The sequence below is a fragment of the Contarinia nasturtii genome, unplaced genomic scaffold, assembly GCF_009176525.2.
Source record: "Contarinia nasturtii isolate CC-2019 unplaced genomic scaffold, AAFC_CNas_1.1 Cnas_scaffold_810, whole genome shotgun sequence".
Lineage (NCBI taxonomy): Eukaryota > Metazoa > Arthropoda > Insecta > Diptera > Cecidomyiidae > Contarinia > Contarinia nasturtii.
The window spans coordinates 1,740,228-1,808,733 of record NW_022198157.1 but is presented as its reverse complement, the minus strand read 5'-3'; the positions used below and the strand labels follow the sequence as shown (position 1 = coordinate 1,808,733).

Below are 68,506 nucleotides of genomic sequence, written 5' to 3'. Positions count from 1 at the left end.
ATTGAATACATTCGTCAGCGCGCGCGCGCTGACGAATGTATTCAATACACACATTTTCATCAATAAATGCATAACGCGCCAGCGCTAACGCGCTGGCATGTTCAAAATTAACCCCCCTTTGATTTTTCAACTGTACCCATGCATGATAGCACCTAAGAGAGGTTTAATCTGAATTTTTAAGTTTCTGATCGAAAAAATTAAAAATTAAGGGGTAAAGATCCCAGACCTCGTAGGGGATGAGAGGAGGGGGAGGGCAGCTACCCTAAAAAATTTCTCTCGTCATTCTGAACAACTTTGCCATACATCACTTTTTGATCCAATGAGGTTTTGGACAAGTTGGGTACTCCCCCCCACTAATACCCAAGGGGGGCAACCCCCCTTTTCACCAAATTATTTTTTCTTCATTTACTATTGATCTATATAGTTAATTTTGAAATCTGGACGTGATATCACTTGATAATATCCATTTTGTCCCCAAAAATTGACCTTTTACAGGGGCTGATTTTTTTCATATCCCGAACAGGTCCAATATTTTTGATCCTTAAATCAGCTTTCCCCAATCCCAATTCATCGTTCCCCATCATTTTCAAAACTTAAAAAAATGAAATTTCTCAAAAAAATCGATTTAAAGAGGATGTCGTAAAGTGTAGTTGTGCCCATTATTAGATCAAGAGTTTGTATATGTGTCTGGAAATATTGTTATTATTTATTGAAAAAAATAGCATTAGGTAAGCGTCCCTGAAAGCGATCCACACCAACGCAGCGACGAACGTAAAAAAAGGGAACTGGTCGGACTTCATTCGGGAAGGGAATGATTATCAGGCAAAAAACAATAATACAACGAAGCAAAACAAAACTAATTCAGTTTACGTATGGAAGCTTTACGATAATTCACCAAGGTTACTGATACTAGTTCTCCGTAGTAAAAATTGATAGATTTTTTTTTACAATCTACTGAGTCAAAAAATAATAGAAAAAAACACACACTTAGATATTTAAATTGTAATACATTTTAAAGGCGCAATACATTTTGTATGTGTGTGCTTTTTTTTCTTGGTCGTATCGACGTCGTGCAATTTTCCTTCCTTGTTCCCCAACTGGAACGAAAAAATTACGCAAAGTTTCAAATCAATTATACTACAAATGCTGATATACTATGACACTTTTATAGCGCAGAATATCAATCATCATTGAAAGAGTGTGCAGGAGAAATGATGACAGTTAAGAAGAAAACAAACAATGTTTATCTAATGATGATATCACAAGTCAAATTTTGCACGAAAGAAAGTAAAAAACAAATACAGATATTACGATTCATCAATTGTTTAGTCTAGGGGGTAGACACGCAATCCAAAAGAACAAATATATACGAAAAAAATCTCTTCAAATTATTGTGAGTAAATTATAAATATTTCAAATCATTTTGTTTTTTTTTTTCGAATCATTTCAAATCACCACATGATAGTTCGTGTGACACTTTACAGTGAAGTTGACTATCGATGTTTGCATGAATGTTATATCAGTGTCAAGTCACTTGTCAAATCGATTCAAATCACTCAAATCCCAAATGAATTATAACGAATCATTTGAATCATGTCTACCCCCTTGTGTTTAGTAAACGTAGATTAAGAAACCTCATTGCTTATACGATCATATAAAAGGGGGCATGAAAGGTGGAGAATCGCTATGAAATACGATAATTTTAACAATATTCTTAATAAATCGTGCATACACGATTAAGTCTTAAAATATACATAAAAACTTGTATTTTAAATTGCATCACCCCATGTATATGCCGATAGTATTATGTCCGAATAAAAACCGACATATACGTGTCTTTTGTTATGGATAATTTTATGCTCATTCAAATTTTAATGCGAGCATTTTAAGAGTCTCTTCAATAAAAATCGATTGCGCTAAATTGCTAGTTGGCATTTATTGATTTTTATGCATTTCAGCCATTTATCCAATTCACACAAGGCTGAAATAAACACAAACCCATTTGCGGTACGTTAATCTTGACCATAAATAAATTTAAACCTACCAAATAACCACTTAAAACAAAAGCAATTGTGTTCTGCTAGAATAATGATCTAAAGAATAGAATACAATGAAACGATATATTGACGGTTTGCACCGACAGACAATATCATAACAGTTATATTGTTCATATATATGAAAAATATATTTAAAGAACAAAATAAACAACTGATTTTGATTTAGCAAATTAAATTCAAGTCTATTTATGGGATTTGTAAAATATGCGCTATTACCATTGTTTTATATTGAAATTTTGTATTTATTCAAATAATCACTGTGTAATGATAATTTTCTATAGAAATTGAAGCAATACAATGTTGCCCATGATAATATGAAGGTGATATACGCAAATTCTCTTTGAATTTTCGCGAATATAAGGTGGCCTTTAATTAGCGCGTAATTTACGCTGGTGAGTGGCATCAACCATTTTTTTGTGTGCTTCTTATTGAGGCCAACACAAATATTAAGACATTTTGCATTTTTTGAATACTTGAATTTTGAGCAACGTTTTGTTAAAGAACTCGTTTCTTTTTAATTTTAAAGACAAGCAAATCGAATTTGGTATCAGTCTATTTCATTTTGTTCATTTTTTAAAAAAGGTTTCGTGGAAATTTCGAGAAAAATTATATTTTTCTTTCGTTCTTCAAACGAAGTACTAGTAATATACAAAATCAGCGAATGAATACCATTATAAATAGAAAAGTGATTAGAAGCAATCTCATTATAGAACTAAAACTCATAACATAATGAGTCGAATGATTCGGAATATTTTCAAAGGACAAAAATTTAAAATTGAAATTAGTAGCTTGTATAATCAAATCTATATTTTTCCATTTGGAATTTTCGGTTTAACTCATTTCCTTTAAACTTAACGGACAAAAAAGTTACCGTAATAGGCGACAAATATGACTGTTGACCCTCATTCGATGCTTAATTAACATATAGAGATCAAGAAATGTTCGTTCATATCAAAAATATTGGCATTTTTCATAGATTCAGCTGTTAAAACAATGCAATGTTATTCAAAAAGAGAAACTTGGGTAAAGAATTCGAAGTGCGTGCACAAGAATGTGCGAATTGTGTTAAGAGAATAAAGCTACAAGACATGAATTGAGTTAGAAGAAAATTGCGGTTGATTTCATTATAAAAGAAGACATCTGTTGACGTTTCTGTCGATATGTGGAGCGATGATAATGTGGAGAACTTCCAATAACTAATTTATTAGAAGCACAAATGCCATGAACATTTTGATCTGCTTCATGTACGCAACGTGTTAAATTTAAAATTCCTTTTGAATTTTTGTCTTTCGCTTTCTCTGTCGCACTTCTAGTTTAAGTTCTTATTAAAAACGTTCAGAGTTCAATGTAATTTGTTTTTTTTTTCGTTCATCAATGATTTTAGGGAAAACAATATTATGAAAAGTGACAGTTTTTTTTGCGTTCGATCTAACTTTGTCGTTTGATAATTATGATAACCTTTTTGTTTCATCGTTGTCGTCTTGAATGAATGAAGACTTTATTGACCTGTATAAGCCAGTTTTTTTTCTTCTCTGCCGTCATTCATGAACTTTTATATATTCATTTTTCAACAGAAAGTTAGATCAAGCGGCTGTTTGCTGTGTTTTTGTATGTATCAAATCAAATATGACATAATATGACTCGCAAAAATCTAAAGTTGACTCTTATTATCAATAACAAAAATAAATCAACTCACGCGCCGAAGATTGATTAAAATGTAAACACACATTGCAAGGAAATGTGCGGTTGCAAAATTGTTACAGATAATTAAACAACACAATTTTCTCATATTACTATAGCATTTTGCTCAAGTTAGTAACACAAAGTCCATTACAGTTGTATGGACTACAATTCGCATAGAACTTCATTAATTAAGATGTTTTTTTTTACATTGTAAATGCTTTCTTTCTATTTTGAATAAATTATAAATTAAAAATCGCGCGAACGCGCTTGCGCACACTGGCTGTGCGAGCGAAAAAAAAGACATAACCTAAATAAAAGCCGTAAAGTAGGGAAAAAATTAATCCGAACAGGAAGAGCGGTTGAAAATCGTAAGCGAACGGGGAATGTGAACTTTCTTTGTTGAATATTTGAATAAAAGCCACAAATAATGTATGAGTGGCGTCAAAGAGAGTATTTTCATTCATTGTGTATATATTTTGTTTTTGCGTTTATTTGACTCGCCGCCGTTTTATCAGTAGAAATGATATCAAAACAACAAACATTCGTTTCATTTTTGAAGAGACCGTTTCGTTTCCGTACAAATATAATGATCGATTCAAATGCATCAAAGTGAAACGAAACGACACGAAATGATTAATTACCATACATCATATGGAATATGGGCGCTGAAATAAATTTCCAGAAAATTGGGATGGAGACAGAAGAGAGAAAGATTGTGTGCCGAATAACGAAATTCAAATGTTGCACACGCATCATGTTTGCTAAATATGGTCTTACCAATTCGTTCTAATTTCGATTGAATGTGTGTACGATGAAAATATGTGTGACATATTGTGCGTCTGTATATAATTTTACGCAAGCAAAGTTAACAGCATTCATGTCTGTTTCTGCAAATAGAGTTCATTTGATTGCAAAAAAAAAGTCAAAGGAGGAGTCCCATTAAGGAAAATGTAACCGCAATTATATTTCCGTTTATTTGTCAAAATGTGAAAAACGATGTACGCACGCCATACTCTCTCTTTTCATTTGGTTGTATCAATTATCCATTATCCTGCCGAGCCAGTGTTGGCCACCATTTGTGTGCAAGTATTTGTCTGATTCGAAGACAATCGCACAACCCAAGCCGCAATGGTGATGTGATATCATTTATAATCGCTTTTGTTCGATTCCGCAAACAATAAATTCATTCAAATTATGCACTGATCCGATCATTAGATCTTCTATTAGGGTGTTGATTATTGATGAACATAAAATGTGATTTTTTTTACAACAAATTTGTGTCAAATTTACCAAAACAGCAATAACAAAACAAAACTGTCACCTCGACTGTCGCTTCCAATGGAAGATTAATGAAATATGTGCCCATTTGAAATCGGTCAAATGCACAACCGCTATTCATAGACCACTTCTGCCACCTATCGATCTGTCTCACTTTCTCTTCATCTCGATTACAATAAAAAAAAATTTTGTCATTCAATTGAAGCTTTTGTTTTCATTTACTGTGTTAATTTCATTCATTCACCGAAAAAAAGGAAGAAAAAAACGATTGTAATTGTATTCATAACGACCCATCTATGAAAAGCAATCGGCGCGATTAATGCAGAAAATAGAACTGAATAAAACACACGACACGTAACAAATCAAAAGTAGAACAATTTTGAACTATATAGAGCGATACAGAGTTGCATTATACAAAGAGAAAGAGAGCTAAAGCGTAATCGTGTATCGATGGCAAGAGACAGAAAACTATTATTATCGTAGTTGTAATTGCAAACTACTTGTCAAATCAATTGATTTAAACACACTGTGTTATGTATTTGCATTATCAGTTATTGAATCGAACTCGTTGTCACCGCGTCTTGTGCTCTTTGTCAATCACTTAAAAATGAAGCTAAATAATAAATGCAAAACGTGATCAAAATTGCAACAGTTGATTGAAAACGGACATCAAATCAATGCACACAGCAGAGACATGTGAACGAGAGCAGGCAGATAAAGAGAAGGAGTATAACACATTCTTAATAAAATGTCAATGTGTCGTAAAATCATTGCCTAACGCCATACCAAGTAATGGTCCATTCATTTTGAAAAATATAAAAAAGTCCAATTAAATTGTACTAAGAAAAAAATGTCTGCTTCAAGAAAAGCCAAAAATCTATCCAAAAATTAAGAAATAAGACGTAAACAAAAAAATGCATTCAATTTTTCGGCCACAGATGCACATTCGATTCTCACGAAAAGCTATATTTATTGAATGACGACGCGTCAGTTTACTAACAAAATTCATACCTCTAGTGTTATATTCATACGAGAAACATTGTTGCCTCAAATAAAAACAAAAACACAACGAAGCGAAGACGATGCACAAACTAAAAAAAACGCTATCGAAGCACGATAAAGTTTGTGCCGACAACAGCAGTCTGATCGGTAAACTGTGGTCATGCTTACTTTAACAATCGAATATTTATACATTCAAGCGAACGAGCAATAGAATGAGAACGAGAATGAGGTGAACAAAAAAAAGACCGGTAGAGAGAGAAGTAGATGAGCTAACCGGCTTTTGTTTATCACATTGTGCATTTCATTGCATTGTGCAATTGAAAAACGTTGCTTCACACGGTGACAAAAATCAATGAAATCCGCATCAAGCGCAAATATGCAAAGAAAAACAACAACACTCTGATAACAACACAGTATTTATCGATCCGTCATCATCACGAGCAGTATATGTGCATGCGGTGTGATTGTGATGATGACGACGATATAAAATTTTTACTGCATACGGCTGTATTTAATAGTGATGTTTTGGAATTGCGCTAAAAAAAGCGCCAAACGACAGAAGAAGAAAAAAAAGCACACACAGTCCCCAAACGAGTATAAATATTTATCGTAAATGAAACATTCGCATTTTGGTTGAGTGCAATGCCGGTTTCACATTCTCTTTCTCTTGCTTCGTGTTCACCTTTTTGTATATAATGAAGAGTATATGTGTTTTTTTTGTCGTATGTGCGCGCGCTCGTTTACCATTTGCGATCGATTCCCCTTCACGCCGTGTACCGGCGTTGGGTCGTCGTCGAAACCGAAAGTACGACGAAAAAAAAAACAAATAACCAACGTATATGCATTTATGTATGTGTTTGCGACTATTCAAAGGTACAATTATTATCAGTAAATTTTCAATGAGACCTTTTATGATTCATTGAATTGCGTGCTGGAATCGAATTTTGATTTACATCATATTATGAAAATGTATGTTATACATTTTTAAATAAATTACTTTCAAACAATTTTAAAATCGGAAATTTAATGGGAATCGTATGCGTCACATTCACACACAAACACAGAGCAGCGTGCGCGCGCGCACACACAACCGTTTTTGGGTAGGTAAGGTTTGTGTCGATACCATACAGAGTTCGGCGTACAGAATACGCCTAAACACCGAGACATCCGACACCAAATAAATTGCATGTGACTTGTATTCTATGTACTTTTGCCTACGCGTTACCAATCATCGTGACTATCGTTGCCGCTACCGTCGCCACCGTCTTCGTTGTCATCATCACCGCAACGTTGGATTTTATCGGCATTTTTCTATATAAACTTATATAATGATATGTAGAGACGCGCGTGCATTTGATTTGCACATGGCACAAATACACTTGCAGATGGCAAAAAGAACGCGAACATACTGCGCGCGCCAACACATGCAACACACGATTTTTTTTGTCGTGGGAATAAAATAACAAAACATTAAAATGTTGATGCTCTATCTCATGCTCTGCAGCTCTCTGGCTTCATTTCTATTTATCAATTGAATTTTATTATTCCAATTGGCATCAGCAAGCATCGGGGACTTTCCCCTTCAATCAAATGTAGTAATTTTGATAAAATTCCACTGTGATAAGAAATTCACACTAATTTGTGATAAGAACCATGGTTTCAAATCGCATTTCAATTCAGGTGTTCGAGGAAATTTCAAGAAGTGAACTACTTCACATGATGAGATTTAAATTTTTAGTGACGCAAAAATGTTATTATTGCGTCGCCTCTTAAATGATTGACATGTCTTAAAGTTAGAACAGAGCTTCTTTATTTTTGAATAACTCATGTTTCACTTTGAACGAAAAATCTGCAGTTTTTTACTCTAAAGCAATTATTTTCATTTTTTATTTTTTGTAATATGTCTATAAAAAATACTAAGCCGCTGCAAGTATATACAATTTTAATTAAATGGGAGAACGGTGAACACCATTGAATTCTTCGGGTCCGAATTATTTAAAATCAGTTGTCGATTTGCTAAGGATTTTGGCGAAAAAAGTGGAGAACTTTTTTTAGTTTTTCACTTTCTGAAGTAGGGAAGAATCTTTCAATTTCTTTTAAGAAAAATTCACTAAAACTTCATCAGACTTAGTTCATGAGAAATCTTAACCCCAGTTAAAGAACTTTAAAAAAAATAGAGCAATTTGGTGTAGAATTGTCAAAATGTCTTTCGGAAAATCGTGAAAAAGTTTTTTCGGGAAAATATCCTTTTCGGGAAGAAGGCCTATTTTGCAATTTCGGGAAAATGTATTTCGGGAAATATGTTTCGATTAGTGCGACCACCGAAACAACAGCATTATTATTATTAAAATATGTACGGACGTATGACAGTGTCTCGCTTTGAGTCGCGTTTCGATATGCGACCAAACAATAAGTTGTTTTTATCCTAGAGCGTTCAATTATGTCATTCAAATGTGTTCGTCTTCATATCTTTTTCATACACGTGCAAGAGAAGTCACTTGTTGCTTATTTTATTTAGTAATAATTTTGTAAGGTCATAATTGAAAGAAACGAAGAAAGAGACCGGAAATTTTTTTGCATCGCCTTAATAATAATTTTTCTGCTGTAATTTCTTTTAACATCAAAAAGTCTCTTCGTGTTGCTTCGTGTGAACTACTTCACATGATGAGATTTAAATTGTTCAATCGAATTTATCAACATTTAATCAATTTACAATGTTCCAATTTTTGACATACATTTGTCACTGTCCATATTACTTGGATAGAAACAAATGCACACCGGTCTTATTCTCCAGATTCAACACTGAAAATTCACAAATAATGACATAGATACACACACACACACTCACACGAATTGTTGTGCTCACGACTATGTGTACAAAATGGTAATCGAAACATCAAAAAGCCATTTGCACTGATCATAAATCAAGTATGAATAATCTGATTTAGCCATTCACAAACTACTTGCCTCTCACCGAAACTCAGTCTATGTCTATTGATTCGCAATGATTCTATTTACATCGTTCTCGTTTCCGAAATATCGTATCACATTTTCTTCGCTGCTATTCATTCATATCCATTCATATCGATCCAAAACATACACACAATGTACATGAGTAAAAATGGAGAGAACCAAAAAAACACACACAACACAGAGAATACTATGTGCCTTGAAATGGACAATGAATTAGAGTATCAATTAATTAAATATTGAAGTAAATGTGCGAAAAGATAAGCGATGGGCTTTTAAACGGTGGTGTTGCGCACCAGTCAACATAAATATTTTTGTCGGTGTCGGTCGGTGTACTCTTTCATTCTGCAATTCATCGTCTCTGTCTGTCTTCGGTGAACTTTTGCACAGTTTTATCGCCGCTTGGGCTATAAATGAAAAAGTATGTGCATGACGTGTACAATGCAACCGGTTAAGCCTATGAAGAGACAAAATGCGAATTCCCCTCATCTGTGCCATCTTGTATTCCATAGTTGAACTCAATTTAGTTACAATGAATTGAATCGAAAAAGAGAAAAAAAACAACAACAGTAACATGGCTACATAGATCTGTTGACCAGTGAGATACGTATAGCAATGGAATGAAAGAATGAAGAAAGCGTATATGTGTATGTATGCATCAGCACGCATAGATGTACAGCTCTGTGTGGCCGTGCTATTGTTGTTGTTTTTTCACTTTTTCATTTCAATGCTACAGAATTAAATTCAGTTTTTGCATCTAATTCACACTAAAATCAGATGGCGCTCATTAGCGAGATTCGCAAAAAAAAGTCTCCAATCTCATACAAATATACACCGGCTGGTACAATGTATACAATTCTTGTGTGAATCGTTCTTATCGCACATTCAATCCAGAGAAAAAACATTTCGGCTGAATGAGAGCGATGGCGCGCGCGCGCTCACGCTCACGCAACTCTGTTCGCTCAAACTTTGTATGTAGCATTTTGCGCGTGTTAAACATTGTCGATATAGTTCGACGTTCAAGGATTTTTAGTTACCATGTCTTTTGAGTAAATAAACACATTCGCATTTTACATGCGAACAATTCACGATCAGAGAGAGAGAGAGGCAGAGATAGAGAAAGCAAGCTAGTGTAAGATGGTGAGAGCAACGTACACACACACTTCAATACTTTGACATAAACAATCCAATTAATAAGTTTTTTTTCGGCACAGGAAAAGGAGAAATCATAAGAAAATAAGAATTTCGGTCTTGTTGTATATATACTCTCAGAAAACGCAGATGTTAAAATTAAAAGTAATCAGAGCAAAATGCCGTTTTAACACGGAGATATTTTTTCACATGTTAAAATGCCGTTTTACTCACCAAGAAATGTGTTGCGGGTAAAATGACATTTTACCATGTGAAAAAATACCCCCATGTTAAAATAGCATTTTGATCTGATTACTTTGAATTTTAAAATCTGAGTTTTCTGAGAGTACAAATTGTTGGGAAGTGTTTTGGTTTTTATTCGACCGGATTCGGTTCACAAAACATACAACGCGCCAATACACATACGCGTGATTTTGATATATAACTTGATTAGTTTATTATTAACGTTGTTCTAACGAAACAGAACAAAAGTTATACGAAAAAAAAGCGGACCAACCGAAATATAATGGCAGTTGTCGGAACCCGAATACATCGTGAATGTTGAACGAAGAAATGAAATCGGTGCTGCCGTCATTGTTACTTATCCAATTCGAATGTCGAATATGGAATGGTCGCAGTCAATGCGGTGTAGGTAACCGATTCCATGCAACGAATTTCATTTCACAAATATACGCAACATTTTACCAAACACAAACGACATAAATAATTTACTATTCGATATCATTTTGGACATTTTGTATGTCTGCTTCGTACGAAATGCGATTTCGATTGATGTCGTGTGTGGGGTATATGTATATTGTATATAGACAAAGTTCTCGGTACTCACTCTCTCGATCCGATCTATATATCAATTCGTATTTTTCATTATTATTATACATACCGGCGGATGACTGTACATAATGCCAACATGTGCATACATTCCAACTATAAACCGCACCAAGCGTATTTCGTTCTCATTTCATATCAGTGAAGTGGAGAAGAACAAAGCCGGAGTTAACGACGATGATGAAATAAAATAAACGTTGTCGTTTTATTCATACACATAACAATTTTGTGCAAGTAGAGAGAGAGAGGCTCGAATTTTTTTTCTTCAAATTCATTCTTTCTTTCTTTCGGCTACGTGGCTTCGTATGTATGTACAGCCATACAACCAAGCGATACTCCGTTCGGTGCGCAATTCGGTCCGCATCCACAAGAACATACCGATAGTGTGTGTATTATTCATTCTATATATAAGGGCCTCCGAGTACGCACACACATACACCGATAAGAGTATCGATGCCGCATTGATTTTCTCTCTGTACTTCAGAAATGGAATGTCGCTTGGTTGCGGCAGTATAGAGTGTGTATGCGTTAACGCGGCAAAAAATTGGATTTGAGAAGATTTGCTAAGGCTGTCTCTCACCAAACATTTTCACTTTAGTCGTAATTCAGGTCGCAACAAAGGACGCAGTATCGCGGTAGTCTGTGCGTTACATATAAAAAAGTAACAGAGAGAAGCAGCAAGCAAGAGAATAAGAGCCAGCTAAATCTCAAAATCCATTGAGCCATCAAGACGAGAAATTTTTTTTCCCATCACAAAATTTTTCAACCCAGCCAACGACAACCGTAGATAACATATTTTTTGCGCGATCTATTACAACCAGAGAGCGATTTCATCGTTTTATTCTGTGAAATTAATTCATTAATGAATTTTTGAAGAAAAAAAAGTAAAAAATTTGAAAGAAAAATTATTTTGCTAAAGGACTTTATTTGCGCGAATTTAAAAAAAAAATTAATAAGTGTTGCTCAGATACATTATTCAAAGACATTCACTCAACAGATGTTAGAGAGTTGATTTTTTTTAATTCTCCATTTCATTTGGTTTTTTTTTTCTTTTAATTTAAATATTCTTCTTGTGTGAAAGAACAGTTGAACGTGAAAGAACACTAAAAAGAATTTGAATAACATTTTTTGGACAATTAAAATTACAAAAAAAAAAGAAATACATAAATATTTTTTCCTGGATCACTTGGAACTATCATAAATTGTGACGCGAGTGTAAAAGTATTCCTGCTACACCGATTTTTCAGCAATAACAACGTTCATTTTCCAAAGTGCAATTTTAATTTTTGTGTGTAAGTGGATTTTTCAAATTCATTATTATTATTATAATTTTTTTTTTGTTGTTTCTTGTTTCTTGTTACAAGTGCGAACTGTGATCGATACATTGTACGTGGCAAATGCGACCGATATTTTTTTGTCGGTTCGCTCTGCTGAAATTTCGTAGAATCAATAATTCCTTTTTTTCTTGGAATTTTTTTTTTGAAATCGACTTGCTAAGATTCTGGTCGGTTCGTTTATAATATGTTTGTGTGTGCGAGCGTGATTTTAGTGCAAAAAATCTCTTTCTCCGCTGCTCCACAGGGTTTGTCTTGTGCGAGAAGAGAGAAAGATTGTTGTGTGACGAGTGTGTGTGTTTGTGTGTGTGGCATTCCTTTCTCTTTTTCTCGAACATTGATCGATATATATGTATTTATTTATTCTTGAGTGCGATCCGACTATCTAATTGCCGTTATGCACATTTTTGAGTGAATAAAAGAAGAAGAAGAAGAGGAAAAAAAGAGTTATATTTAAAGAAGAAAAAAAAAATCGTATGCACATACAATACGGCCAATGCTCAGCCAATCGTATAGAAAAATGACTGCCGAGTCTTCTGTCTTTAGAAATCTTGCATCGCGCGAGTGTGAGCGAGCTGGCCACAGAACGATGAAGTATGAAAATAAAAGACGAAGAATCATAGAATGTTGGTGCCCAGCACTGAATTCTTATTCAAGTCAAGTTGCAATGCAATATGTTCGCGCAGCCGATTATTTACAATATGTGCAAAAATACAAAATAAATTGCGTGCGATGTGGTGGTTCATTCACTATTTTAATCTGTTGTTCCGTTTTGCGCATTCTTGCGAAATACCACCGATCACCAAGCACTAACGTGTGTATATTAAAGCCCATCAATATTATTATCATCATCATCGTCGTTGTCGTCATCGTACTATATATATACATTGAGGCTTTGAGCAGTGCAGTTAGTTCCCTTGGTCACCGCTCGACCGTTTTTAATTCAATATAACGGCACTATTTATTTCTTTTTTTTTTGGCCAAATTTCCTTGTGAGAAAAATTGTCTTCTTTTAAAAATGTGCACTTAATTTTTTTTCACTTCGATTTATTCATTTTAAATAGTAATGTAAATTACTTCCTTCGCCCAGTTGCACAGGCATATACACTCACGCAGTACGTACAGACAACCGACAATCGAAAGTCAAAGTTCAATTTCGACCAAATATGCGTCGTTTTGAGCGCAATTTTCCTTTGTATGTCAGATTAATATCGCCGTGCTGCTGCTGTGTGTTGTCGTTTGTGCAATAACACCAAAGCCTCATTCATATCTGACAAAGTCCGGCCTCGCAAAATAAAATAAAAAATATATTAAAATTATAATAATATGTATAGTTATAGTTTACGATCTAGCTCACTCCGATGTAGAGCACGTTCAAAGCAACGATTAAAAATCAATGAATATGAAATAATAAAAATTTCTGGGTTTTATTGAAGCGACTACAACTGCCGGTTATTGTTTCTGTTTTTTCGTTGGTGTTACTGTCGAAATCCAATGTTATTATTAAAATATTTTCTCTCACTCGGCACATAGACACATTCACATACACACGCATTCAATTCAAAACAGCAAAAAAAAAACCGACGCGCCAAAAAAAGAAAATAAACAAAACAATGCACTGAGGCATTGCGCGGCCGGAGAGAATAGTGAAATAAAAAGAAGAAGCAAGCACACAGAGAGAATGAGAACATAATAAAAACACACCACACACAATTCAGCCGGCAATATAAACATGCAACGTGCATATATAAAAAAAAAACCGCTTTTTGCCGCATTTATACACTAACATTATTCTCTCATCATTTTTTTAATTCGTTTTTGTTGTGGTTGTCTCTTTCTGTCCGCGGTCGCCCACAAATGGAGCACAGCAAGCGTATATGCACTTATACCGATAAAATGAATGAGCGAGAATGAGCGAGAATGAGCGAGAATGAGCCAGACTATTGGCTGACATGCGAGTAAGTGTACGCGCAATAAAATGCCATAACACACGATGTGTAAACATACAAAATGCTTGGCTCTGCAATAATATGATAACCAAAGTATTCACATTTGCACCAAGCGAAAAAAGCACACGCACACCCATACATTACATTGTTGCAAATGGGATGACGACGCATCGGCGACGAGGGTTAAAATCGTTGCATCGACAATAATAAATAATACACAATAACCAGAAGGTTATGAAAATTTTGTTGTGAAATTAGCAAATAAAATTGTCGAAACACATTTTGTTTTTTTAAGCCAAAACACACGAAAAAGAAGAAGAATTTAAAAATGTAGTAAAGAAGGAAGCGTATGCATTGCACGTTCTAATGTTTGAACAAGTGTATCATGTTCAAGTACGGATTGCAATGAGCTTATATATTAAATTACTCCGATAATATGGGAAAAAAGGTGTGTTTCTCTCGTTCGTTTTTCCGCTAAAATTATTTTGCATTCGGCGCTCATTCCTCCCTCAACCACCGTTGCCGTTCATTGATCATTTTTTTTACTTTGCATTCATCAAATTTTACTGTTTACTCCTGTTGTTGTTGATGATGATATAAATGACTTGTTATTTACGTCGCGCATTATTTGTGTGTGTTTGTGTGCCCGTTGCGAATTGGTGTTAATCATCATTTAATAGATATTCCAATGAATCCTCTACGATTCAAAATTATAATTTCCAGCTATTACTGACTAGCGCACACCAAATCAAATGCAAGATTTGAAGTAATTTGTTAGCATTTTTCCATAGTCTCAATTTAAATTAAGTGGTTGTGAATTCGGTTGAGTTTGATTTAAGAACTCTCATATCATTTTCATATTTTATAAGACGACAATTGGATGGATGTTTGTGTAATTCGTGCCAAACTGATTTTCTTCGAACCGATTTCATCACATTGTGTACATATATTGTGGCCTAGCGCATACTCATTCGCTCGCTTATTCGTTCTCAGTCGCTCTGTGTGTGCACTGTATTTCACGTTGTCGACAACGACGACGACGGCGGCTATCGTATGCAGTATAGTAGAAAACGCACAATACCGGTGTCTGGCGCATATAACTGCATAGATATATACGATACATACTATAGACATAATGAAAATGGAAATGTTTTGTTGTGTTTTTTTTTCTTCTCTTTTCTCTCTGCCCCGTTGTCGTTTGCGCTATCACATACGTTACAACTGTTTTGAAAGAAAAAGAAAAAAATGCGCGCGCTACAGGTTTTTCCACTCGCATCATATACAATATTTCAAGATAGAGATATATAAAATTGGGTGACATCTTTGAATTTAGTCGATATGTAAATTGCGCGCATTTCAACAGAAACTGTTTTTATCGTCAAAGCATCGACAAATTTTTTCTTGTGGTCGGAATTTTATTTTGAAAATAACATTTCTGACACAATTCCACTCGAAACATGTTTCAATTTCTAACTTCTATTTCATTGAATCGCATTTCACACATCAGTAAAATGTAGATCCATTTTTCCGTCAATTATCTTCCATTTTTTTTTTCGTTGCCAATTTCAATTCCGTCCGGTAACTGTTTCTCGTAAAATTCCATGAATTGAACGATAAAGATAGGAAACGGTATTTGAGTGAAGATTTTAAGTACAGCACTCTTGTTACATAGAAAGAACAGTGTGAATAAAGTATGTACTTTGTAACCGATTCATTTACGTGATGAATTCGTTCAACAAAATTTTCAAATATTCGATGTATCATGCAACAACAAAAACAATTACCAGTTTCAATGAAGTGAAAGAGAAGGATTGTGTATTTCGTCTTGCAACCAATTTAGAATATCAGAGACCGCTTAACTGTCGTTTTATTGTGGTGCGTGTCTCACTCAAACCCGAACAATAGGCGGTGATAATGCGATGATGACAGCAACGACGCGCAACACACAATCAATACGAGCGAAAGAGAAAGTCGCATACTTAATAGAAATCACACACGAACATTGAATAAACAACAACATCAACACCACGAAAATGCAATAGAACAACAACTGTATTGCACTGTGTGTCCATCTTAATTACGAAGATTTTTGCCTTGTGAAATAAATGAAAGGGAATGAGAATAAAAAACAACATACACACACAAACAATTCTGCTCGTTGGAATTCTCTGCCGTGTATTTGTTTGAGTTTTTATTCTTCGCTCTTGTGGTTGTTCTCTCTACTTGTGCTTTTCCTCATATTTGACTTGGCACTTTTTGCGTGATGTATTGTCTAGTGGCTCTTTGTTGGCAGTGCGACAAAAAATTACTATCTTTTTTGCCGAACGTTTGTTCTTTAGTGTTGTATGTGTTGTTTTATTCCTCTGTGCTCTACCTTACTCTCCCTCTCTCTCTACCCGATTATTTGCATACGAATGTATGGCTAACGTTTGCGTATTGAATTTCGCTGCAGGTCGGGTAATTTTAGCCGTCTAGAATAATTCGTTTCGACGAAATTCTCTCTCTCTATCGCAGTATATTAATTAGGCGTTTTGTTACGTTTGACGGTTATAAACGTTTCTGGATAATTTGCTCGGCAGCATTTCTTGTTCTGTTTTTGTTTTGTTTTTTTTTTTTTTTTTTTTTTTTGCAATATTTTTATTATTTGTTTATAAGCGTAGACGTGATAAATTTTTCGATGTTTACACTAACAAGAACACAACAAAAACACAAAATTTCCAATAAGCCACATTGGGAGAGATGCGGTAACTGCGACGCCACTCGCATCGTTGTGCATTTTCAACAAATGTAAATGGCTTTAGCATTTCAACTAAACAGCAAATTAGCATACATTGCGTTCAATAGCTGTTCGCTGGAGTGTTTTTTTTCTTTCTCCGTCTCTTTCTTCGGCAAATAAACGGCGTTTGCGCGTGTTATAACCAGAAATGTGAAGTATGAATTGATTCATTGCCGCTTCAATATTTGGTTTTACGCTGCTTGACGCAAACGGTGTATTCGGCGAAAATCACCATTAAGACGGTATTAATTACAAAATAATGAAGACGAATGAGTTATGTATGACTATAAATGTATAAGCTTTGATGAATAGAACAACGAAAAAGTATATATATATATCCCACGAATCGCTGTTTTAGCTTTTTTCTACTTCCTTTTCCAAATAAATTTGCGTCAATGTGTGGTCTTATTCAAAAAATAATCCAGCTTCAATCCGATTTGTTGCGTATGCTTCTCTATGAATAGTGTGCAACGCAAAGCTAAGTAAATTAGATACTCCGCATGCAAAAAAAAAACCAACAAAATCCTGTTGAGGCGTACTCGCAACACCCAACATTTATATTTACGGAAATCCATGACATTCAATTGACATTTACGCTGTGTCGATGCGTTTTCATTTTATTCCCATAAAATGCAGCTAACGGTTTCTCATTTTTCAAATTGCCCGTAAAAAATCGTATCGTAATTCGAGATACTTAAAATCAAATTCACTCACCCAACCGACGAAAAACACGAGCATTCTTCGTGCCATCACACATAAATATTTGTGTCCGTGTGAATCGACGAATAGATAGAGATGGAAGGGGAAAAGGAGAGCGGGAACAAAAAACGACCACGGTCAAAATGCAGCCAGATAATAATTTTTGCTGATCATTTTCGCGCATGCAAACTGAGCCAAAACAACCAAATTCGTTTCATAAGCAAATTAGCCGTGTTGAGGTTTTTTTCTCATTGTTTTTGTTTATCGACTGTATATATGCTGGTGTGTATTTGGAACAGTTTGCAGCGAAACACACACACATACTTTACGGCCGACTCCAACAATGCAATTGTAATTATCTTTCTGCTCATTCCAATCGCAGAGCTGGTCCACTCTACGCCAAATGTGATGTATAGAATGCGAGCAAAAAAAAGATGATACAGAAAAAAGGCACTCACTAATTGTGTATGGCTTCCAGATAAGTGGAATATGAATTTTTTCATCGTTCAAAAATGTGTGTTTTTTTGTTATTCTGTTCATTTTGTTTGTTGTCTTCAGTTTCATATTCGCTACGGAATGTTGCTGTCTGTGTAGAAGACTGAAATTGGCGCATAGTATTACCATTCGCTATGACAATAACAATATCGTTGACAATAGAAAGCAACATAACAATCCATATTTCGTTGTCACTTTGGAATTCGTATAAGTACGTATAATTTCATTTAAACGAATCTGATTCCAATTCGTCGGATTCATTTTTAATGTCTTCAAAGTTGGAAAAACTCCATGGCGACGCTAGTTCTTTTCTCTCTCTTTTTTGCTTGCTTTGCGTTGCTTCAGTCACTTGTGTGAGCATTCACGTGTGGGCAAGCATTCCATACGAAAAAGCCTTGTGTTTCGGGTCTTGAGTTTCGCAAAAGCGTTTGTTGTGCACGCAAAAAGGAGGCACACCACAAGGAATAAGGCTAAATTTCATTGACACTGCATGAATGTTCATGCATGAACAAGTAAAATGAGACAATTCGTCTTCGTAACAAATAAGAATTGTTGCCGGTTTATTTTTCCGTTTAAATTGAATTACAGCGACAACGACAATTAACAAAGCGTTCCAATGAATCGCCAACCAAAGCGTATGTGTGTGTATTTTCTGGCAAAATTCATGTTTGTTGCTAACTGGAAAAACAGACACTGTGGCACACAAACCTCGGCCGCATTTCTCGCAATTTTATTGTATTTGACTTGAGAGTTAGAAGCAAACAATTGAAAAAGAGCAAAAAGAATCCCAAAAACCATTGTCTATCTGAAGTGAAAGAGATGGAAAAATGACGAAAGGGACGAAATTTCTTCCGCGTAAAATAATACGCACACACACACAGCTGGCAACAGGAGAGAGCTCGCGCTAACAAAAGGACCTTCCTTTTTAATTGTCTCGTTTGATGTTTCGTTGTTTGTGCCATGATGCGTAGAAGAGATGACTGAAGCAGGATATGCTCTCGAAAGAAATTCACTCTCTTTCTGTGTCATTTTTAATTTACACAAATCTATGGAAAAATAAGACACAAAGTAAAAGAAGAATGGCAACACGAAAAGAATAACAAAAAAATATATGAAGAAGCGAGAATGTGGTTCAGGTAGGCAAACAAAAAATTCCAGAAAATTGTCTCCTTTCTTTAGAAAATCGGCTTGACGCAATTTCGATGTCATACTGAACCTGAAAATGAAAAAGAGAGCAAGAAAATAGAAAAGAATCGGTTTTGCACTACCAACCCAATTACCTATAACATCTGGCCCGAGTTGTCGTTTTTCGACCGAAAACAATTGCAAATCAGTGCGCATCTGTATCGTTTAGGTAATTTTCTGGTCGGCGCAATTCAATCATAACCGAGGTGATAGATGGGAAACAAGAATTTTTCTAGTTTTCTCCATAATTTCTGCCTGGAAAAATACAACACAAATCCGTTGCATTTTGCTCTCTTTCCGTTAATTCCTTTGCATTGTTCGTCATTTGTATTATTATTATTTCTTATCTTCTTCGTCTTCTTCTTTGTGTGTTTGTGACGTGTGCTTACGCAATTCAATAATTGGGAAAAATTACGAGAGCAAAGAGAAAGATGTGATTTAATTCATAGCTACTTCATCGGCAATTATGATTCACGGCGTGTTCGAATTATAAAGGGAATGTTACGGGTGTGTAATAGTTTTTCAATTTCAAATTTCATCCAACACACACTCCGAACGAATTGAGAACGAAGATCAAGAAAATGGGGGAAAGAAAATGTGTCGATCTAACAATGAAGTTAGATTCACATTCGGTCCAATGGCATTTCGGATTTATTCACTTTCATTTGATTGAGTTCACAAATGAACAAGGCCATTCAATGGCTGCATATCCTATTGGCAAAATATAAAAAGAATACAACGATTCTTATTTATGAGCTAGTTTCTCATACCTCGTAATTTAGGCGAGCATTTTTCAATTTCCCAATGTGTGTTTTCAAAAAGAGACCAATAAAAATGAAATATGCACACATTTTACCTTCGATTCGTTTTCTTTTATTCCGGGGCCAAATTGTTAATTTCAGGGTAAAAGATGTGTTGTGCAAATGTTTAACTGGAATTTCATTTGCTCTGTCTCCCGATCTTATTTACGATCTCCGGTAACCCAATAATAAATTCAAAGATTTCACTTTTCTTTTCATTGAAATTGGATTGCATTCATTACTGTCTATCGGCTAAATTAGTCACATGAAAGCGATATTGTTCAAAACAAATGAATCAGAATAATCTTGACGAACTGAAAAAAAGAGAGCGAGACGATGATCGACAGCATAGAATACAAAAGGAACAATGATGAAAGTGAATGTTCTTATTTTTATTCATGATCACATATGGCACGAGGATTTGACATAACGATGATAATAACACACAGTCATCGTTCTTAAATATAACTGAAATTAGAAAACGTTTCACAAAAATGTCCATTTTTATACAACAACAAAAAATGACAAGAGAATCTTAGTAGGAATGCAGAGTGAGAAAGAGCAAGAGAGAGAATGCGCGAGCGCTCATCCATTTGTTCCGTTCTAAATTTACGATCTTAGAAAATAACGAGGTAATCACACATCGGACGCCAGCTGAATCATTGCAAATCGCATATACACCATCACACTTAATAATCATGACTTATCGGTTTTTTTCTTCTCCCTTCATCTCTCTCTCTGCCCTTTTCAAATAATACAACACACAAAAGACAATGAAAAAAAGGCAAATAAGATACGATGACGATTTCATTTGATAGCGTGCGTTCTTCTTCGCATGTGTGTTGCATATATAATGAAATTCTATTGAGAAGCCACATCTTTGTACAACTTTTAGAAGTAAAAAAAAAACCAAGAACAAACGAGAAAATGGGAATAGATTTGGTGATTTGCTGGCAAATGAGATTATTTATCGGAAAAAATGCCAAAGTATATAGCGTCATCGATGCGGTGCTGCCCACTGCAAAGCATTTTGCATTGCACGCTTACATCAATTGAAGATTTCCCTTTTTTTGCTTCATGTCTCGTGATCACGTTCATATTATTTCGTTATTGCCATAATATACAATTTAGTTTCATGTGTGTTCATTCGATGTCGTGCCAAATTAAGTTTTAAAACACAAACATACACATTGCCCGTACACTTTTATCTGAACCAACTTATGGCCCTTTATTATATTATTTAAATAAATTTATTTGAAAAAAAAAAACCAAATTATGACATTTTTTTCGATGATAATGCGCGCAACGAACAACAGAAGCCAAGCAGCAGTCTATCCATCTAGAAGACATTCGCATATGGTAACATGTTGTCGGGGATTTTTTTTCGTCACATATATATATTGCATGGCTTGTTTGTGTGTATATCGTTGCTATTCATTGAGCCCATTGAGAATTTGTACATAGCCGGCGTCAGTCATAAAATAATGATTCATCGTTTTTATCATGAACTCAAATACTAATAATAATAGTATACGCGCCATCAACACACACACACACACACAGCACAGCAAAAAAAATAATATATAAAGCAACAACAAAAAAAACAATAAGAGGCCGAGTGAGCAAGCAGAAAAAAGCCGGTTGCAACAGTCAATCATTCGGTGTTTCCAATTTTTTTCCTTCATTTCATTCGCGATGAATGAGGTAAATACGCTTTCAATTCATGCGAACACATGCAAGCGAAAAAAAACACACACACACGACCCGCAATGATATTTACAAACAGAGTGTGTGCTCTCTTCGCGAATTCAGAGAAGCATTGATGCGATGAATCCGCTTGCTATTCCTTCAATGTGATTGATATTTTGCGATGTTAATGATGACGAAGGATGATGAGAACCACATATTGAAAAAGGCCAAGCGGGACAGAGAAAGAAGAAAAGATCAAACTAATAACATGTGTAAATATTGATGCAAAACGTATATAATTTGTTTTTTTTTACTGCTTATGCACTGTGTGCCATTTGCGGTTTAATATGCGAGATATTCAATATCCGTTGTATGTTTTGTGTCGTTGTGTCTGTGTGTATGTTTCGCGCGATGCGACAGTCTGTCAGTGACTCTGCATCAAGTCCATTGATTTGATTATGTGTGTTGCTTTATTCATGGCTTTGTACTCATTTTTTTCGGTGCTCCATTCGAGTTGACTATATCATTGCACAGTCAGAGTCTTTGGCCAGAGATCTAGATAGAGTTGCCATTGTCGCCGTCGCAGTTGTAGCCGTCGTCGTCACTGATTTTTGCACACGCGTTCGCTGTGCTATCGCATTCGTTTCCAATTGAACATTGGTATGGGAAAATTCCATTTATTTTTCACAACAGCAGCATAACATAAATGAAATACTATATTAGTACAGTTATACTATACTCGTGGGTTTCTTATTGACTGCACCTCATAGACTCACAATCTATACGCATACATATAGACACAGTATCTTGATGCACGTTAGGCACAATAAGAAAAAGAAACCAATCCATTCCCCACTGACGCTGTCGTCATAGCCACCTCAAAATTCTCTGCCGTCTTATTCTCGCTGGTATGAGTAATCGTGTGTGTGTGTGTGTGTGTGCCTTTTGCAATTCCAATTCATTAACCCAAACGGCAAAAGCCGCCAAAGTACATGCAAGTCAACAACATGAGTGACGAATTGTATTGGCTATCGATATGAATTGTGTAAATTGAGTAAATGGATTGCGAATGGTCATCAATGGCACATTGCATGCATGCATCAGAATTATATTGCGAATTGTGTGCATATGGTCGACGATGACGATGGCGATGAGAGAGAAACATAGGCGTACCAATTTCAAATTGCACTGTGTGAAAATGATGCAAGCGAAAATTGGCCACAGACTTCTTCTCCATATGCATGCCAATATATGTTTGGAATGCAAAAAACGAGAGGCAAACAAACGAAATAAATGGAAAACCTAATGAGATCAAAGTCACCGGATCAAATTGTTTATGGTTACGTGTCTTGTCGCTTTTTGCCAATCGGTTTTTTTAAACAAGTTGATTTCGAAATGTATCGAACCGATGCCATCAATTTTGTTCATTTTTCCCCGTTTTTTTCTATCATTTGTTATTTGTTGTTTTAAATTGAAACATTTTCCTTTCTCAAAAAGTGATTAACACACCGTAAATGTCTATTTTCATTTCCATTGACGCCTTTCACTCAATCGAACGCTCGCGCAGCCAACAGCGCGTCAACATATGCCAGCAACTCTCACAATTGTACGCTCCAAATAGTGAAGTGCATTGATTTCATTATTCTAATTAAGAGAGTTCGTGAATGGTGTGTTATCGGGCGTAGGCGTCGAACCATTCACACATTCATGCGAGCAATTTGGCGTTAGTAAAGGGTTTGCATTTAAATGTTCATACGGCATCTCACTGCAACCGAATGGCAGTGCACGATGTGGTTTTATGGTGATGAATTCTGAATGATTTATATCGTCTTTTTATGGGCACATTATACTTCGTTATGGATACAAACCCCGCGCACGATAAATGTGCATGCGATCTTTGTACTTTAGCGTTGAAACGACTTAAGTTTTTTTTTTTTTTCATTATCGCAAGACATCTCGTGTATATTTCCCCGCTTTCCAAGAGGTGCCATGTCATTTCATTGATTATTCCGTTTGCCATACATAGAAATAGATCAATTTTATATATCAATTATTGGCTTCTTTTCGTTATTACACCTTTCAATCGAATCGTGAATAATAGGGAGAAAACTATGGAGATTAGCGTTTGCGTCTCTTTAACAAGAGAGCTCATTACGATCAGTGACGCGCGCGCGCGCTCGCAAACACTACAGCACACTCTACTTCATTCATGAATAGAGAGCGGAAAAAATACCGGGTTACAGAGAGTAACAAAAAAAAATAATAATAATTTACGATGCATATGCAATGAATAAGCCGACGTTGTGTTATCGATCACTTTAATCATAAAGCGAAAGTTGCTGATTAGCTGTTGCCGCTACGGGTAAACTGCATATCATAAATGAAATGCTTCAAGCAGAATTTTAATTGCACGACACAAAATACAAAGCGAAAAAAAAATTGTGTCTATTTTATCACACAAGAAACAATTTTCTAAATGTTGACAATCCTCGCCATACAAAATGTAATTCAATTCAATTTTTTTACGTTCATTTTTTTTCTTCTCATTTTTTTGCAGACCGGTTCAACTACACATACACACAGCGGAAAATCACCTTGGAGGCAAGAGATTCGCCACAATTTGATAATAACAACAATAAAAAAAAGCGGGAGAGAGATTGGAAAAGAGATAGAAATACGACCAATCCCCAAACAATTCATATAAACAATTTTAACTTTTAACCGATACCCATTGTGGTTTTTAAATTAATTTTATGTTGAGCTATAAACGAATTCGAAAAATAAGCGAGATGTTTGATGATTCTAGTACGCAGATCAATATGAATTTTAACGATCAATTTAACTTTGACGCCGACATGGATTGGAAATATGAAGCACTGAACTTCCCAGCATCGGAGTTCAGCATCGAATCACAATTCGATTTTGGTTTGGATATATTCGACGAACCATTATCGCCACAAAGTCAAATCCGTAATCATGACTGCATGTGGTCCGGACGGTGTACAACACATCCAAATGAATGCTTGAACAGCCGAAACAATTGCAATAAGAATAAATTGGCGGCCATACAACAAACAGCATCGACGTCACAGCAAAAACAACAACAATCACACAACGCATCATTATTGCAAAAACAACAGAAAAGCATTCAACAAAAGAACAAACATAATATTCCGGCTGGTCAATCGTTGCTACGACAAATAAAACCGATTGCAATTCATGTGCCGAAAATTACCACCAATGACTTCCTCAACAATCGTGATTTCATCGCACGTCCAGACACTCCATTGAGCTTGGATGATGATGTTCCCGAATTTAAACACAATATCGATTTGGCAGCATGCACCGTTGGTTCGAATAGAATGAGTTTAATCGAAGATTCACCAACCGAAATCATAAACATTTTGAAAGAACATTTGGAAGACACAAGCAGCAATCGCACACCACAAGTCACCGGTTATATACGAGCTGATGCAGATGATTTAGATGAAATTATCAATGACATAAAAAGCTTACCCGATTTTGAAAATCAATCCGAAGACGAAGAAATTACCGATGAAAGTGATGCGACCAACGATAGTTTTAGTGCAAACAACACAATGGCTTCGATACCGCCGCAACAAATACAACCGACCACGATCAAAAACACAATCACAGCCTACGAAATTACACAAAGTATGCACAGTGACCACAGCTACACAAGAAATAAAAACCGAGTTGATGTCATCGGATTGGGCGTACAAACACCATCTGATTCAGGTACGTTATTCTTTAACTACATTTTTTTGTTCATTTCATTTGAAGTATCATAATCCTATAGGCTTACATTTCAATTAGAATTAAGGTGGTGTCAAGCACGTATTGAGTATATTTTTTATTTGAATAATTTTTTGTTAGTTAATGTAGTTACAGAGTGTTATCAAATGAGATTAGTTCCCGTGCGACCAACAGTTATATTATTCCCTCGGCTGACTTTCAATAGAGTTCAATTTCAATTTGTAATTTTGAGTGTGTGTGTTTTCTTTCTTTTACGACTATTCTACATTTCGAAATGCTTTTTCCGTAATTAAGTCATTTTCGGTGCGCATTTGTTGTGTCAACTTGCAGTCAGTGTGTCTGTTACTGCAGCAATCATCCAGTATGCGAGTATTTCTTTCTTTCAATATCCAAATTGTCCATCAATGAATGCCATAAAATGAATGAGCCTAAAACACATCAGCTGAATTTAATATACGCACACACACACACATAGAAACGCACATACAATGTACACATCATAAATAGTCAGCTATTTTTGTCACGTTTATTTCAAATTAGTTGGGAACACGGTTACTCATCCGCGCATAGAAATTCTGTGTGTGTGTGTTTTTTTTTCTTCAACAAAGGTTGAAAGAATTCCAGGCGCAAGAAGAGTGGCATTTTTTGTGTGGGGACAAAATATTTTAAAAATTAGAAACACACACGCACGCAAACCAAAAATACAGAGCGCTCGTTTTAACTAAAATCCAATGAATACCAAAGAGATATATTTATTGTACAACGCACTAAATTCTATGCTTGTCTTTTCGTTTGGATTTATGTATCTCGTTCTTGACAATGGAAGAAGACTAGTGTGTGCTTTATTAAATTTTTGTGAATTGATATAAAAAGCGAAAGACATTTCGTGGGCGTGATATAAATTCAAAATGCGAACTCTCGTTTTTTTTTTGTTGTTGTTTCTACTGCTCTCGCTGTGTGGCGACCGACTTTGCTATCGTTTTTTTTAATATTTGCAAACATACGGCAGACGATGATCGTTGTTGTCGTGTGCAAAAAACGGAAATAGATATTACAATGAGGCCTAACATATAAACTCAGCGAGATCGAGTGATCTTTTTACGACCCATTGAAAGTGAGATGTGCGAGCGCCACATCTACGTATTGATAAAGCTGTCATCTTTGGCATCAGAAATAGACAACTACCGATCAATCGCTAGTGAAATGAAAATATAAATAAATTTTGGCTGGCCGAGCCGACGAAGACATGGCCCATTTTGCGTAATGAAAGAAAATGAGTAGCAAAAGTGATGTAAAAAAAATCTCTGATTGAATCATTCGTTTTTTTTTTGTTTGAATCACGGTGCGTGGTGTCTTTCATGCGAACGCGAGAATTATCACGTATGGACATGAAACATCTTTAGATATATTGGGACTTTTGCAAGAAGAATTCCATAAATCTAAACAGCTTTAATCGCTTGATTCCTGTGCGTAAGGAATCAGAAAATAGATGAGCATTTTTATGTGATTGTGTGTATGTTCAACAAACCATCACATTGTGTGAATTATGGTCGTTTTTATTTCGAGGTCTCTCTACTTTCATTTCTGGTATTCGGTGAAAATGATCGAAGAAATTTAAAATTATACGAGATAGAGAGAAGCGAAAAAAAAAAGAAAATTTCGAAGGCGATGACATCGAATGTGTTTCTAAAACAGTTCTTAACATTAGACTATGATATATACTTGATATGTTACTAAAGCTTTAGCGCGCTAGTACATTTTATGGAGTACACGTGTCGTTTATTCTTCTTTTTTCTCTCGTTTGCCCGCGTCGTATTGAGTGTTGAGTGTGCGTATGCAATACCAACCACACAATAGCAACCAATTATTTTAGCAACGTTGATAACACCCGTGGTGCTTCTCGTATTTTCAATTCAAATACGCGTCAACTTTGTTATCACAAACGGAAAATTCTGTCGATTCCCGCCATTTGCGTGAGTCAATCAGCGCGCATGTGCAACGAAACTTCCCAAACAATGTGAGTCTTCTCTTTTTTTTTTTTTTCATACAACACAACAAAGGGAGAGGCAGAGAATGGTAAAAAATGCGCCGAAATAATACTTACCACGTTACTACGCACACATACAATATTCAAAAAGCAAATCAAAGGGCCTTGAACCTACTCAATAAAACATCCCTTGCCGAAGTTCCGTATTTTTATTATTGCCATTGCTTCGGCGTCTATTGACTTCTTATGCTTTCTCTCTGCCACCGCACCGCAAACCGTATCGTTCGATGGCGTCGTCGGTGGTGGTAGTGGTTAGAAAAGACGAAGAAAATGATTGATCCATAAACTCAAACATTGCATTTCACGAAATTCCTTTTCGCATTTTGTCATTTCATCTTTTCATTTTCTTTTGCATAATATTTAAAAGAAAAAAGGGGTTTCCAACATATTTACGATGGAATGTTTTGCTGATTGTTTCATGTTTGTTCAGTTAACAATTGTTATGCAAGCCATGAAACCATAGAATTCAAAAGAGGCGCATATGTACATCGGTAGGTGAATAAACGGTTGTGCTAATATGCTGTAAGTGCTTAAGGCCCTCGAATAGATAATTGATGGAAATAAGGTTTCTATTTCTTGAAAATCCTATTTACTTGCCCTAGCGCCAAAAATAGCGTCCGAATTGTATTTTGTTATCTCTCTATTACACGTATTATTTTTCCATTATTATTATTACTCCAAAAATAATATGAAGAATTTTCGGTTTGGTTAAAGAGAGTTTGTGTTTTTATTTATTTGTTTTTTGTTGTTGTTGCTAAGCTCAATATCGTGCCGGTATCATCGTCAGCACGCCTTAGCACAAACACTCACATACACACAACCAACGACGTATATATTTGAAACGCGTTTGCGTGCGCCGTTTCACTGACACTGTACTGTATTCGATTTCTTTCTCTTCCATATGGAATTTTATAAATCAATGTATTTTGGCGTTGGAACGAAGAAGGTAAAATGACAAAAAATTATATTCAAAACATACCCACCGAAATCACAGATTTTTATACATGCAACTGACAAACACATATAAGCAACACACTCAATTATTATGGTTTTAACGTCTGATCGTTTATTAGAGCATATGGAATGATATGTCACCGATTCGGTGATGCGAAAGCAGCAACAAATCTTCCATATGGAACCAAATAACCGTGTACAAAAATGATGCAATTTGATGATACGTGTGTGTAGGAGAGAGAGTTCTTTAATTTCATATTAGTTAAGTTAAGCGAGACCAACGATCTGGATCACTTACATTTCTTACGTGTTCTTTTCGATCGCTGTTTTCCTCTTCGATTCTCCCTCTCTGTCCGTTGTTCGTTTTAAATCTCGGTTGTTCGTTTGTTTGATGTGTGATATTTACATGAAATGCCACAGAGACCATTTTTGCTCATTTATTTTCGACGCGATCAGCAAACAGCTCTTCTCTAGCTATATATTGAAGCCCGAAGAAGTCATTTCTCTCTTTTTCACTCTATACGACTTGTACGATCGATGTGTGTGCGTGTATAATCTAAAAATATCTACGCATTAAAATACAAGAGCGGAAAAGTCGTTGTCGTCTTCGTTTTTTTTTCTTTTTCACGGAAAATATTGGGGAACGACGAGAAAAAATTACGACAACGAATGCTTTGGCCGCTGCTGATGATAATGATGAAAGGAAAGGAAAGGAAAAATTGAAACAAGCCTAGTACATTTATACGTTACCGGGGCTGGTGCTTTTACTGTTGTTTTTGTTGTTGTCGCGGTTGTCGTGCGATAATTATACATACACATAAATTTGTGTAAAGCCGCTGGCTTACAATATATATATCAATCAGACAAGAAAGTAACAAAACTATTCAATCTCCGTATTGACTGCAAATGTTGATTTCATTGATGAGTTACTGCTAACGCATAGAAAAAACGATGTTCATTTCAAATGCGCAATATAGACGTTGATGTGTCTCGTTTTTTTCTCTTCTTCTCTCAATATGGAGTCCTAAGATTTATCTATTCGAATGCTCATAATTTAATCACCTAATGCGTTGCAAACTGCCGGAGATTTGATGAAGTTGCATGTGTGTTTCATCCGTCAATTTCTCCTTGTTATTTAATTATACAACATTCTTTTCCATTTGTTACTCGTTCGCTCATGTTTCGTTTTTTTTTACTCTTTACCAACAATGGATCAGTCAGTAGGTGCAATAAGACATAAAGAGAGAAAAAGGCCTTTCTCGATTCAATGATAGGCTACACATTCAAAGAGAAAGAGAGACAATTTTCCCATCTTGTTCATTAAATTCAATTTTTCCGCATATTTTCCTTTCCGTTTTACGAAACATTTTGAGCGATTTGGTTTCTGTTGTTCTCCTTTCGTCTCGAAAATTATATCACACATATCAAATTGAGATAAATATTATAAATGTGTGTTCATCGCGCGTGCGACATTTTGAATATGTAAACACACGGCACGGTAACTCGTCTAAAACCCAAACAACGAACACGGAGACAGAGACAAGATAGATGAACAATCATTTAAATCGAATTATTCTCGGCGTAAAATATGTTCCACTGAACGTATAGAAAGTCATTTGGTTCGTATTATTCATATAATTATCTATTTTAAAAAAGTAATACGCATAAGAGAAGAACAAAAAAAAAACGAAAGAAATGAGGAACCAAACACACATAAATTAGAATTGGATGATGAATTTGAACGAATGAGTGTGGTGAAAAAGGCATTGCATGTGAAATGTCATGCATAGATGAGTAGAGATAGGCTACAGTGAATGCGTATATCGAAATATCAAACTCGAGAAGCAAAAAAAGAAAAACAGAAGTAAGAATTAAGAGTTGTGTGTTGTATATTGGCTCCAAGTTTTCTCTCTGCGGTTACCGCTCTTAATTCTATAATTTTGCTCGTTTTGCCGTCGTCGCCATCATCGTCGCTTATTCGCACAAAAAGTTCAAATGAAGATTTCTTTGGCAACACATCGCAATCACTGTAGATACAAGTTTGGCCGCAACAATATACTACACACAAATCATGATGCCGACAGACACACGCACTCATATAATAAAATAATCAAATGCGAAACGCAGAAAAAACGAGACACCATTGTTGCAATTTAATACAGATATTGATGTATATATAATATGTATATGAATACAGGATGACTGGGTGCCGGTCTAGCGTGTATGTGTGTGCACAACAAATGGCCATTTCACATGAAACTTTTCATCAACAATGCAATGGTGAAAAAAAAAACGGAGAAAAAAAGGTTGCGCAGACAGCGAGAAGAACAACGAAAAAACTGATATAATTCTCACGAATCGCATATTTCTTGATTGATATGCAATGCAAAAGCAAAAAATATATAATATTTAAAATAAATTTTTGCGCGAGAGACTATGGACGGCACGCTAATGAGAAGAGGTGCAAACGAATGGGTGTGCAATTAAAATAAAAGTCATGTGCACACCATGACCGAATTCACCGAAAATCGAACAACAAAAAAGCGCCTTCTTGAAGTAAAGTGAGAGAACATGCCCATCATTTTGGACATGTTCTGTGCCGCACATAACTTTGATACTTCTAACTTTGCCACTTATGTTTGTGTGTGTTTTTTTTTCACGTAAAATAAAGTTTTTAAATGCACATTTTGTGTTTTCCGCATAATATACTCACAGTCACACATATTATGTAACGATCCATTGAAATCGTCGTCGTCGTAGACATTTTCATTTCTGCTGAACGCGAACGAAATGGAACAGTGCAATATTTGGTTGTTGTTTCTTTTTTCGTTGTCGTTAGTTGGAAAAAGGCGGCCGGCAAACAGATAAATTAAATGGTTCATATGAGTAGATTTCAAAGTATCCTGTCGTATAGACAGTCATTTATGGTATATTTTTTTTGGTCGGTTTGTTGCTCCTTCGGTTGGCGTGTGTCATGTTTGGTCGAAATATTCCTTCCTCTTCATCGATCCGACAAAGTGTTTGGGCGGAAAAAAGAGAGCAAACTGAGAAAGAGAGGAGCCTTTATTTTGATGGCACATTTTAAATATGTATAAGTGCATTTTCCGCAACGTCAGAACAACACACAATCACACATAGACACGATAATGAGTGCTGCACCACAACGAATATATATGCTGTACATAACAGCGAAAAAAAGAAATCGACTTGCGAAAAACACCACTACCAACAAAAGCGTCATGCAATTTCTGTCTGTATCGAGTCAAGTACATAGTTTGCTGAATAGTCGATATGCCGGTACATAGTATACACTCTATATTTATGCATGCATACACAACAATGGTTATAAAATAAAACATCGAGACTGCATTTACCAAGTGATGCCACTCGCAATTTATGTTGTCTGTTCATCGACCATTTCACGCCATCCAATTTCAACAGAAGCAGCAGCAGCAACTTCAGCCCAAGTACATAGACACATACTCATACAAGTGCATTTATACAATGTCGCACATATTTACATTGAAGATGCAATTGAACTCAGCTCCTCGCTACGTGTCAAAATAAGCGATATGCCGCAACACAAAAAACGGGAGAAAAGAGAGTATTGGTTTTTGTGTGAATAAACTTTTGTTTGACACTTTTTTTTGTTTTCGTGCGTTTTGGTATTTAAGTCTCGACTTAGCGATTAAAGTGAGAACGAGCGCAATTTCTATAACAATAAATGTTAAGCTGCATTTTTTCACATCTCCGTGCCCCTCACACGCTATCAGCCCAAAAATATTTTCAGAGAGATCGTTAACATGTTTACATTGTCATTCGTAAGTGTATAACATCTATTAACATGTAGATATGTGCATATGTGCATTGCTTCACTGTGGCTACTTGCTTAACTTTTAAAGTTTTCGGTTATAAAAACAACGGAGCGGTTTGTTTTTAAATACATATTCATAAAATGCATTTCCCATTACGTATGTCTCTCATATCATTGTCACTGCCGAAGACAACTTTATTTCGACGAAGAGAATCTCAATAAAAATCCCATTTCATGATTTTATTGCAGTTTTATTCTCCTTCGAAAAAATCGTTCCCTTTGTCAAATCCCATTTGGGTGAGTTGATGTTTTTCTGTCATCGGCCAGGTGTATACCGACTCCCACCAAAAAGAAAAAACCTCAAACGTTACGACCGATTTAAGACGAACGTTTATTAAAAAGCAGCAATCACATAAAATAGTTTTCTTGTGAAAGTGATTGCGGCATCGATATAGAGAAATATGGGATACAGTCGGTAAAATCTCTTTGACTTCTGTAACATTCAATTTTTGAGTGAATTGTTTTGATTGGTGTTGATGTTTTTCTTTTTTTTCTTCGTCTATGGAAGTTCTCGCGGCGCTCTGTCTGATTTGCCTCGAATGTAAACATAAATCGACAATAACAACAACAACGTTCGACGTAATAAAGAGCCATATATGCTGATGGTGCCTTCGTCTATACCTTGACGATGAAGCAAAAAGAACTTGTTAAGACATGTTTTCATATGAGCACGAAGAAAGACCATAAAATGAGCAAACGTGTCGAATACATAAAATGTGCGTATGTATAGAATTCCCCTTAAAACACCGGCTACGCACAATTGTGTCTGGTTTGTTGCGACGCTGTTGCTGCTGCTCTTTGTGGAAAAGAAATTAAAAAACTACTAAGCTACAGCAATAAAAAAAACAGCATATACACAAACAATTCGACCCTTTTTTTATGTTGTTAGTTTTACAAAAGAATGAAAAGTAATTTTTCAAGAGGCTGCTGACTGTTGCTGACACAATGCCATTTCATTTCATTAAAATGGTTGTCAAAAAGTTGTGTATTTCGTCTCGCCGAGGCGAAATTAATTCAAATTTTGTTAAATATAGCACACAAAACAGAACGAGATAGAGCAAGAAGTCTATTTCTTGTTTCCTTTTTCTCATATCACAGTTGAGCGATCTAAATCTGATTCATCCCGAGAATAAATTTTGTATACTGTTTCCCCGATTTTGCCAAACTACGCATAAATAAAACTGTGTGTATAAGGAAAATCAAATGAAAACAACTGCTTGGCTGGTGTGTATGTGTGTGTATGTGCGTTTCTATTTAAAATAGGTAGAAAACCATCTTTCCAATGTAGATTATACGAGGACTAATATCAACTCTTTTTGCGCATTTGTCTAGTCATCATTGCGAAATTCCATGGTGTGCTGTGTATATTTTTTTTGTTGCTATGTGAGCATTTAAAATAATAAAAAAGAAGCACGCACATTTACGCCCGAATTTCTATATACGAAAAATATTTTCGGCTTTGTATATGTACCATGTATGAGTAACATAAAATGCGATGCGTAATGGCAAACACGTGTATGCGTGATTGTGTGACGTCAATAGGCGCGGTCTTTATTATACAAATGTGTATTGTATATAAAAATGGACGGACATACACACAAGTGTGTGCGAATAGTACACATCGAGATGAAGAAGAAGAAGAAGAAGAAGCAGTCGAAAACCAAAATGAATATGTATGAAATCAAACGCAAGCGTAATGCTGAATTTTTGGCGCGAAAACCGCGTCTGCACATATACATGATGTGTAGCATGGAAGAGGAATGAAACACATTGCAACATGTGTATAGATGTATATACCGGTTCTATACATATCCGCAGCAGAATATTTTATTATACATAGCAAACCCATTCAAAACTCTGATCTCGCTAACTCAGCAGAATGATTCTTTACAATGTGTCTGTATGCTTTGGGCACATATATATTGTATGGTGGCTGAACCAGTGCGCGATTCTCTTTTTTTTGCTTTTTCTTTATTTCCATGGATGTCTCAACCATTTACATGTTCTTCTCTCCACTTATTTTATGTTTGTTTTATTTGCTTTTGCTGATTGCGTCGTATTTCCTCTTCATGTAAATTTCGTTCCTTCGCCAAAGATCGCATCTCACTTTCACACAAAACCAAAAATACATTAAGATGTCGTCGCCGTAGTCAACGTATCACAACATTATAATGTATTCGATTGGTATTAACAAGTGAAAATGCAAAATTAGAATCGTTTCCTTGTCGGTTGCCGGATGACTGAGACGACACTCACGATAGGCTGTTATTTAACAGCGATAGGAATAGCAACAGCACAATATATGCCTTCAAATCGACACTTATTAGTGATGCATCACGCGTATTCATAGACGGCCGTTTTTTTTGCACCAATATACATTATATGCTATGTAACATTTATCAACATTTATTTCATGTTCTTGTTCTTTTTCCAATATTGTTGACTGTGCAAAGTGCAAATACCTCACACAATCACCACCTTCTTTTTTTCATTCACTTTGACCATTCCAGTTTTTGTTGTCGTTGTCATGCATATTCGAGTCAGTGTTGTCGACGCGATTATTTTCAAAGATGGAATACACGCGGGCATATCGTTATCAATGCAATCAAAAGAGAGTGAGACAGAGAGCGATGAGCATGCGAAAAATTTATATGAGAAAAAAACTAAAAATGTCTTGACAATGCGAGATAAAAATATGTTCAAAGCCAATGATGTTCATTCTAATTGGGTCTCTCTCTCGTCATCTTTTCAAATCGATGTTCCGCTTTAGTGCATGTCTCATCACCGCTTTCCTTATTTTCTCTCTCTCCTTTTTATCATTATATTTGCACCGATATATAGCGTGGTGATGGTGCGGGTTCTCGGTTTTTTTATTCGAATTACCAACTTAAAAAGGAATTTTTTCCAGGAATATATTGAATCCATTTCAATATATATTCAATATGAGCACGGTGGCGGCAAATTTTTTGCCTAAAGAAATGCACGTCTACCGCATTATTTTTTTTTTTGTTGGTCGAAATAAAAGAACGCTCATTCTGGATGTTTTATTTGCCATGTCTTCTTCTTTTGATTTTCTATGCGCGTACACAAATACGTGAATCGATTCTTCAAACGCACAGCATGTTTAAGATGGTTTTCGGTTCGAATCGATGTTTATTTGGGTGCGCTATACCATCAATTTCGATTTTAAATTAGATCCATCATCACTACTCTGTTAACTGATTTTATTTCATCAAACGAAAAAAATGATGGAGCTAACAAAATATGTCTGAATTCCATTGAATGCACGACTTTGATATGGATCGAATAGAGCAGCAATGAAATTATGCGACGCATAAAACTACGATCAAAAACTAAAGGGCAATGTAACATTGATAATGCATGCCACAGCATTTCATGTTCAAAATTCTCGCGAACATTTTTGCCCGGGCTACTTCTGAGAAAAGCCAATCTGAAAAGTGTGATTAATGCCATAAAATGTATAATCATCCTTTGATCAAATTCAACAGAAACAAAAAAACACACAACGGACAACCGATTTTATGTGCTGATTCTTCATATCGGCGCCTATCCATGGCACTTTTAAATATTACGAAAAGCCCTTGTGACCAATAATTTTTTTTTTTTAGAAACATGACAGTGTTTGTAAATGAGCTGAAGTACTCAACGCACTACAAACGATGGAAATTCCGTACGATAATGTTTGAATGAAATAAAAAAAAATTCGCTTGACAACACGTGTATACGCATAAAAAAGAACTAAATTTTTAGTTTAATATTTGAATAAGTCTAATACTTATCTAAGCCTATTCCCTACGTCCAACGCACAATACATACATACGCATACTATCGTTGCTCACGCGCCCGCAAATGTAATAATTGACTTTTTGGCAAGTAACAATTCGGGTTCGTTTTTTTTATTGTTATTATTCTTTATTTGGTTATCGTAAGTTGTGTGTCGCCATATAGTATCCATGCTAATGATATCTTTATACTATGTACCGAACGAATTCGTGTATGGTTTATTGTCGTTGTACGCATTTTACGCGAAGCTCTAGTATACAAAACAATGAGAGTGAGAGTGAGAGTGAGGCGCGCACATAGTGTAGACACATAGCATGCAAACGAAATGTTTCAAAGCTCGATTCGTTTGTATTCTCTCTCTCTTTCAAGCGCTCGCATACACTCACGTACTCGTAATAATAACAATAAAATGAATATAAGAATATAATGTTATAGCTTTGTTTCGCTCTTGTTTGTCTCTTGCTCACTCTGTGATGTGGAGTATTATTATTTATTTATTTATAGTGTTTACGCATAGACTTTGGCATACATGATGTGATAAAAGTACACGCTTTGCACATACTTCACACCACCGCCTGGCCCAAAGAATGAACGCAAATGTATACTCCACACATGTTAGTTTTTTTTTGGCAAGCCATTTTTTTCCATTCATGGCGTTCATTAACATTTATTTGACGTTGTATCATCTCGTCTTTTTCAAAAATTGTTAATACGCAAAACGCAGGTTTTGAACCAAAAAAAAGAAGTTCCAATGCTCTTCAGTTTGATTAGACACATACAAACGCATACACCCATCTATTTATAAGCAGTAATAATACTAATCGCAATAATTAAATGAAGACAAAAAACGAGAGACTTTATTTTCTAAATATCCATGTATTTTATGCCATAAAATCAAAACCTTTGAAATATTTCTAAAGCAATAGAATTTCTTGGAAGCGATTCTTCATTTTTTTCAAATGATATCAAAACCACAAGAGTGAAGGGGAAAAAATCCATGAAAATTAACCTGATGAAGAAAGAGATTCAAAGCATTTGATTAATACATAAAGCCATACATTCGATACGATCGATGGCAAAAAGAATAAAGAATTCGCGAAAAATCCATGATGATGACCGAAAAAAAAAAATCACATCGAAATAGAACTCTAATGCCAATTTGCGTTGTGTTTTTTTCCTCTGTTTCTTATTCCTATTCTACTTGGCACAACACTTTTTTTTCATTTGCCTAAGTGTGTTTCTGGTTTGGATTTGTTTAGGTTTTTTTTTCTCGCGGTGTTTTGGAATATATATATATTATTTTTTTTTGAATGGATGGTAATAAACTCAGTGAAGGTCATCAGACATTAGTAGTAGCGGCGTTTAAAAGTTGCCGGCATTTATTGTATGAATATTTCTGCTTGCCATTGTTGTGTGTGCGTTCGCAAATATATCTCTCTGTTGACATGAACACTTTCGTGTATTGTTGCATGCTCTTTTCCGATCATTCGAATGGTATTCGCTTTGTCTCTTTCAATCTAATAAGAGACAATAGTCGAGTTGGTTATTTCCATTTTGTCTAATTCTTGTGCAAGCAACAATCTTGGCCGCTGTTGACGTACGCAGCCAGCGATCTTTCTTCGCTGCTGTTAAGCGCGGCTCTCGCTTATTTCGGAAATATAAATGAATTCATGCGAATTCGTGTGATTTTTTTCCATCATCATAATCATCTGTGTTGTGCCGAAAAATTGCGTATGTGTTTGTTGTTGTTGGGTCATGTTTAGGCTCTTCAACCTCTTTTTTTGTTGTATTCAGGTAAATTCTCACAAGGTTAAGCCTTGCGCTCGTTTCGCCGTCTTTTTTCGCCTCTCTTTTCGTCGCTTCTCTCTACTCATTTCAATTCACAACAAAAGAAACACACGACGAAATTATTTGTGTGTGAATTTTTCGTTGTTTGGCGTTTTGTTTGGCTCACAGTGCTTCTCTCTCTTTTTTTCTTTTTTGAAAACGATTTCGGGCCTTACGGCTCACATGCACACACACACAAAAAACGATGAAAAAAAAAACAATTTATTCAAATATAAATCATATTAGCACACAAAAACCAATATCGTTTTCGTTTTCTACGATGATTTGTGCAGCCGGCTGAGTTTCTTTTCTTTTCATTTTTTTTTTCTGTATTTGCGCCGATTGTTCGAGGTTCTCTTCCGATTTTGGCCGCTTCTTTTTTTTAATGTGACCAAATCCCTTTCGTCGGCATTTCGTTTTGCCGGTCTTTTGTCTTGAATAATAAATACGCTATGGTTTGTTGTTGCGGCGCGATGATTATACATATATTTTTTTTGTTGTTTTACTTCTTAAATCTTTTCCATGTTATCCAATTTTCGAGCATGGCTTTGTATGTGAAATATGTTTCGAATTTGAATCTTGCTCAATTCATGTGTAGATGTATATGCTTGCCTCGGTGTCGTCGCATTTGTAATCCAATTTTCTGTGTTTTGTGCTCGGCCGCATCTCTCACTCACTCACTTTTATTTACTTTACTTTTGCGCGTCTTCTTCGATTCGCGTCTTTTCAAATTTAACCTGGTAATCGATTTGATTGTTGTTGGTTTCTTCTTCGGCTGTGCTTTTTTTTCTTCTTCGAAATTAGGTTAACCGTTGTCGACCGTTTTTCTTGAATTTATGTCTTTTTTTTGGACGATTCCCGTATTGATTCGTGGGCAACAATAAAACCAGAAATAAAACAAAACTGAGACAACATGAAACGTAGCAAAAAAAAGGTAGCTTAAAGTTACTTATCAACATTACGACTGGTATTTTTTCGGTTCGGCAGAGCCAATTTTTGGTTGAAGCAACAAAAAAAAGTGTACGCAACACAGTACAGCACCGACACAACAATCCCTAATCGAATTGAAAGAGACGACGAAGAAACAACGGCAAAGCGAAATCTCATCGCTAAAATTTATTTAAATTTCGAGGTTGTCGTTTTTCTTTACTCAGCTATTAAATATGTTTGCCATGCAACCAATTTATCATGTTTCAGTACCCATTTTGGGTGTTGGAGTTGGTTTTTTTTTTTCGTACAATGTTGTTATGATGATATTCGCGAGAAAACGAACATATTCCGCTTATTTCAACAAAAACGATACGGTTGCCGCTTAATGTCCTTCCATCATACCCTGATCATGCCACAATGTATCTCATTCCCTTATCAAAATGCTGGAGCATGTATTTCATTTTTGGCATATCATTACAGTTCCACATTCCAAATAAACACAAAAGTGTACACAATGTGAGAGAGGTTGGTTCGCAAGAGAGTAAATTCATTGACTAAATGTCAGCCAAGTAGAAGTATATGGCTGAAGCACGGCACAGTTTTTTTTCTTCTCTCTTGTTGCCTTCAGTTCTCAAGCCAAGTTGAATCAATAGGAGCCATACAAAAACCGTGCAAATTCACATTGCATTAAACACTGACAGACAACAGAAGCAAACAATAAGCACAAAAATGTAATTCGCGCTTCGTTAAGGCAAAACCAGCAAAAAAAAACACACACACACAAATGGACTAGTAAGCAACCATCATAAATTCGCGCGCGGCCCAATATATCTCCAATCCCAATTTGTTATAGTCGAGTTCACTGCTTTCGCACACATGCAAAATCACAATAATAATAATTTTTAATTGGCGCTTTAGTGACTACTTAAATGAGAATGAAAGAAGAGTAGAGAGCAAAAACAACACCAAATGATCTTCGATAAAATGAATGTAATACTATGGAGAATAACAAAAAGAGCCGAGTTTTGCGCATCAAGCATTTTCGTTCGTTCGTTTGATGTGTACCTTTTTTTTGTAGGCACACCGGTATCATTAAGAATATTATTTATCCAAATGAACAACAGCAAAAACTTAATGCCGAATGCCGGCGAATAGGCAAAACTGATGAACAAATGAAATGAGTATTATTTGCAAAATGGAAGACGATTGGGTAATAACGGTGTGTGTGCGCTTGGTGTTTGTAACCCCATGTAAATGTCGATTTTATTATAATTTGTAGTCTATGTGGCGTTTCGCTAATTCAAGCATTCGGAACGCGAAACGCAAATGGTAAAGATCGAGGAAATAAATGATGAACGATTGCACACACACACACACACACTCATCTATTCCGAATTGTTTAGCCATTAGCACAATTGCCACTTTTATTTGCGAGTCTAGACATATCCGTCTTTCACATGCAATCATATCAATTACATAATAAAAAACTACATACAGGGCACAAGGTGAGCATTGCAAAAAAATTGAATGCCAAATAAAACCCCAAATGATCCAATACACCATTTGGTTTACAGTGTTTTTCTATCGAAATAATTGGCCTCTGTAATGACCGCACACATCAATGATTGCAATCCATTCGAAATTGGGGGGGTTCAATTACTATCATGACCGATTTTATCGGTAATAAAATTGAAATTCGAATGGAAAACCAGAGAGGTTTTGTGTAATTGTTAGTGACAGTTGGAAAATCGTTTCAATCAATGATTCTCCATTATATCTCACTGTCATCATCTTAATACTGAACGAAATGTGTGCAATAAAAGTGAAAAGACATCATCTAAATGACAGAAAAAGGAGTACGACGCCAACCCCTGATAAATGCAATGCTGAAGGGATGATGCATTGGCTCGTTAACATTTTAGTTTAGTTTATGTACCTTCTTGTTCGAACACCATAAACCATATATACGACAATTCAATAAGGCAATGACACCATAATAAAGAAAAAGTAACGACAATCTCGCTTCATATGTATAAATTGTATAGAACTATAAAAAGCCATTTTTATCGGAATCATGGTTTTTCCCATCATTTATATGGGGAACACACATGCTTACCCATAGACAATATGTGCGAAAATGATGATAAGAGTGGCCAAAGTTTTCGACCCGTGAATTGTTTTTTTTTTCTTTTCATTCTTATTAATTTATGGCAAGTGTGATTGGTGAAGAGCGAAAAAAATAAGTCCAGAAAACTAAATACGCTGTCATCTTGAGTCAACATCTTTGTCGATGTGAATTGGCTCTTGCCCCTGCCATTCAACCACAGTGATTTATACGACAAATTGTACATAAATAGAGAACAGCACAAATTCCCACTCGAGAATCTCGAACAACATAAAATACGTGGACAATAACAATGAAGAGAATATATGAACACACGCATCCGTAACACGCCTGTCGACACTGGATACAATGCAAAAATTTGCCCGTTTTTTTTCATTTCAATTCTTTCTTCTGTTTTCAAGTTTCTTTCTCCCGCTCTTGCTATCCCCGGCCCGCTCGAGTCCAAGTTGAATTCGATACGCCGCGACATATTGTTCAGTGGAAAACGCCTTAATTTTATGAAAATTAGTACGTGCACGGAAATTAAAGAAATTTGATCTCTGCAAACTACGATGGCAATATAGACAGTTTAAGCGAAACCAAATATAGCCCTAAACGGTCCTTGAATTAGTTCACAGCACAAGATGAATGAGGAATGGAGAGCCGAAGATAAAGAGAAAAATTATGCGACAAATTTATGGAACGAGAATAAAGTGGCATCGAATGTTACTAGGAAGTATTATGATTTTTCACGAACAGCATACAAAAAAAATGAAGAAGATGTCTTATCGTCTAATGCGTATAAATGTTCCCCCAATCTGTTGTGCTTTTATGTGTATGTGTGTAGAATTATCTGCGCGCCAAATGAAACTCCGACCAAAAATGGCGTTGTAGATGGTAAATTTTACGAGTGTTTCAAGGTTGCTGTTGCTATCCCGAATTTTATGTGAGTGTGGCGCCTATGGTCGTTGGTTTGAGTTTTCAACATTTCACCCTCTCATTCCACCCCCCACATTGGTAAACACATTAGGATGGCAGCTCGTAAATAAAATATATCCTGTTTGCACGCAGTCAGTCGAGGTTTGGAACAAATGAGGGAACATGTTGGGCTTTTTTCTGTACTTGAACATATTTGATACACACGCATTAGAAAAATTCGTCTTGAAATTGGATCCTAAACATACACACACACACACACGCACGCACAACAAAGCAGGAAAAAGGAAAAGTTGAAAGGAACCAAATGGGGAGTGTGGTTGTATTAGAACGCTCCACGTGTAACGGATAGACGTACATAATACGAGGTTCAAGGTCATTTACCATATAGTACATAGCAATACACACAGGAACTTGCCCAACAAATGCGTATACTTACTGCGACAATATATATACAATATGACGATAACGACGACGGCGTCGTCAACGATATAAAAGCGAACAATAGTCAACGATGCGTAATTCGCGTTGCTGTTTCTGCCGCTGTCGATGTTCTTTGAACACCAATTTATTCACCCTTCTATGCGCTTGTCGTTGTCTCGTTCGGCCATAGAGCATTCAATTGAACAAATTCTTAAGTACGCATTCCATTTTCATATATACATTGACTACCGAACGGTTTTTATGATTTAGGCAAATAAAACACAACGACGACGACGACGTCAACAAACCATACTTTGGATATAGTAAAAGAAGGAATGGTGCATTCACCACATAGAGTAAAATGATGCAGACATACAAGTTTTGCTTCTTCTTTTTCTTTCCTTATTCTATGCTGTATAGCATTTTATAGAGCACCATTTTGCGATGATGCGCAATTTTTTTCGGGAATATTTTATATATATATATTCGGGTTGCGGGAAATGAGTCTGGGGTCAAAACTTGATTTAATACCATTGCACTCTCGCCAGTTGTTGAACTGAATGGATGCCTTTTCCTTTGTGTCTGCGCTATTTAAGAACAGAAATCTAATAGTGTCATTCCCATCGGTTCGAGAATCAGCGAACTTTTCGAACCATTTAATTTATTCCCAGCATAGTGCTGTTGAACCATGTACACAAACACACATACAAGCAATAAATTCATTTTACTTTAATAAATAATCAACATCGAATTCGGCATTCATGCAATGATTTCATTCTTATGACTATTTGGTAAATTGAATTTTATTTGTTTGTGTGTGCGCATTATGAAAAGCAATGAAAAAAGAAGACCTTTCTCTATTATTTAGTGTACATGAAATTGCAATGAGCTCGCTCGTGTACTATATCAATAAGACCATTTCATGTATGCCATTAAAAATGAATGCGACCGTGGTATGTAACGATATATCGACAACAAGAAAATCCCGCTCATTAATGTAAAACAAAAAGCCAAAAAAAAAAACTAGATGGTGGTATTGTTCGCTGGTAATATACTGTTCGTAAGACGATGAAACAGGATTAAAAACCAAAAACCCCATGTACATGCATGTATTATTTTTCTCATTTGCGTTCTTATTCTTGTGCGATCGAAGGAAATGGAAATGCGTGCGAAGACCTTTTTGCTAAACCATTTTACATTAAACACATTGCATTCGGTTCAATGCATAAAACGCACCAAAACACCACAGTGGCTTTGTGTAAAAATTTGCCAAAATATATATTTTAAAAAAAGAAACCGAGGCGAAATTAAGTCTGCTGCTAAAGATGTGATAATCTAAGCCACTTTTTTCGCTCTTTAAAGATATTGTTCACGCTGTTTTCTCCGTTGATTTCAATGTGCATGCAAAATGAAACGGACACAAGAAATGCGAATCTTCAAAACGGTGTGAGCCAAGAGAAGAAGGAAAAAAAATGTATGAAAAGCCAAAATTGCAGCCGGTCTAAATGAATTGAGTGTATTGCAGTCTTTTTAACGCATACACAAAAGAATCGCACACACAAAAAGAAAACGAACGAACCAAAACTGGTTCGGGAATTTCAGCGTTCGTTTTCTTATTCAGAAAAAAAGTATTTTCTGCCATTTCGGCCATTCAATTTTAATTTTAAAACATTAAATAATAATGTGAAAGAAAATTGTGACCGCATGCAAAATTCTATCTCTCTTTAGATATGGGAATAAAAAGCATTTGTTTGGTTCCGTTCTATTCGAAAACGTATACGGCAAGAAAGTACCGGGACTTCTTTCGTTTACATTCTCTTTTTTTATGTATTTATTCTTCTTTTTTTGACGAAAGCAGCATAAAATCACGCACAATGACGTCGATTACATACACACTTCCAATCACTCAATAAAATTTATCATACACTAAATATACACAAGAACCGTCGAAGAAATCGTCAAATGTCTTAAGTCAACGACAAAAAATTACTTTATCGATTCGAGTGAAGCTAATAATAAAAATACACCTTACGTATAATTGAACGCGTGATGAACGTGCAGCGTTTGTTTGTGCTTTCGCATTTAATGCGATAAAGAGTGGCTTGAAATGAGCCGATCGGTATTTGCCGATCACAGCACATTATGCATGTAGATATGGTCGTTTTTGTTTATTAAAACAAAATAAAATAAAATTCTTTATTTTCTTTTTCGGCGTCATCGTCGTTTTCGTCTTTATCACAAAAATTAAAGTGAAAGAAACGAAATTATATACATTTCGAAAAACGAATGGTTCGCATGGAAAACTTGTAACTTCATTGCGGAGAGATTGCACGTACATAATTTTGCCACGTTTAAGCCTCATGGATTTGATTCATGACGTTGGTAGCCCATCATTTGAACACTTTATTTTTGGTTTGGTGATGTTGTTGTTGTTGGTGGTGGTGGCCAGTGTGATGTGTTCTCCAGAATGATTTCAACAAGAGCCCACAAAACAAAAGACAGAAGAAAAAAGTGAAGGCTCAAATTTGAAAGGCAAAGAAGACACAATTGAATGACGCACAATGCAGTCGATTCTCTTTTATTCTCGGTTGGTTAGTCGTTTGTTCTTTCTTTTTTTGGCGCATTTCACTCAATTCACCTTTCGCTCTACAATCATTACTGGCTATCAAAATGCCCGTTCTTTTCCGTATAAACAATTTCTTTTCGTTTAAAAAATGCATATGCCGTTTTTTCCGCTTCTTTTGTTTTCGGCATCAGAAATCTCAACGAAGTCGCGTACTTCGAATATGGAATTCGTCGAAATTGAACAAGTACACATACAATGTCGGAAAGAACTGCCGAAACAAACAAAAAAAAAGAATGACATTCTCTCTTTCTTCGTCGGTGTGTAAATCTACTTTTACACTTAAATTAAAATAAATTCGCGAAATAAATAAAAGTTGAACGTCCCAAAATGGCGTGTGTGTGTGTGTTTGTTGAAGTTTTGTGCCACGGTTTTTCGTTGTAAGCTCTTGCTGTCTTTCTTTGTGCCTTCATAAACAATTGCGCAGCCAATTCATTTACCTTTTGGCTTAAATAGTTTGTGCAAGCAATGTGTAATTGAATGGAGGTTCTTTTTTTTCGTGTGTGACGTGAATGGAATCCTTTTAAAAAACACATCACAAGTACATATGCTGAGAGTGAGAAACGAACGAATTTTCAGTCAGATTTATGTCATGTCTGAGTTTCAAGCGCAACCGTAAAGAACTAATTCCAAAGCGAAAAGTCGATGCTCTCATCACCTTCACACATTCTTCTACAGAACTGAAATTGCGTATACAGTACACAAATAAATACTCTTTTGCTGTCTTATACCAGTCATGAGAACTTGTGTATATTTATTCGCTTGCACGATGTTTTATATGATGAATCAATTAACTACCGAGGCGCAGAACAAGACGAGAGTGATAGAGAAGAAAGAAAGAATCTTTAATCGAAATGAAAGGCAATCACTCAAATGTCAAGTTGGATTCAAATTCGATTCAGTGAGCCTCATTTAAAACCGAAAAAGAGTGCCGCCATTGCTTCAAACTATAAGTAAGCCTATGTCGGCTGCCATACAAATAAATGAATGAAAGAGACATTACAAAAAAAAAATGTTGCCAACAGGCTTACACGGTAATTAGAATTTGTCGATGGCACTATCTCGAAAATGGCACTTTCGAAAAATAAAACACTAATAAATTCTCGGCCTGATATGTGTACACATGAACGTTGCAGCACATGAAAAAATGTACGACATCAGAAGACATTCGTTTATCAACGAACCGATGATAATGCACTCGCACGTACGCACACACAAAGTTTTATCTCCAAGAGGGGACACGAACACGAAACTCAAAATTGAAAAACTCATAAATGTGATTTATTGTCATTTATTGCTTTTTTTCTTCTATTCATCACATCCAAATATATGTGTCTAATGCGCTCGCACATTTGGTGAAGGTTTCAAATTTACTTCGATTGCTATTCTTAATGCGTTTTTCTCTGTTTGTTTTGTCGGGTGTTAATTTTCTCCTCTTCAAACTGTGGTTGGTACTTTCACATTTTACTCTTTCGTAGTGGTGGTTTTCGTGCCAAGAGATTTTCTTGTATGCCACAAAATCGGTCACAAACGATGGGTATGCTTTAGTTTAAGGATGTTACGAAAAGTCATATGAGACTGAATTTCAGTCATATGGGCACCATAAACAACCACATGCGATGAATATTCACTTCTTTTTTATCATTCCTACATTCGTTCGTGCCTAATCTTTATGTGTTTCCGTTGTGCTTGTCCAGGCTTTGGGAAAATCCAAATCATAAGCAATAAAAGATCCATTTGTCGTTCACACCAATCCATTCACTTCAACGGTCAGTCCGATAAAAAAATGCATGGGAAAAGACAAATATAGCACCCGATAATGAATCTTTTTTTAAACAGATATCATGTTATCGCAACGAGCCTTCATAGCACTGATCTATGTTTTTGAAATATGTTTACATGATTCTAAATAATAAAAAGAAAATCATTGAATTTAATCAATTCATATTGAAAAAAAAAAAAAAACAGAACCAACATTTGTTTTTTTAACGATAAAATTGGAACGTTGATAATTCAATTTAAAGTTACAAGTTGGAAAATCGATTCATCACATTCAATATCAATTTTTACAACATTTTATGAATGTAAACACTCACATGCTCTTGATCAATTCAAAATTCAAATGAATCAATGTGAGAGGTGTGTTGCGTACATTTTGAATTTATAGTCCGATTAGCACAATTTCGTATCTAAACAAATGGAAACCCTTCAAAAAGCCACAGTAATAAAGAAGTTTGAGAGAAAAAAATTGCCAATCATTCAAATATACAAGCGATCATATTTTGTGTGGCGTGAGAAAGAGAGAAAAACGCCAATTGTAGGCCTATCCAAATACACAGGTGACTATGTAGGCGTTCGTTGTTTGAGAAAAAAATCAATCTAGGAATAGTAAAAGAGAAACAAGAACGAAAGCGAAAAAAAACTATTCACATAAATTGGATTCACGCGCTGAATAAATTACCCAACAGGAATTTCGCTACACATAACCGAGCAGGCCAAAAATTTATACGATTCAAATCTTGAACGCATTTAGTTTAGAAACACACTATAGTCATAAGTTTTAAAAAAAAAACGTAACAAGAAGCAGAAAAAGACGGGTGGCTGGCAATATTCGAACTTTGATCGATTCCGACGTCAAAATTCCCAAAATTGTGCGTAGTTAGAAAATGTTCTTAGAACTCTTTGAACTGATAATGTGGTGTGCGTTGATTTGATATTTTCTTGGCCTTGATGCCAAGAATTTCACGCTGAGAGATTCGATTGATACCATGGTGTCGATTTACCAATACATTACATCACATTTAAAACTAATTCATTTTCGAGGAGGAAAAATCTTTTATTTATTTATTTATGGTGATGAGCAGCATATCAATGTGTGAGTTTGCGCTCACATAAATATAAATAACATGTTTCATTTTGTGCGTTTCTCACATTTTCCACTTCGTTGTCGAGACAACCGTTTGCCAATTTCTTTATTCAATCTTATGTAATATGGTGTAATATATGTAATCGGTAATAGCTCATAAGATTGACATCAATACTCAATCTATGTTAGACATGTTTTTCTCTATGTCTATGATATACAATTGCATATATCCCGTCCGTCATGAGCGGAAGAAGAGACAAAGAAATTCTATCAGCGCTGTGTACGAAGACGAAAAAAAAATCTTTTATGTGTATCAAATGCGCCAAGGTCGAGAGATACATCGTTCACAGCAATAAATCGCAAAATATTACATGATTTTCAACGAGAGACGCTTCATTGTAAATCACTTTGTCGAAAAGATATATATATTATGCGCACATCCGTCTATCGGTGTAAGCTTTGTCTATTCATGTTTCGTCGCCTTTTTTTCTGCACGGCCAATATAATTGAATGCGTAAATGAAATTTGGTCGTTGTTTTCATTGCCTCGCGGTATATTCTATTTTGGATATACTTTCGATTGTCCAATTAAAATGTGTACACTTATGCTATTTGTTTTGCTACTTAGTTTTTCATTCATAGACGTTTTGTTGATATAAATTTTTATTGTTTTGCTAAAATGGTAACAACCGACCACCATTAATAAGGTGTCTATGCGACTGAGACGCAATACTTTAACGAAAATACTAAAAGCAAATTCGTTTTCTCTGATCTGTCCGTTGGGACAGGGCTTTTTCTTTCAACCGACCACTGAGAATATTTAATTAATCTGAATTATGTATGTTGTTCGCATTGCTCAAAAGACAAAGTATTCGCATTAGACACGATTACGCGTACACATTTATGGAATTGAGTATTGTAACCAATATTTGTTTTTCCTACTTTAATTGAGGATTTAAGGGAAGTTAAAAACAATAATAATATATAATCGTTTCGAAGAGCGGATATTATCGCTTGTCAGAACACCATAATAATAAAAAAAGAACGTTTTTTTCTGTTTCAATCAGTTTGGTGTTGACAATTTTTTTTTTGTTCTCTCTTTCATTCGGTGTTGTTTGATTTCTTGTGGCCGTTTCTGTGTGCTATATCTTTTTCTTGCTATCATTAAATTAGCTGTGTTATGGTCGTTTGTTATGTGCAGCATTTATTAACTACACATTGTCACATTTGCCGGAGTTCGAAAACCTTTTTCGGAAATCGTAAAACCCGAACAAATGAAAAAAAAATGATAATTCAACAGTAACAACAACGCCCAATGAGCGTAATAAGCGTTTGAACTGCACGCTTAAAAAAGCAACACGTTAAGAGAGAGAAAAAAGCAGACACATATTTAATGAGCAACCAATCGACATATGAATGGCATAAAAAAGCAAATGTCTGACTCATTTTCGAATATCCTGTATGTAGCCATTCGCCTCTCTCTTTCGCTCCGTACATTTTCGACTGTTTCCGATTTTATAAGCCATATCGATAAACGCTTTTTTGTTCTTTTGCTTCAATTATTACACATTTCAACACCGTCGATTTTATATTATTTTTTAAATAATATGCAATTTAATTTCAAAAACCATTAAATTAAAAAACATGACGACAAACAAACGGAACCAGAAAAAAACGAGTCCATCGTCAGTAAATATCTAGTTTTATTCGCTGTTTTAAATTTAAATTCGATCGTTTTCTTTGTTTTTTTTTTGTCATTTCCTCATTTGAGAAAGTGCATATTTTTGATCATGAGAACGACGAAGATTCGATATGAGTTGAAAGTGCAACGCATACGGACAAAAACAAAACACCGAAACTCTCTATGTGAATGACGCACATTTCACATTTCGGCCGATCGTTAGAACGGAAAACTTATGGCGCGACTGATACTATTTATAGCATTCATACACACTGCAATGGACACATTCTTAACTCACACATACTGCACACACTCACAAAAGAAATGAAGAGAAAAAAAACGGCAAAACTATTTGACAAAGTTACAAGCAAGAAACAAAAACAAAACAAACAAATAAACAAACAACCAACACGCAGTCAGATAAAATAGTCACACAGTGAACGTTGATGAAATTCGTTTCGCTGTTGCCCTGTTCAGCATTTGAGTGAATTTCACAATATTGTAATTGATTGCAACGATTAGCTGTGAAAATCGTCAAAAAATAATAGGCTTTTTTTAATATCAAAAAAGGCCATCCGATTTGAGACAGAGAAATGTCAGCTTGAAACGAAACAAGGAAAAGAATGTTTCTCGGTTTTATTCCGTGCATTTTTCCTAAACGGCTGAATAAAAATATATTTGAGATATTTTTTTTATTCTCGTTTTCGTCGCAAGAATTTCAATTTCAGCCGGCCTATTGCTTCATCTTCAGAAGTAAATATACAACACATTCCGATTAGGGAACACCAAAATACATCCAATGCAAATAAATACATGAAAAATATCAACAACGACATACACAAAAAAACGGAGACGATGACGAAGACGCGTCACGTGAATAGTCGAAAAATGGATAAGCAAATAGAAGTCCATGTAGCATGAAATGAAAATGGCCGTTTTGTGTTCAACTTTTCCAATGATGTATCTAATTACGAGTGTATGAGTGCGATATAGAGCAAACGGAACCAGAAAAAAAATCTGTGACGAAAAACATCAGAGATAAAATAGGAAAAACAACAACAAAAAAACCGTCTGTACACAATGTAAAAATAAACATCTTGCACACATTGATGATCGTGTTTTGGATCACACCTATCGAAAGGGTGTTAATTGATCTCTTTTTTCCCTCTTATTTCCTTTGTGTCGAGCATTTTCAGCTTAAAATGAACAAAGAATGAATGATTGCGGTCGTGCATTTTTCCACATTGTGTGTGCAATTGTTCGAACGTTAGAGTGAGAACGATAAAGACTGTGTGCTTAGTGCACACATCATCTTGTGCTAATTAGAATTTCGTATAGGCCATTTTCTCGATCTTTTTTTTTTTGTTTCTTCAACGTATTTTTTTTTTTGCTTGACGTTGTGTGCTGTCTTGTCATCAGCGGATGCATGTATAAGAATAGACGGTATGTTTTTTTCTTCTTGCTCCCATCTTGGCATCATAGACACACCAATAGATGCAAAGCGAAGAAAGACAGAACGGAAAAAAGCGCACAAACGTCAGCACGAGCATATATTTTGTAGTTCGCTTGCGCCACATCAAGTACTTACCACGTAAAAATAATATTTAATTTAAGAGAATAAGGACTACTGAAATGCAAAGGCCTGTGTTTGCCGATCGGAATTTGTTCGGCTAGCATTTAATTTCTTTTTTGTTTGTAATCGCACAAACACACACACACATACACACACCATTTACAAATGCATTTAGAGGCACTTGATAGAGAGTGTGAAGTTAACGAGTGCACGCACGCAATTAATATGTCGGTAAGAGCCGACGAGCATATATTGAATGAACATAAGAAGAAAAAAAAGAGAAAGAATTAGTGAACCAACAGAAAAAGTCACGACATTCAACTGAGCAAAGATTAAGTATGCAAGCACATAAATAATAAGCCCGAATGAATGCATACGATCGCTTCGACCACAGCACAAAACAAACGAACCAATTTTTATTGAGCGAGAAGAAAATCCAAAGTTCTGAAAAATTCAAGCGTTCAACAATAGAGAGCGAGAAACACTGAACTGGCCACACATTGCCATGGGGCTAGAGCAGAAAAACTGCTTCGAGGAAAGAAGAATTCAGAAAAATTAAAAATCAAAATGCATGTTCCTGTCTTAATGTCGCTGACTTTGGAACGCGCGAGTTCACTTGTTCTTTTCTTTTCTGCAACACACACACAGACATCGATGAAAAATATGATGAACTTCAACATTTCAATTGTTGGTTTGCCTATTGTATTATAAAAGTACATGAGCATACACACAAATCATCATTTATGAGTTTGTCCGTTGCGCATATTGTTATATAAACAATTTCATGGTATTGTGAGCATCTCGTGCGCGCATTTGAAAATTGCGGATCACTGTTTCTTTTTTTTCCGATAGAAACTCGTATATACTTGTTCAATGTTCCTGTCTACTTCCACACACACACATATATATATTCAACGATTTTATGGCGATCATTTATGCGTTTGATAATTCTCTATTAAAATATTCTAATTAATACCTTGCGGAAGTGAAAATATGTGTTCGTTAGCCAGAAATATTGAATACAATTGTTTAATGTTTTTGCGTTCGCAATGCAAAGGAATCTTGGATCGACCGAAGAATCGCGAGAACATAAACCATGCGCTCTCATCTATATGCGTTTAATGCACATTGCATTCCGGTGTGTGGTTTTATTTATTTGCTTCCATGATCGATTGATTCTCATGTTCGAGCATTCATTGGTGCGTTTAGCAACAGTTTTACACTGACACGTTCACATTGCATGCAATTTTTGATAGAGAGAAGAATGAAAAGCGTATGGGAAAAACTAATAAAATCACTTCAATTTGAATACTCACACAGATACATGCTTGCCGTAAATTATGTGGCAAAATGTGCACGCACGCATAATGGTCCCATGTTGATACCATACCGCCTTTCGACAAAAATTATTCGAATTTGATAAACTTCACAAATGCGGGCTTATTATATTTGCTGATAAAATGTGTGCGAAACGAAACCCAATGCGTAAAAGAAGGAAAACAACAACAAAACGGCAGAAATTATTTAATAAAAAAAAAATTTCTCGGAATTGTTGAGTCTAAGCGGAATTTGAAGTTTCCTCTGTTGAATGACGCACGACCATACAGAATAAAAGACACTAAATTACTATAATCTAACTGAAAACCACATTTTGTCGCTTTCGTTCGTTTCTATAAGAGCGTTTCCAGCATTTTATGCATATACACTCTATCTCGGGCATTTGAATGGTAAATTAATTTGGCGTTTCGATTCGGAACGAATTCTTCGGATACAATTGTTTGTGCATCAAACACATGACACACGAAATCGGCACAAGCATATTGGCATAAATATATTTTCGGTGTTTGGGAATCGTTCAATTTAATGTTCACATGTTTTGTGCCTGTAATGAAGTTTTGGTGTCTCGACGATTTGCACTCGATTCGCATATGGCTACCGAAAAATCACTCACAAAAAGTGGAAGAGAGAGGGATAAAGACATATTTAAAAAAAATATGTGCCAGAGTTTCATGCGCTCTATTTAAACGAAATTGTAATTCGGGATTGGTATTTGTTTTTGTCCCTTTCTTTTTTCGCGTGCTGCCTCACTATTTATGAATGACAAAATCCTGTCATCGTGAAAAAAGCACTACAAATGAATATTATAAACCGAAGCAACATTTCTCATGTGTATCACGCTAACTTTGGATTTTGTTCAAGTATGCGCCAATTCAGCGTTTATAATCCGAATTTTCGGATTTCTGCTTTAATTCTTATTTCGTTTCTTGAACCGTTTTTTTATCACTCATTCCGCGACAAATTCGTAGAATTTATTTGATTCAATCGCAAATGTTCAATTGCGATACCAGAAACACCCGAAAAAACTCCATTTTATGCTTTATTTGATATGCGACACATTCCAATGTGACTGCAACATTTGTCATTTTTGTGTATGTGTGTATTTTTCTACATTGAGTTCCATTCGTTTTCATTTCATTCTGTCTATTCGTAAATGGTTCTTTTGGAATGGAAAAAGTTTGTTGTGCGCGCATATTACGTATGTAAATATGAATTTTGTGTGCGTTTGCTTGATTTGGCGACGACAGTTATGGGCCTGTGGGAAAATGGCACACATGAAAATTACACGGACAACAAATTATACGCACATAAAATAATCAAGCACTGTTGCTGTTTTTCTTGAAAAAAAAAACAAACTCAATTATCACATACAGTCTTTTTTTCGTTGAATTCTTTGTCTGACAATTAACGATTTCGTGGCATTCAACGACGATCGTCGTCATGAATATCGAAAGTGGTAACTTCCTTTTCAAGATCAGTGACTTAAGCGATTTTTCTAAGAAACACTAAAATATGGAACAAATTTTTATATTTTATGGTGGAGAAAAAAGGGCCCATTGAATACAACAAGATTTGCATGAAAGCAACATGTTGATTGCCGTAACGTAAAAAAAAACCGAACAGATGCGTCGATGTAATGTGCATTGCTTTGTGGTTACATTTTGTTTCCATTTTTAAATGTTTATGTCATTTTTTGCAAGCATCCTAAATGAATCACGCAGCGGCAGCGGCGTCGGCGGCGGCTGTGACGACAATAGAGAAAAAATACAGTTTCGTTGTCTTGCCAATAAACATCAGAAAACAAGAGAATGTCTATAAAAGCCGCACAACAGTCAACCAATTTTCGCTTCGCAAAGGAGCAGAGCGCTGAATAAGCAAAACAAAAAACGAGAAAAAACATTGTTAAATAATAAAAATGAAAATATGCAATAAAATGTAATATAACGGCCGATGAGAGATGCAAACTCGAGAATATCGTGTTTGTATTTGTGTGCGATCAAAGAGCAAAGAAAGGAATTCTTATTACGCACATTTTACGGTATGCATAATGCACACAGCAGACACATACTGCATTCGCGCACACACACTCTTTCGTTTCCAAATCGCCTGTTCTTCGTTGCGATAGTGAATGTAGTCATTTGTGCATTTTGTGTGGTTTTTTCGTAGAAGAAATTTCTTACGTACCGGTTTTTCGGTCAATTCCCCTCCTATCAAATGCCACTGTAAAATACTAATTAAATAAATTCATTTTTTTTTCCTCCTCACTCTGTGTGTTCAGCTCAAAATCACTTTGGACAATTAAGCGATTCGAATCGCAGTTTGCAGTCACTTGATAGTTGAGACATTGTTACATGTTAACTGATTGAATTGCTTATGCTTGTTTCGTGTTTTTAATGGTTGATTTGCACAATATTGCATTGCACATTGCCGAACCAATTCTTGAGCGAATGGCGACCGATTTCTAATTCGGTCACACAGGTATCTATATTGTCTATGGCAATGGATATTTGTTGCCGTTGCTGCACCGCTGTAGCACAAGCACTTTAAGTGGATTGTAATTTGCACGCTTCACAGCATCTACATAAAAATGCATAAGCAAGTCTATTGACCAATCTCAATGATCTCTATTAAATGTAAATAGGTGCATAGCAAGAGAGAAGAACGCAATCGAGAGCTCGCGCTCGCGAGCACCTCAAAACATGATCGCGATTAACATACCAAACTAATTGTATCTATCTTGCAGCCGGCCTTACGTTTTATGTGCGCCCGAATGCATAGTAAAGCCAAACACACACACACACTTCGCTGTTTTTTCGTCTGCAAGAACGGAACGGTGTGTGTGTTTCGTCGAGAAGTTGTGTATTTTGTTATTTTATGGTTATTGGCATTTTTCCTATATGAAGCATTTTTTGAAGCAAACTCGTTGTGCATAATTCGTTTTGTCGGTCAACAGTCGGTTTTATCAAATATGTTGATGTTTGGTTTTTTCTACGGCCTTTAAAGTTCTGTCTTCTCATGCACTGCGCATTTGTGTAACGATTATTATGTGGCCATTTTTTATTGAGCACGAGCGTCTAACGCATTTGCAACGGCAAAACAATGAACCGAACCGGAGAGAGCGAGAAAAAAACAATCGACAGGCAACGGCATTCATGATTCGCAGTTCTGCAGAGAAAAAACAAAGCGTACAAGCACACAAATGGACAGGCAAGCAGACAGACATGCTATAATGCTCAACATACACAAACAGTAATAATGTCAATGATTGTTAATGATTATTATGATCAATGATCATGATGACGTTTAGCAAAACATAAACATTCTCTATATAATATGGTTAATTGAAAATGGTTTTATGAATGAATGCCGTGACGAGTGAACGAAATACGTTGGGTGCTGCAAAGCAGCAGTAGCAATACTAGAAGGCACTATTCTCACTCTAGCGCGCATACTACATGGCATGACGTAAGCAAAAACGAAATGATCGTTATGATTCACTCGAATGAATTGTGTGCCCGATTTTCTATATCTCTCACTCACTCTCGAGTTTGGTTTTTTTTTTCTATAAAAGTCACAATGGAAACATGGGAAACAACAATAATAATGCTCAATTATTCCATTGTTAGGTGCACAGATTTGATCAAAAATGATACGCATACACATTCAATTAAACGCACACACACACATCGTTATGTTACATGTGTTAAATCGATTTAACAATTGGAATTGAGATCAGACACAGAATTCACAGAATTTTTTTGTTTTTAAATACTGTTTTCAGGCGAAATCAATCGAAAACTATTGATTCATTGTGATAAGTGAAAAATAGTAATAGTATAGCTCCTTGAAAAATAGTATTCTAATCAATTTCAATTTCGTACGCCTCTATCAACGCACGCACATACGCATCTTCGACAGAAAATCCAGAGCAAATAATTTAACAAAAAGAAATGTGGAAATGAAGAGAGAATAAAAAAATACGCAATCACTTAAAAAAGCTATATGATCTCGTATTACAATCTTCTTTTTTTTTTTTAAACACAAACGTCCTGGTTACAAGCCGTAACATTTATTATCTTGGCCATAGTCATAATTTAGAAAACGAATGAATTTGATTTCTTGAACCCGAATCGAATAAAAGGCAAAGAAAAAATGGAATTAGGAAACAACAACATTTTACAAACCTATTGAAATAAAAATCATTAACAACCGAAATCAACGCTGATAAAAGCGACGAAAATTGTAATTTGTTCACAATACACTAACGTATGGAATGCGCAAGGTTGAGATTTCGCATGGGAAAAAAATTGTTATTATCAAAACGTGCCGTACGAAAAAAAAATCATAGCGACCGACAAAACGCTCAAAAATGATACAATGTATCAAAATCGCGATGGCGATAGAAAAAAAGAGGCGAGAAAAAAATGTTTGAAATTTGAACTCCTTTTGTACTAATTACTTCGCAGTAAAACAACAACAACATCAACAGACACAGTATGATTGCTGAACCAAATGGAGAGTAACCTAGAAATGAAAGAGAAAAAAAAGAGATGTGTCGCGATAATTTATTATAGATTTTATGGTTTTTCGCTGAATTAGTGCGCCGAATTGCCACACGCCATCCCCAATGAAGCGAAGAAAAAGATGACAAAAGGCATTCAACACAAACATCAAGCGATGAATATCGATGATATCGTTTGTGTTCGCTTTAGTTTATTCGCATTTTACATACATAATTAATCGTCAAAGCACCAAACACAAAAATGTCAATTAGCTATGGGTACACAGCTCGAGTCGGAGTTGAGTTCGCGAACGTTTGATATTTGTGTCTGTGTGTGTGTGTTTGTGCCCGTTCGCCAAACACTGATAATCTACTATTCAGCTCTGTTTTAAAATGGTTACACGCATGGTATAAATTTAAATTTTTAATTCTTCTTTCGGATACATGTTCAATCAGAGCGTCGACAATCATTTTCAAGCTCAAAATATTCGATAAATGTATCAATCTATATGCATGGACTTTTTTTTATTTGATTATTACGCATTTTTGTGTAACAAGTCTTATCGTTACAACTCTATCGTAGAGCTGCTGTACTCTGTTGCTCTCAATAACATTTCTGTTGTGTCGATCGTTTGTGCGTATTGTTGCTAGGCGGAAAAATTTTTCGCACACTAACACAACGACAAAATTATGTGGTAACGCATACAACACGTGTAGCAATCTAAATCAAATGTTTATTTATACAAATACAAAGCATTCTACTATACACATCCTAATTTAAACATATGAGAGAAAATGATCATCAACATCGCAATTGTTTTACATTTTTCATTCTATCAAACAAACGGATTGAATTCGAAAACATTTTCTATCTCACATTTAAAAATCGAATCGAGAAAACAAAAAAACCGACTTGTAAATGATTTTTTTTATTCATACGTGCTAATACATTCAAATCATGTGACATCGCCTTTGATATCGATACGTATACATCTATATATATACATTTTTATGATTACTTACGCAGAATTAAATACGAACAAAACGCAATTGAGCAATAAACTACGCACAATCGTTTGGCATTTTGGAACCATCGTATGAGCGTTAAATTTTACTATCGCCATTTAAATGGAAACGGATCGTATGACCATGGCTCTATAGCGTTCTTCATTGCTTCCGTGCGTAACTGTGTATGTATATGAAATGTGCGTACGATAAGTGTGTGTGTGAGTTCGGGAGGATCGCAAGATAGTTTCTTTTTATTTCGTTCAATATTAGCATGTCACGTAATCGCCTTTGGAGTGTTCAATTTTTTCGATGATCCAGAGTTGGTGCGTACCGGTTTGTACGCGTTTCTCTTGTGTAAATGTGCGTATTGACTTTGAGAGAGTCGTGATATTTGTACGCATGACGCATAAATTCATTGTATAGTTTTTTGCCAAATGAAAATGATAATAACCTGATAGATCAACAACGGTCGCTTTTGTTGTTGTTAACACACTTACTTAATTTCGCATTCACATCTTAGAAAGGGTCTAAATTGTTTAATAAATCCAAATGCCAATTAACATGGCCGTTAAATTCTTTGTGTTTGGCCATAGCCTTATAGATTTTCTCGATCACACATGAGAAACAAAAAAAAGAAGAAGAAAAAAATTATAAATTATTATTTGTCGTCATGTGTGTACCTGTTTATTCATCAGATTTCATAAAACTTACGCACAATGGGCTCTTCTTCTGCTGTTCATTCATAATTCGTACGGTGTGTGAACTTGAATGAGGAAATCTACAATATATATGATAATGCGTGACCATTTGTATCGGCATAGAAAAGGATGAAGTGAAATCGGTGGAAACCGGTGCAGATTAGCATTCATATCGATTGTGCGCTGTGTCTTGTTTCTTTGGTTTATTGCTTTTTATTTCGTCTTTACTTTACATTGCTAATCATAAATGAATGTGTTTTGTAAAGCGGCTATTTAAAACTTTGGGCAGCTGTATTTTCCGCAATGAAAACTTAATTAAATCGGTTTTTTTTTCGGGAGGTTAAATTCATAAACGGGTCACTTACATACACACAATCGACTTTGCCAATCAGAGGGTTCCATAAAAAAAAATTCGCGAGGCTTTACCATTTCCCGTCTTTGCTCATTAACCCAAATGGAGATGGCGCGCTGTTTTAATTGCCATTGACAATTATAGATCATAAATTTTATGTATGCGCACCACGGCATGCCATATGCGTATTTCGACATATATCTACATTTCGCTTTTGCTCTATGTATCTCGTCGGTTATCATAACACTTCGATACAATTTAGAATTGTTGATGAGTGTTGCAACATTTAGTCCGATATGCTTCCATATCATCAAATTTTTTTTTACAACCGATTTTATATTGTCGACAATTTAAAAATAATGGTTGTGCCATCATGTCTTCTTCTTTTTCTTCGTCACTTTTTCGTTTTGTTATCCGGCAGTAAACCAGAGTACTACTGCCGACACTAATAATAACGACAACAGCCACGGCTTTAATAACACAAAATAAAATAAAATAATACGAGTAAGAAATCTGTTCGCAATATTTATTTAAAGTGAGATTTTACAAATAGCAACAATTGGCCTTAAATTTATGTTTGCCAATATAAAATGGTAACGATGATCTGTATTTTTAAGCATTTTCATACATTAAACAATTGCTTTACGTTTGTGAAACGTTGCTGTATGAGAGAGAGCGATGGTGTGAGCCAGATTTTACATGACAAGCAATTATATTTAGCAATTAGCGATGGAACGACAGATTTGTTTGTCTAGGCGCACGCGAAAGATTGCTTACTTGTTTTAGCAAAAAAAAAAAAAACGTTCACGATACAAACAAAAAGATTAGCACAAATGAAACAAAGTTGGAGCAAAAAAAAAGAACGCTGACAAAAGACCGATTGGATGCGAATCGCATTTTGGTTTCATTTGTACAAGTGTTTTCCAGAAATACATGCATGATTCTTTTGCTGATTGAATAGAAAGTTCTTCGAGATTTATTTTTCTGTTGATTTTTCCATTTTATCGATATTGTTCAAGGAACTCAGCCTCCGTGTGATTGATTGTTGCTCAATATATTTACACAAGTTGCGTAAAATACAATTTTATTTACGTTCGACAAAAATTTGGCGAACAAATTCATCTGTGAATAAGGTTGGGTAAATAAGATTGGCTTGTGTCGTTTACTGAAAAAAAGAAGAAGATTCGGTCACTTTGAAACTAATGCACACGGCAAATGCCGAAAAAATCGATAAAAATACCAAATTAATTAGTATATTGGATTGAAAAGAAAAGAGAACCTGCTGTAAAAGGATCGAAAGATAACAAAACAAAAAAAAATTCACATAAGAACTGGATGCCATAAAGAATTCATTCACTTGACTCTCTTTTTCTCTCTCTTTCTTGACCAAACAACGCATTTCTCGAATAATAATTCACATTCACACACGAATCCATCGATTCGAAATGGTGCATGAAACCCTGAGAGACACACATTTTCAAAATAAAATAAAACGAAGAAAGAGAGAGAGGACGAGAGAGAAAAGAGTAAATACGGTGAAAAGAAGTTTCATTTAGGTAGACAAAAAATGCCATTATTACTAATTCGATCTATCGCGCGCGGCATCATCGACATGGGATTGCTTTCGAAAAAATTGGAGACACCAGCCTGCCGTTTGTATGAATGGAGAAAGAGAGAAATAAAAGAGCAAAAGAGATGCATTTTAAATAGTAATGCATTTTTGTGGAAAACATTGAATTGCCTCGAAAAATCATCGAATATAACCGATTCGATATATACATATGCAGTCAATAGAAAGAGAAAAAACTGGCTGAATCACACGATAAATTAACGAATGAAAATGATGCGTTTAACGAAACACATATCAATTTTCGACTAAATCGAAAATGTATTCGAAACAGATTAGAGCCGTTGAAGAGTCCAAAGAATAAGATGAAGTAGAAAAAAAGAAATAGAAACCGAAACAAAAAAAAAGTCAGAAGAAACTGGTTCGGGTCGTTTCGGAATTTTGAACGTTTATATGGAAATTTCCGAATGGATATTACGTTCTTTACTCACGGTACTCTCCCAAGCTATGTATGTTTGGTCAAAATCACCATTCCACTAGAGAGACAATGGTTACACACATATACACTTATTGGCGGTATGAGGTTGAAAAAAAAGAGAATAACTGACTGATCCCATTCATTGCTTGCTGTGGCAACAATTTTCATTTGAGAAGAGAGAGAGAACAAAATAAATCAATAATGCCAGTGATATGAAAACGATTACAAAAGAAACAATGTCGTGATGTGTGTCTGTGCGCATGAAGAGCTAAGGTAAACACACAAGACTCTAAAGCAACAATTGAACATTTCGGAAAGTCGGATGAAGATTGTTCTCTCGAAAATGCTATGATTTAACCCATCCGAACTTGTCGCAATATAACCTAATATCTATTTCCTTATTATCATCCAACATTCTTGGCATCTTAGTGTGTGTACTTTGATCAAAGCGTTTCGTTTAAATATTTATCCACTATTTATGTTTATAATTTGTGAAAATGCATCGTTTTCATTTGTATGTACAGAAAGAATCCGGCTATGTTTACTACCATTAAACTGAGCACCGAGAGTGATGTGTGTGGCATTAAATCATCAAAACAAATCGTCATTGAGGATTGAGATCATTTACGCAGTTATTTAATAACCTACTACTAATCGGCTCAATATTCACCTGTTTTACTCTTATTGTTATAAAAGTTTCTGGTTTTTCATTGCATCTTCCACGCACTGTTGTGTGTTTATCTAACAGTTTCGTTGCCAGTCATTTATGAGAATTCTTTGTGGCGATGAGTGTTAATGAACTGATACCGAATTTTCGAGAGACCAATGTCCAAACTACAATAAAAAAAGTGTTCTAAAAATGTGATCGAATGACGACAGCAAACGAAATATATACAATCTTTTGCTGGTTCGCAAACAAGATATTCTTTTTTTTTGTCTCCGCTTTTGTTTGATCAGATTTTTTTCCCTCGATTGTTTCCTATAAAAAAATACCTGTCGTCATTTGTATCATATTGCATATTACGATGTAATAATTGTGTGGCGAACTCAGCTGTTGTGAATGTGAAAAGAAAAATTGCGAATGATTGAGTTTTTCGGCTTTGATATTTCGGAATTTTTAATGTCTCGATAATTTCAGTTGTAACAAGTCGCATTAATATGAATTAGTGAGAGCATTGTGATTACAGCCGTACACAAAAAAAAATGGTTTCCCTTTAAGCGCATTCATATATAACATTAAAAATGTTTATTGTATGTTTCCTTTTTTTGCGGGTGCGCAAGTGCGCGCGCGCTTGTTATGTTTTAGTGAAAATGCGTGCATTCACATTCCATAAACTTGCTGAGATTTGCTTAAAAAAACGGGTTTTCAAGTGCGCTCGAAATTGCTCTCATGAAATTTTGAAAGCAAGACAGAGCGATATAACTGCACACACGCAGTCCGTATTATCTCATTCGCCTTCTATCTTTCGATCGTTCTTTTGTAAACGCCTGAATCAAGTGAACAAAAAAAAACGGTTAAATTCTTTTGATTTACGTGTTTGGGGGGCATATACACTTGTAAAAGTGTGTGTGTAAGTAAAATATATACGTATGCGCTCACCGAGAGCACCTTTCACTTTGAGCAATTTATGATCAACGAGACACACCGACAAAAAAAATGCCATCGAACCAACGAAAAAGAAACAGATCGGTGAATTAATCGAAATTCATTATTCTCGCTCTCGCGCTGCGTTCAAGGCGATATCGAATACAATATTCAAATGCGAACTCTTCTGTGTGCAAAAAAAACGCGATTCGTCGGTGATAACATCAAAAACCAGCACAATATGAGTAGTTAGCAACATCCATAGCAACATAACAACGTTAGACATTTTTCGTACGATCATTGACCGTACACTTTACACACATAGTTTCATCGTAATAAAAAAAAACGATTTGGATCCTTGTATATCTTTTCGCTGTGCTTTGCTTTTTTTAACCACACTCAATGTTGTGGGTATGAGTAGAAAAAAGCTATATTAATCGATTTTAGTGCCAAACCATTTTAAAGAGTCGACTCTATTCGCTGTCGTGTAGTCCTCTTGATTTTAATCTAATCAAAACACCTGTATTTACTGAATAATTTCAACACACACTCGTGCACGCATCAAACTCTTCTTTTTCCATTCGATTAAGATAACGTGCATAATAATATTCGTTACTTGGAACACTCTCTCATTGAATTATTTAGTAATTCTGATGGAATTATTTTTTTCTTTTGACGATTAGTTTTATGGAATGGCGAGAGAGCTGGAAACTGGCGTCGTTGACAAAATTCTTTTTCTTCATTTTTGTAATCAGTTTAATTTATTGCATACGCTTTTATAGTCTAAAACGCGTGATAAATAGATAATCAAACGTACATACAAACTACTTTTTTCTTGTTTATCTCCGGTTGGAAATGGAAGAAGGAAAGAATATCAACAGAAACGGTTTTTCTCTCTCACTCTCTTCTACGTGTCAACTGTAATGTGTGTTCCGTTTTCATTTTGTCGAAAATCAAACAACATTCAATTTTTTTTTTTTCGTTTTATTTGATGGATTTTCATTTCTGAGATAATGGTTGAACCATAGTTTACTAAACTTTTATATATTCATGTCACTTTTTTCGGCATTGTTGTAGTTAAAAAAGCACGTAACAATATATACATGAACAAGGAACATACGATTACGCATCGCTTACGCAATGATCAACAACCACAAAAAGAGATCAAGAAACTGAACTGCGAGATACACACATGCCCATATATCAGAAATACTGAACTGTGTAAATATAGAAAAGATTGAGTGACTCGACAGAGACGGCGAGAGTTCGAGCGTCGCAAACGGAAATCGGTCGCTTGATTTCAGAAAAAGTGACTTGTACGACAAACATCTTCTAAATAAGTATGTTGGGATCAAAGCATCACTTTCAAAACGTTCTAAGTGTGTCTACCTATCAAAAGCAAATACATGACTTTTACTCGGAATCTGTCAACTTCTCGGCCACAATTTCTCAGCCGATGACAAATTTTCTCTTTCTCTCTCTCTCTCTCGCTCTCTCCCTCGATCGTCGCTCTTAATGTCTCTCTACATGTATGCCAATCACGGCGCACTATCTCCGACTGCTGTTGTTGCTTCCGTGTATAAAAATATGAATGAGCCCATTCAAACAAATGAACGAAATAAAAAATTGAGTTCATTACACTCTCTTTCTAGCACTAACGCCAATAAATTATTTGAATTAGTTGTGATATGATTTGTGTAGGATTTGTGATTTTTAGAACTAATTTTTATTGCTTTTTATATCATTGGAATGTTTGAATGAGTCAATCTAATCAATTATTTCTTTTCTTTTTTCTACAGAAGAAGAAATTGACGTTGTGTCTGTTGGCGATAAGAATTTACCAACAAATCCATCGGCTCGTGATCGTCGTGCATTGCAAAATAAAATCACCTCACGTATGGTTAAAACAACAACAACCGGTTCACATACGATAGACCGTCGACGCATTTCAAATGGTTCATCCGATGATTCGGCATATGCGAGTAAAGGTTCACCGGAAATTGCATCGCCAAATGTTGTTGGTTCACCAATTCGATTAGTCGCATCACGTAAACGTGTTAGTCCACCAACTCCCGTTGCCCAAATTCCAACCGCAAAACGTTCGAAAGTTTGCAAAAAAGTCACACCAAGCCCAACAAATGGACGCAATGCATCGACGTCCAACGGTGGTGGTAGCGGTGGTAGTGGTGCCAGCAAACGTAATCAAACAGTTGACAATGGCGAAGAATTGGGAACGATAGAAAAGCGAAATTTGCACAATGACATGGAACGGCAACGTCGTATCGGTTTGAAAAACCTTTTCGAAAACTTAAAAGACAAAATTCCATCATTATGCGAAAAAGAGCGTGCACCAAAGGTAAATATTTTGCGTGAGGCAACAATTTTATGCAGTCGATTGGCACATGAAGATGAAGACTATGACCACCAAATACGCCGACGACATCGATTACAACAGAGGCTCAAATATTTGCGCGAACAAATGGCTGCTCGCGGTATGTATTGAAGAACATCCGAATTTTGTATCATGTGAGAACCAAAAACAAAAAAACAAAAACTACGACAAGATACAGAAGATCGAGACGAACCAAACATTTATTTTATTTAAATCGAATAAGAACATAATGATGAAAAAAGAAGAACGATGGAGAGAAAGAGATCAAACTCGGAGAGAAGAGAAAAAATGATAACAAATAAATAATGCATTATTTACATTTATGATCATCACCAAAACCATTACCACCAGAATGGAAAACAATTCAAACGAACCAGTTTTCGATGCGATTGATTCGAATTTTTTTTTTTTTAAGAAATTTTTACCGAAACAAAAAAAAACAACTAATTTTTTGTTTTGCTTTTAAAACGATAATATACACAAAACAAAAATTTCTTATCCACATTGAACTTTCTCGACGCTGTCACTGCCTCAGTCGAGACTCAGATGCGAGTGTAAATATATGATCGAAATGAAAAAGCAGTAACAACAATGACGATTGAAAATGAACCATTTTTGAGTCAAATACTAATTTGTGCGGAGCACATTAGGATATGATGTCGTTGTTTTCCAAAAATAGACCCCATCAACAAGAAACGGCCAGCCCCGGAGCTGATTCGAATATACAAAACTCAAATACACGCCCGGTGCGCGCTAAATGACATGGATGCGAGAACATTTGCAAGAAATACAACAACAACAACAAGGCAACGATCGCAAAATTCAATGTTTGTACGCTTTTTACTATTTACTACTTGATGATATATATAGAGAAGAATTAAATGAAGAAAAAAAATGTAAAACAAGAAAATTAGGTGAATAGCAATTTAAGAAGTAGAATATTACAACAACAAATTATATGCTTTTTTTAAAAGAAATACTATATGATATAACAACAACATTATTACTATGCATAAAACACACACACATATATTATCACATAAACAATTTATGGACATTTAAGTAATAATAATTAATAATATCGAGATATATTAAAAAAAGAATGGCAAATGTAAAGATGATGTGTAACCACAAATTCGATAGATGAAAAAAAACCATCAAATCAAGCTAAAACAGACGCGTACACACTGTTGCGCTCACGTTAGCGCACACACACACTTGCTGCCACTGCTTCTTGGTGGTAAAAAAAAGAATTATTATATTTGAAAAATATATATCGATATTTTGTTAGAAGCTATTTTTTAATTGCAGCTTAATTGAAAATATGCAAAAGAAACCTTCATTAAAATGAAGAAGCGTAATGATTTGATGAGAGAAGTAGCAAACAGCAACAACAACTCTTGATTAGAAATAATGATGTAATTAAAGAGTATGAAAACAATTTGAAGAAGTAAAAAAAACACACACACACACAGATTAGATAATTATGATATAAAATTATATTACAAAATTAATATGAATATTACTAATATGAAAGAAATGTTTCCTTAACCTCTATTGAAAAGTGAGCTTTTGCTTTAGAAATAACATTGAACGTTTTTTTTATTTAAAGAAAAAAAATTAAGCTTATATTCTTGAATGATGATAAAAAAAAAACTAAGATAAAGAGTGTGTTTCATTAGAGAGTATAACAAAATATTCTATTATTATTACTATTATTACACGGTTTTGAATTTAAACAAGAATTAAACAAAAAATCCTATAAATGAATGTATCTAAAAAAAAATGAAAAGAGTAAAAACTAGAAACGTAGGTTTAGACACCGAAAAAATAATAATTAATCTGATTTTTGAAAGATTAGTGCGTTTTGCCAGTGCAAATGAAATTCTACATAAAAAAAGAAAACCATTGTTATTGCACACTGCCATTCATTTCAACCATCATGTTGAACAGAGGTAGAGATAATCGCAGACAAAAACCATCATTGGCAAAAACACACAAAATTACACAAACATAATATATTATAACAACATTATTACTCCCCCTATTATATTCTTAATTTGTTTTTATTATAATAAATCTTTTTTTTTTTATGTAGAACATAGAGATTCTTGTTGAAACGAAATGAAAAATAACATGCGAAAATGAAAATATCGATAGTTATTTTCCGTCAAATGGAAAAACAAAATAAATTCTAATGATATAACATAAGAAGATGCAGAAAGAATTAAACAATTGACCGAAATAGTTCAGCATGCAAGACAAGAAATAAAACAAATTAAAAATGACACGATCTTTTTTTTTGGTTTTGCGAGTAAATAGAAATGAAAACCATACATACGCAGCAAGAAAATAACAATAGTCAAGTAAACCAAATTGGTAGAGACAAAATAAACACAATCACACATACCTGTGCTATTTGCTCCGTTTGAGCATAGATGATATTAATAGATGCCTAAACTGTTTTTTTTATAAACACATTTTTACACTGATCAAACAAGCAAATTTTTTTTAAACCCACATAAACATTCATTTTTTTATACAAAATGCAAATGCAATAGAATCGATTAAGAACGCAAAAAAAACCCCAAACGAAAATATTTATTTATATACACATATTCATCTATGATCACGAAGTAAATCTAAGGTAGTCATGAAAAATAAAAAACAATTTAAACGCCTGATAAGAATCACCACATACATACACATACACACAACCACCACCCCCACAATAGAATTTTTTTATATACTTAACATATAACTGATACAAATTCAAAAAAACAAAGAGAGAGAGACACATTCAACACAAGATATTTCGATATTGAAATTGATTGATGATGAAACGAATACTTAACGGATGTAATTTTCATTTTTTAGAAAATTTTATAATATTTACCGCATTTATTGCATATGTAATACAATAATAAAAAAATATATATTTTTTTAACAAAAGAAAGAAGAAAAACACACACACAACAAAAATGAAATACCAGATTATTTCGGAAAACTGTTTAACTAAAAGTTGTGAGATCAGAATATTATTTTATTTTACTCTATGAGGAAAAACGATCGAATATTGACGATAACAGCAACAATTTCAACAATTGAATAAAACATTATTAATTACGCATAATAAACACACGTAATGTCACTTACTATTTAGGTTTGATAAGAACCCCAAGAAATTACACAAAAACACACACACTTAATGTAAATATGAAACAACACCATATGCAAACCGTAGACACAGTGCTTTTAAAATGAAATAATATTCA

General features: G+C 35.1%; 1 protein-coding gene across 1 annotated transcript; it reads left to right on the top strand.

Annotated features, from left to right (window-relative positions):
* The first annotated feature begins 11,548 nt into the window (after positions 1-11,548).
* LOC116341869 (myc protein) lies at positions 11,549-67,316 on the top strand. The gene is made up of 3 exons (XM_031769194.1): positions 11,549-12,259; positions 24,452-25,653; positions 64,639-67,316. The coding sequence occupies exons 2-3, from the start codon at positions 24,648-24,650 to the stop codon at positions 65,340-65,342; spliced, it is 1,710 nt and encodes a 569-aa protein (XP_031625054.1). The 5' UTR covers positions 11,549-12,259; positions 24,452-24,647; the 3' UTR covers positions 65,343-67,316.
* Positions 67,317-68,506: the final 1,190 nt, after the last annotated feature.

Bases quoted from the DNA above. Each gene is read 5' to 3' on its own strand.
- LOC116341869 (XM_031769194.1), top strand. From the start codon at position 24,648: ATGTTGAGCTATAAACGAATTCGAAAAATAAGCGAGATGTTTGATGAT. The intron at 25,654-64,638 runs GTACGTTATTCT...TTTTTTCTACAG, and splicing joins ACAAACACCATCTGATTCAG to AAGAAGAAATTGACGTTGTG.